Consider the following 61,680-nt stretch of genomic DNA (forward strand, 5'->3'; position numbering starts at 1 on the left):
GTTTCTCCACCTAAAATTTGGATGATTCTTCCAACCAGGATTATAGGTATTCGAGTATGGATCGTTATAAGGCTTTTGGTAGGAGTTTATAGCATTTGCTTATCGTGCAAGACTTCCTTGAATGCCGGTATGGTGGGGCAATCTGTAGTGGGTATGACCAGACATACAACACTCGTTTCTAAGCTCTATAGTCTTGAGAGGCTCAACCTTCCTAAGCTCAATTTCTTCTATCTTCCTAGTGAGGGCTGCCATTTTAGCATGAAAATCATCCTCAGTTCTGAGGTTGTAAAGGCCTCCCTGTACAGAGCTAGTAGGCTTAGGCAAAGACTTATTGTTTCTATCCCCGTTATCCCAAAGTTGGGCAGTCTCAGCAAGGGAATCCAAATACTCCCATGTCCTATTAGGTTGTTTTTCTAAAAATCTACCATTGCACATGATCTCTACAAACTGTTTCAACTGTGGAGATAAACCTTCATAAAAGAAGCTAATAGTTCTCCAAGTTTCAAACCCGTGATGAGGGCATGAGAGAAGAAGGTCTTTAAATCTTTTCCAACTTTCGAAAAAGGTTTCATTGTCTTTTTGTTGAAAATTGCTGATATGTCTTTTCAAAAAGTTGGTCCTTTGTGCGGGAAAAAACTTCTTCAAAAATTCTCTCTGCATATCTTGCCAAGTTCTTATTGATCTAGGTCGCAAGGAGTTTAGTCATATTTTGGCCTTATCCTTTAGAGAGAAAGAGAACAACGTCAGCTTGAGGACATCCTCGGTGACGTTCGGCACTCTAAATGTAATGCTCAATTCTTCAAAATCCTTTACATGAAGATACGGACTCTCGGACTCTAACCCGTGAAACTTGAGCAGCAATTGGATTACCTCCGGTTTGATGTCAAAATGTCCTACATTATCATGAATAATTATGCATGAAGGTTGACTAGTCCTAGTCGGTTGTAGGTATTGCCTCAGAGTCATAACATGGGATTCACGTTCTCAATCGTGGTGACTCCCCGCATCTTCATTTAAATCAGCCATCTCACAAGGTGTAAAATACTGCGAAGAAATTTTAGGGATGTGCCCTAAGGGATGATCTAAAGTTGTACAACTTAATTGACTGGTGTCGTCCCTATTCCACTTTAGCATGTAAAATATTTCCCTTCCCCTCTCTTTTTTTAATACAAGTACCACCTAAAGATATCTAAAACAACATCCTAATATAGTAAAACAAAAATCTATTCACAATCAAGCATGCATCAAAACATTACACCTCAATTTCTAATGTTTTTCTTAAATTTTTAGACAGGTCCTAACTGGTTTGAAGAGGACACCTAAGCCTCCAATCCGGTCTAGTAACCTAGTCGACCAGGTAAGCTTCCAGATAAGTGGAGGGGTCACGATGCGTTTAGCAAAGATCCTACTTAAAACTCACTTTTCTCGAACAGAGACTGTCTTTCTTAAAAGGACAAAGCTTGCCTAAACATCGACTGGGCCATAGAGCGAAATTGGTGCAACTTTCGGTGATCTTCGTCCTATTGAGCTCGAATGTCCTTAGGGGCCAACGTCTAGTTGATTTTAGTTAAGCTTAGGATATTTATGCACTGGGGTGATTTTTGGGCTAAGGATGAGTGATGAAATTCCGACCTTATCTTTTTTAATGGGTTCAACCCTTAGAATATTTTATGCTGATGCCTTATACTATATGCAACAATCAAAAGATTTTTTTTTAATATTTTATGACAGGATATTAAATTATATTGAATAGTTGATCAAGCAAATTATTTATTTTTTTTTAAATTTTGAATGATCACCCTTGATCTTTTCTTAAAGTTTTTTTTTATTATCAATTTTTAATTAGGAACAAGGGTTAATGAGATATGATAATAATAAAATTCTGATTCTAAAAAAAAATTTAAACACAGAAAATTCAAAACAGAAAGTAGCAAGGTTTCGTAGTAATCTAATGGTCAATCAGACCATTCAGATTATCGAGATCATCTTGTACCAGCCGACCAAATTTGAGTTCAATCAGACGGTGAATTTTCCTGATATCAGAGTTTGATGCAGACTGTGCAGGAAATAAAAATAGTAGTAAAGATTTAATTTTTTTTCGAAAGAAAAAGACTAACTACTAAGGTACTAATTAAATCTAAAATTATGCTAATAACTCAGCCGTTCACCGGCAACGGCACCAAAAACTTGATGCGCTCGCAAAATTGCTCTCCCAAGTGCAAGAGAATCGCACAAGCAGTAAAACTCGGAAGTCCGAGGTCGAATCCTCAGGGAACGGTATAGGTATTATTAGCGTAATTTCAGATGTAATTTTTAGTTGATTTTCATAAATCAAAAGCAGAGAATAATAGCTAATTAAATAAAGTTCAAGCATATAGAAAAGGCTAGGGACCTAGATTCTCCCTTGACAATGTTATTTTCAACAATTAAATTTTTGCGATTCTTGATTAAGGATTAATTAGATAGAATAGTTATAAACATGGAATATATAATTTGAAAACATGAATTCAACATTCAAGTATTTATCGTGCCGGTTACGTCTACGACAAATCAAAAATCGAAACAATCCATGCATCAATAAATATAAACCATACAAAATCTATCTAATAAAATAAGTATGCAAGAATCAAGAGCATATAATAGATGTAAATCAAAGAGAATAATCGTTCAGAATTTACTTGAAGAAAGCAAACTGTCAAGGATTCTTCCATCACTCTTGATCAAAGGAATTAGCCTCTCATTACAAGCATCACCTCTTCCTTTATATTTTTTTTTCTTTTCGGAAACAGGGCATCCCCTGTTTCTCTCTTCTCCTTTTTTTTTTCTTTCAACCGCAGCAGCCCGGCTCCTCTATTTCCTTTTCTTCCAGAATGAGAGCCCCCTTCCCTTCTCAGCCGACTCCTCTTATACTCAACTCTCCCCCTCTATGGATGTTGGGAATGCACTAGAGATCAATGCATTAGAGGCAAACGGCTGGATCTTGGGCGCATGAGGCTGGGAGGATGAGATCGCGAACGCTGTGGAGGAGGCGGATGGCTGGGCGGTGATGGCGGACGGCTGGACGAGGCTGAGGTGTGGAGGCTTGGCATGAATCCCGATCTTCTTCAGATGGATGCACAGAGACGCTCGGGAGCTGATCGCTAATGCTGGGAGATCATTGCGAGAGGATCGTGGATGCTGATCTCGGGTGAGGACAATGCGGATGGTGATCGGGATGCTGGGAAGGAATTGGTTGAGAGCTGCGGCAGCTGGGGCGCTAATCCACTCTGTGAACGCGGATGGAAGGCTGGGAAGGAGCTGATCGCGGATTCCAAGAGCTAGGAGGCTGATTGCTTGCTAATTCGGAAGCTGATTCGGAAGGGGTGGATGGAGTGGATGCATCGCGGGAGGAGCTGATCAGCTGGAATCGATTGAAGAAGAAGGTTGATGCGGAGATGGAATGGTTGTTGGGATGATCGCGAATCTAGAGTCTGCTGTTGTTCCATGACAGAAAGCTTAGACGCGGGATGCTGGGATCTGTGACACAAAGGGTGAGATGTGGACGCTTGAGACGCGGACGCGGAAGCTGGTTTGGAGGAATGGACGGACGCGTGGGATGCTGGGAGGCGCGGATGGATCGCGATCACGGATCTGCTGCTGTGAACCCCACGGGATATTGGATCCTCTCGAATAATGAAACTAGGCCCTTGGCGAATCCATTATGCGGTGCCTCTGGATGACTGCCAAGTGTTGCTCGAGTGCAAGTATACTTGATCAGATTAATTATGCTCCAGCATGATCAGGTTCGGGGTTATGCATCATTCCATTCTGTACCAAATACGCATCTTAACTCTGATTTAGATCAACTGCATCCAACAAAAATATAATATTAATGTAGCACTTTTATTATTATTTGTTAGCAATAATACCAATTTAAGTGATGTGTAGATCGCACTTTTGTGCTCTCATCAGCTTGTGTAGGGATTCTTTTGCCTTTTAGTGGTGTAGTAGTGTCTTGACCACTTTCATCTTGAGATCCTTTTGAAAGTGAATCCTAAGTTCTTCTTTGTTAAGCATGCTGATTTTTTTTTTTTTAAAACCATGGCTGAACCTGATCAGGTTGCCTACGTACCCCTTCATAAGGGGGATCAAGCCATACGTAGTTCTTTTTAAGTTTTAAAATGCAGCGGAAAAATCGAATCAAATAATTTAATTTATGCATGCTTACAAGATCAAATCTAGAAATCAGCACCTTAAGAACACATAGGATTATGCCGGAATTGTTTAAACAATTATGCTAAAACTTTCATGTATGATTAACTATCAGATCTGAAACTTAAAAACTCTATTTTGATTAATCTCCGAATATCCATCGAATGGATTATGGAGATAACTCCGTGAGGAGCCCCAAAACAGGGTAAAACCTCGGGAATTAGACCTAGACCCTGACTTCAAAATAAAATATTGATGTGGGATTAATCCTTTTATGATGGAAGAAACTTATAGATTTGATCCTTGACTTCGCAGCCACGTACACGAATGGCCTCTATGAGAAGTACACGCAAAGCCCTAGGTAGATCGTCTTCCGCGGGAGTGCTAGCTCGCGCAGGAATGCAGCAATGGCTAAAGCTTTCTCCTTCTAAACACTCAACCTTTGATTGTTCTTCAAGGAGATGGAGGATGGACGTGAGGAAGAGGAGAAGAAGGGATGGAGGCCCTCAGAGAATTTTTTCAGAATTTTTTGAAATCTCTAAATATGGTATATATTGAACCCAAGGCATGGGGGTCTTTTATAGCCAAAAGACCACCCCACGCCTCACACCTATTTTAGCCAACTAATTTGGCTGATAAAATTCCCAAAAAATTTTGGTGATTTGGAAGCTAAGAGGAGATAAACATATCCAAATTTCGTGCATTTTGAATCCCTAAAAGATAGGAATTCATGCGTCCAAAGTTCAGCCGCAGACCACCCTATTTTATGCACCATGCAATCCCTACAAATTAGGAAATTCATCTAAATCTTTCTAGAAAGATTTAAGGTGCCATTTTTACAGGAAATATAGCCCCACGCCTCCTCTCTTCTCATGCCAATTTTTGGCCAAAAATAAAGAAGATAGGCATAGAAAATATTGGGGATAAATTAAGGTGTCATTCTTCTCCAAGAAGATAAGGATAGGTTCCTAAAATTTAGGGATTCTTCTCCTTATCCAATTCTGATTATTTGGACTCATAATCCTCATCAAATAAGGTCTTCTAATTGATTTGGATCAAGCCCAATCCAATTGGGTCAAGTCCCATCAATTAGGTCAAGCTCAATCTACTTGGGTTGAACCCAATCCAATTAGGTCAAACCCTGATGCAGCCCAAATTGAATCCTATTCAATTTGGCTCAACCTAAGCCCAATTACCCAATCAAATTGAGTTCATTAGCAATCTAATTGCTAATTAATCCTTCAATAATTCAATAATTATTTTAATGCAACTTTTGCTTAGGATAATTTGTCAATCGAATTGACCAAATTACCCCTGAATGATTCTTAATCATCAATCAGCCATTTGATCAACCTAGAAACTTCTATGCGTGTGACCTCATAGGTTCGAACCTAAGCCGGTAGTATAGGAACGTCTTCCTATACTAATCGATGTGACCATCTAGCAATGGTACCTGACGTCCGGATAGGCCGAATATATGCGAAGCAAATATTCCGGAACCCTGGACTATGGTTACTGTATAATTCAATCCCTTTGACTCCTAATGCCAGGATGACTTAGAGTTCACTGTCAACCCTATAATTAGTACATCCATTATGTGATTAACTTTAGATATCCCGTGACTCCTCACTGGGATTACCCTGGCCAAGGTTTTGCTAAATTAATCACAAGACATTATCTTCTGTTTCCAGGAGGCGTCAATTCCATCTCGACTCACAACTGACTACGCAAGTACTTGACTGCACCCAGTGACCTTCCGTCACTGAATTAGAAATTCAGGTAGTCCGGTACCAAAGTGCAGTGAGTTACTTGCTAGTCATAGGTTGCGATCTCAGGTCAGAGGGCCAAACTTATACCCATATCCACTCGGAACATCTCTCGACAGTAGAGCATTCCGGAATTGGTCACGTTCAGTAAAATGTACTCCTACACTTCACCTGTATGGCATACTAGTGTCTCCACACTCCTTGGTTAAGAGGACAACCAACGTATATGTCACACAACGACCTAATCTCGATAATGTTGTCCTCCTAGTAACAACATATCATTTGGTCGCGAACAAGTTTAAAGACTCAAAGATAAATCCTCCTTTATCATAACATAAGTCCTAAGGACTTCATCATATAAGAGTTCATTTGAAGATGAAATGATGAATAATGCCAAATAATACTTTATTAATTTTGTCAATTTATTTAATCATCAACATGCTGACGATTGATATTTAGGATACAATTCCCAACAACTCCCACTTAGCCTAAAGCCAATCGGCACAGTATCTAATACCCATCTTCGACTTGTGTTCGTTGAACTCTTTAATACCGAGGACTTTGGTAAATAGGTCAGCCAGATTTTCTTTTGTGTCAATCTTCTGAAGATCAATATCACCTCGTTCTATAATCTCTCGAACCAGGTGATAGCGTCGCAGAATATGCTTGGTCCGCTGATGTGCTTTAGGTTCCTTTGCCTGAGCTATGGCTCCAGTGTTATCACAAAATATAGGAACTGGACCATCAATGGAAGGTGCCACTCCCAGCTCGGTGATGAACTTGCGCAACCATACGGCTTCCTTGGCTGCATCAGATGCTGCGATGTATTCTGCTTCACATGTAGAATCTGCCACTGTATGCTGCTTGGAACTCTTCCAGCATATGGCCCCACCCTTAAGAGTGAAGATATATCCCGACACGCTCTTGCTATCATCTTGATCTGACTGAAAACTTGAATCGGTATATCCCTCAAGTTTTAAGTCAGAATCACCATAGACAAGCCATTGATCTTTAGTATTTCTCAAATACTTAAGGATGGTTTTTACAACCTTCCAGTGGTTGCTACCTGGATCAGACTGGTATCTGCTCACTACTCCTAGTGAGTATGCCACGTCTGGTCTAGTACATGTCATGGCATACATTATAGATCCCACTGCCGAAGCATATGGAATTCTATCTATACTCTCTCTTTCTTGAGAGGTTGTCGGACAATCCCTTTTAGAGAGGTTAATTCCATGGCCCATTGGAAGATAGCCTTTCTTGGAACTAATCATACTGAACCTCTTCAGTATAGTATCAATGTATGTGGTTTGAGATAATCCAAGCAATCTTTTAGATCTATCTCTATAGATCTTCATCCCTAGGATGTAAGATGCTTCTCCCAAATCCTTCATGGCAAATTGAGATGATAGCCAAACCTTTATTCCTTGTAATGCAGGAATGTCATTTCCGATTAAAAGAATGTCATCCACATACAAAACAAGAAATATGATAACTGAACCATTTGTCCATTTATAAATGCAAGGTTCTCTTCATTCTTAATGAAGCCATATGATTTGATCACCTTATCAAATCGTATGTTCCAACTCCGTGAAGCTTGCTTTAATCCATAAATGGACCTTTGTAGCTTGCACACCTTAGACTCATCTGTAGATGTAAAACCTTCAGGTTGTATCATATATACCTCCTCTTCTAAATCTCCATTTAGAAATGCGGTCTTTACATCCATTTGCCAGATTTCATAGTCTAAATATGCTGCTATCGCAAGCACAATCCGAATGGACTTGAGCATTGCCACAGGAGAAAATGTCTCGTCATAGTCAATACCATAACGTTGACGATATCCCTTGGCAACCAGACGGGCTTTATAGGTCTCTACCTTTCCGTCTGCATCCCGTTTCCTTTTGAATATCCCCTTACATCCTATGGGTTTAATCCCTTCGGGTGGGTCAACTAATGTCCATACATCATTGACCTTCATGGATTCCATTTCGGATTGCATGGCTCCAAGTCATTTATCAGAGTCATACCTCTGCATTGCATCCATATATGTGATCGCATCCTCATCGTTTTCATCAAGTTCGATAGGATCCCTGTTCCGGACCAAGAAACCGTAGTATCTATCCGGCTGACATGGTACTCTACCCGATCGCCTTAATGGTGCATCTAATATGGATTCTGGATCTGATCTAATCAAATCCGACTCAACTAGTTCAGTAGATGGTGTCGAATCTTCTACATGTTGAACTTTCCTAAGCTCAACATTAAAGCTTTTAATTCCTTCACTAAGGAATTCTTTCTCTAAGAAAATAGCTCTATTGCTTACGAACAACTTTTGTTCTTTAGCAAAGTAGAAGTAATATCCTTTAGTTTCTTTAGGATAACCAACAAAGAAACATTTGTCAGACTTGGGTTCAAGTTTGTCTGTCTTCAAACGTTTGACGTATGCTGGACACCCCCAAACCCTAAGGTGAGAGAGCATCGGCTTACGTCCAGTCCACATCTCATGTGGTGTTTTATTTACAGACTTACTTGGAACCTTATTTAGAATGTAGCAGGCTGACTCAAGAGCATATCCCCAAAAGGATATGGGCAGATCAGCAAACCCCATCATGGATCGAATCATGTCTAACAGAGTTCGATTTCTTCTTTCTGATACACCGTTATACTGTGGTGTACCAGGAGGAGTCCATTGAGAGAGAATCCCATTTTCTCCTAGATATGTCAAAAACTCACTGGTGAGGTATTCACCTCCTCGATCTGATCAAAGAGTTTTAATACTCTTTCCAATTTGTTTTTCTACTTCATTACGATATAATTTGAACATTTCAAATGATTAAGATTTATGTCTCATTAAATAGACATAACCATACCTAGAAAGGTCGTCTGTAAACGTAATGAAATATGAATACCCACCTCTAGCATTTATGCTCATTGGCCCACATACATCAGAATGTACAAGGGTCAATAAGTCACTGGCTCGTTCACCTTTTTCGGTAAAAGGTGATTTGGTCATTTTACCAAGAAGGCATGATTCACAGGTTGTCAATGATTCATAATCATTAACATCAAGGATTCCCTCTTTACTTAACCTGTTCATCCTGTTCTTGTTAATATGTCCTAGCCTATGATGCCAAAGGTAGACATCCGTGACATTATCTATTCTAGAGCGCTTATTGGACTCGTACATTACATGAACAGGCTGTGACAAAATGTAAATGCCATTACTCAGAGTTCCATTCATTACAGCAGCACCATTCCAAATGATATTGCAATAATCCTGTTTTATTGATATTTCATAACCATTTTTGGCCAAAAGGCCTACAGAAATGACATTCAATAAAAAACTTGGACAATAGTGACAATCACTAAGGACATTTACATGAGAGCTAAATTCAAGTTTAAGAATTCCTAAAGCTAGAACTGGAACTGATCTTCCATCTCCAACATTCAGGAACCTTTCTCCTTCTTCAAACCTCTCACTGACTTGTAGCCCCTGCAACGAATTACAAATATTAAAAGGACTTCCGGTATCCAATACCCAGGTCGAATTATCACAAATAGAAAAATTGCAAGGTGTTATCATATAAGTACCTTGATTGGCAACTGATTGCCCACTTTTCTTAAGCCGGTTCGGATCGAGAGATGCAATGTAAAGAGGACAGTTCCTCTTCCAATGTCCTTGCTTCTTGCAGAAGAAGCACTCTGCCTTGCTCTGATCAGCCTTTTTATTCTTTTTCTGACTAGGCTGAGCATGGTGCACTTGTTTCTTTTGGATTTTATTTTTCTTTTTCTCTTTCTTAAAGGGGCGACCCTTGGATGAACCTCCCACAAAGTTCACCGTCTTCTTAAGAAGTTGGTGATCATTCTCAAACGTCTGTAGTAACCCCAACAATTGGTGATAATTCACTACAGGTATCGTCATACGAAAATGAGTGAGAAAAGGACGGTATGATTCAGGCAATGAGTTTAGTATGGCATCCTTCCCCAATTGATCATGAAGGAAAAAACCAAGAGAGCTTAGACGCTCGATCAACTCAATCATGTACAGTACATGATCAGTTACCGAGGTCCCATCTTTCATTCGGACGCTGAAGATGGCACAACTAGTTTTGTGCCTCTCAACGTCGTCAGGAACACCAAATGATTCATTCAACACTTGAATAATATCTTCCGGCTGCGTATTCTCAAAACGCCTACTAAACTCATCACTCATTACTGCGTATTCTCGAACAGTGATCCGGTCATTAAGCCACTTCTGATAAGTGTCTCTGGCCGATCTTGATGCATTAGCAGCGGGCTGCTCGGGTGCTGGATCCGTTATCACATAAAGGATCCTTTCATGCTCTAACACTATTTTCAGTTTCCTATGCCAATTATTAAAATTTGGACCAGTCAACTTGTCATTGTCCAACAATTAGCGAAGTGACAAATTAGTGGCCATTTCTGCATAAAAAGAAAATTTGGCTATTAGTATATGAATTGACTAAACTCAATAGACTTGGACTTTAGTCTAAAAGTACTCTCACTATTTTATACAAATTGGTAGCCTCTACCTTCAATTCGAAAAATTACTCTTAATTCTTTAGTGAGCACTAGAACCCAATAGATCGCATATAGGCCCGAGTGTGGCTTGGCTAACCCATATGCACCTATTGGTAGGTTCTTAACCAATTGCTTCACCAAGCAACTTCTAGTGATAATTTTGCCCTAGGTTCTTCGGCAGGCGTGTGGCGCCTCCACCGAATATCCTAGTCAGGTTCAACCATTAAATGATAGGGTTAAGTTTAATCAACTAATAGATGACCAAGCCCGAGTGTGGCTCGGCTCACCTGACCGCCTATTGAAGGTACACTTAACTCATCATATATTGAATGACAATTCCAATGCTTGATAAGTACCAGGCGTGTCGCGCCTCCAATAATTATCAAAACATTGGATCCATTATCACCCAACTTAATGGGAGGCTATGACCTAGTTATCCCCATAACCATTTCATTTTAAGGACCTAATAATTTTAGAGGATTTCTTAATTAGGATAGATAAGAAGATCCGGTTAGTCTAATTTCTCCCACTGACTTCACCAAATCAGATTAGACTCAAACCAGTTAAGGAGGTACCTAAATCAGTCAAACTGATTTTTCTTATAGGCATGGGCTAACTCGAATCATTAAGTGATCCAATCAAAATGTGATTGACCATGTCGGCCAGGTAAGTGAGATCGGTGGAAGGGATATGCCATTAACTCGACAAAGACGAATCAGTGCGAGTAGCCCCCAATTAAAAACCACCGGTCAAAACTGCCAAACTTACCTTAGACACCGACTGGTTAATCAATTTCGATTTGATTACTCAAATGACTCAGGCTTCACCTCTGAGCCTAAATCAAGTTTCATCTTGGTCTAATCAAAGACATGGACTTGATCCATCTACAACTATTGTAAATTGACCTAGAATTTTTTTGACCTAATCTAGTTACTACTTAATTAGATTTGATCAATTAATTCTATTTGTCCATGTATGATTCTAACCTTAGGTCTAACCCAATCCTAGGAACTTGATTCAAGCTAACCCATATGCCCAAATAATTATGCAATGTCAATTAATTGAGTTATAATTCTATTTCATAACACTTGATTCTCAATTAAGTTTAGACTTATGAAAGTTTTGATCATTGCATATTTCTTTTTAATTACATATTAATGACAACCTTTCAGTTCTTAAAACATATTTTCAGATCTGAGTTTTTGTAATTAATCACATGTAATCAGATTTAATTCATGTTTAAGTCATTATGTTTTATGTTCATGCATCACATATACACAACAACATGAATTAATTCAAACAACATACATCTTATGTATTTATTTTTTCACTTTTATTTTTAGATCTGATTTGTTCATTAAAATCAGAGATCATATAAATCATAAACTTTATTTAGATCTAATCTAAATAATATTATAATTTCAGATTTATTCATGTTACTAATCCTAACACAAACATGCATCATATGCATCCAAAATTTCAGATCTACTTAATCATGCATAATCAGTAATTAAATCAATCATAAAAAATACATTAGATCTAATCTAAATATGTTAATAATTTTAGATTTAATTACAAGAATTAAAACATAAAAGTTTAAACATGAACCTGGCTCTGATACCACTGAAAGTGAATCCTAGGTTCTTCGTTGTTAAGCATGCTGATTTTTTTTTTTTAAAACCATGGCTGAACCTGATCGGGTTGCCTACGTACCCCTTCATAAGGGGGATCAAGCCATACGTAGTTCTTTTTAAGTTTTAAAACGCAGCGGAAAAATTGAATCAAACAATTTAATTCATGCATGCTTACAAGATCAAATCTAGAAATCAGCACCTTAAGAACACATAGGATTATGCCGGAATCGTTTAAACAATTATGCTAAAACTTTCATGCATGATTAACTATCAGATCTGAAACTTAAAAACTATATTCCGATTAATCTCCGAATATCCATCGAATGGATTCTGGAGATAACTCCGTGAGGAGCCCTAAAGGAGGGTAAAACCTCGGGGAATCAGACCTAGACCCTGACTCCAAAATAAAATATTGATGTGGGATTAATACCTTTTATGATGGAAGAAACTTATGGATCTGATCCTTGACTTTGCAGCCACACACATGAATGGCCTCTATAAGAAGTACACGCAAAGCCCTAGGTAGATCGTCTTCCGCGGGAGTGCTAGCTCGCGCAGGAACGCAGCAATGGCTGAAGCTTTCTCCTTCTAAACACTCAACCTTTAATTGTTCTTCAAGGAGATGGAGGATGGATGTGAGGAAGAAGGAGAAGAAGGGATGGAGGCCTTCAGAAAATTTTTTTAGAATTTTTTGAAACCTCTAAATATGGTATATATTGAACCCAAGGCATGGGGGTCTTTTACAGCCAAAAGACCACCCCACGCCTCACACCTATTTTAGCCAACTAATTTGGCTGATAAAATTTCCAAAAAATTCTGGTGGTTTGGTAGCTAAGAGGAGATAAACATATCCAAATTTTGTGTATTTTGAATCCCTAAAAGATAGGAATTCATGCATCCAAAGTTCAGCTGCAGACCACCCTATTTCATGCACCATGCAATCCCTACAAATTAGGAAATTCATCTAAATCTTTCTAAAAAGATTTAAGGCGCCATTTTTATAGAAAATATAGCCCCACGCCTCCTCTCTTCTCACACTAATTTTTGGCCAAAAATAAAGAGGATAGGCATAGAAAATATTGGGGATAAATTAAGGTGTCATTCTTCTCCAAGAAGATAAGGATAGGTTCCTAAAATTTAGGGATTCTTCTCCTTATCCAATTCTGATTATTTGGACTCATAATCCTCATCAAATAAGGTCTTCTAATTGATTTGGATCAAGCCCAATCCAATTGGGTCAAGTTCCATCAATTAGGTCAAGCTCAATCTACTTGGGTTGAACCCAATCCAATTAGGTCAAACCCTGATGCAGCCCAAATTGAATCCTATTCAATTTGGCTCAACCTAAGCCCAATTACCCAATCAAATTGAGCTCATTAGCAATCTAATTGCTAATTAATCCTCCAATAATTCAATAATTATTTTAATGCAACTTTTGCTTAGGATAATTTGTCAATCGAATTGACCAAATTACTCCTGAATGATTCTTAATCATCAATCAGTCATTTGATCAACCTAGAAACTTCTATGCGTGTGACCTCATAGGTTCGAACCTAAGCCGGTAGTATAGGAACGTCTTCCTATACTAATCGATGTGACCATCTAGCAATGGTACCCGACGTCCGGATAGGCCGAATATATGCGAAGCAAATATTCTAGAACCCTGGACTATGGTTACTGTATAATTCAATCTCTTTGACTCCTAATGCCAGGATGACTTAGAGCTCACTGTCAACCCTATAATGAGTACATCCATTATGTGATTAACTTTAGATATCCCGTGACTCCTCACTGGGATTATCCTGGCCAAGGTTTTGCTAAATTAATCACAAGACATTATCTTCTGTTTTCAGGAGGCGTCAATTCCATCTTGACTCACAACTGACTACGCAAGTACTTGACTACACCCAGTGACCTTCCGTCACTGAATTAGAAATTCAGGTAGTCCAGTACCAAAGTACAGTGAGTTGCTTGCTAGTCACAAGTTGCGATCTCAGATCAGAGGGCCAAACTTATTCCCATATCCACTCAGAATATCTCTCGACAGTAGAGCATTCCGGAATTGGTCACGTTCAGTGAAATATACTCCTACACTTCACCTGTATGGCATACCAGTGTCTCCACACTCCTTGGTTAAGAGGACAACCAATGTATATGTCACACAACGATCTAATCTCGATAATGTTGTCGTCCTAGTAACAACATATCATTTGGTCGCGAACAAGTTTAAAGACTCAAAGATAAATCCTCCTTTATCATAACATAAGTCCTAAGGACTTCATCATATAAGAGTTCATTTGAAGATGAAATGATGAATAATGCCAAATAATACTTTATTAATTTTGTCAATTCATTTAATCATCAACATGCTGACGATTGATATTTAGGATACAATTCCCAACACCTTTCCCTTTATGAGTCCATTTTCCCTCAAATTTGACAAATCCCATCCTCTTCAGTGATTTTGTCATTGTAAACATCAGAAGATGATAATTTTTTCTTGGTTTCTCCTTCTAGATTTACATTGAAGTTACAAAGGACTTGAGTTAAGACCATACCATAAGGAAGTGAAGCTCCTTTTCTTTGACCTTGAGCTTCCATGTATCTAAGCATCAGGCAGGGTAGGTTCAGTGGGAGTCCTTGGATGGTATGGTGCATTACTAGTATATCCCTTTCTGAAACATGATCCAATTTTTCTGTCTTTGGAAAGAACATCTTGTTGATCATGTGATACAGCAGACGCATCTCTGCATTCAGTTGATTGGTACTGATCTCAGTCCAATCTCCTGTGACTTCTCTATTCAAAATGGTATTATTTCCTTCATTCCTATTTTCTAGATGATCTCTATTTTCTCCATCATTTGGAATCCGAAGGGTATCTCTAAGAATCTCTTCAGTAATTAAAATAGGTACATCTTTTACCTTGGACGAGATCTGTCCTTCTCCATATCTGGCATTGTTGTAGAATTCTCGTACCAGGTCTGGGTAGGTAGGCACATTCAGAGAGCATAGGTATTCCCAACCCATATCCTTAAGATTCTGCCCTAAGGAGAAATTTTCTTTCTCCAGAAATTCAAAATCTACTCTCCTTCCTGTCGATACATTTCTTATGGAGAGAGGTCCTTGTCTGGATACTGAGGACGGAGGTGACAGAGGAGTCGTAACGGGTTGAGGCGGTGGTGTTACTTCCTTCTGTGGATTCTTTGCCCTAGCCTTCATTCTTCTATCTGTGTGTGGAGTGGTATTCTTCCTCTTTGCTCCAGATGTTACTTGCTTGATTCTCATCATTAGAAGATCAATCAAAACCTTGGAAGGATTTTCTAGGGTTTTTGGGAGTTTCTGGTTTGAAGAAGAGTTTGAAGACAAAAAAGGCGCTCTAAGGGTTATAAAATATTTTAGGTTCAACGTTTCAGAGAGAGAGAGAGAAAAAGCCTTTTAGAATTCGTTTCGAATAGTTTTCTCTTTAGTTGACTCATCTAACTCATGAGTCATCTCCGATGAACTAAAAGTCGACTCTTTTAACTTAAGAGTCGTCTCTTGTGAGTTAGGGGTCGACTTTTTAAACTTAAGAGTCGTCCCTTACTTCATGAGTCGACTCCTTATTTACATGAGTCATCTCCTCAGACTGTTCAAGAGACAAAATCTTTTTGAATAACATTTAAACTTAATTGCAAACTACGGATCAAATCAACTAAAATTCAACCAATGATAGTCAATCAAAATACACAATTTATCAGTCATAATCAGTCATCAAAATGGATCATAAATGCATAATTCACCTCTAAATTTACAAAATACTTCTTCATTACGAGGTTTAGTGAAAATGTCTGCAATTTGTTCATCAGTATTTATAAATTCCATTTTTATATCTCCATTTTGAGCATAATCTCTTATGAAATGATGTCTGATTTCTATATGTTTATATCTTGAGTGTTGTATGGGATTTTTAGTCAAATTTATGGCACTAGCGTTGTTACACCTTATAGAAATTTTATTTTATTTTATGCCATAATCCTCAAGCTATTGCTTGATCCATAGGATTTGGGCACAGCAACTTTCTGCAGCAATATATTCAGCCTCAGCTGTAGATAGTGCTACGGAGTTTGTTTCTTGCTAAACCAAGAAATTAAGTTTGTTCCAATGAATTAACAAGTTTCACTTGTACTTTTTCTGTCTAATCTACAACCAGCAAAATCAGCATCTGAATATCCAATCAAGTCAATTTTAGATACCTTAGAATACCATAAACCTAGGTGTTGTGTTCCTTTTAAGTATCTTAATATTCTTTTAATAGCAATTAAGTGTGATTCTTTAGGATTTACTTGATATCTTGCACACATACAAACACTATGCATTATATCAGTCTACTTGTTGTAAGATAAAGTAAAGATCCAATCATTCCTCTATACAGCTTTGAATCAAAGAATTTACATTGCTCATCTTTTTCTAATTTACAAGAGAAGCTCATAGGAGTACCTATTGATTTTGAATCTTCCATACCAAACTTCTTTAATATTTTCTTTGTGTATTTGCTTTGGCAGATGAAAATTTCATCTCTTGTTTGCTTGATTTGGAGTCCAAGGAAGAAGTTGAGTTCACCCATCAAACTTATCTCGAACTCACCTTGCATGAGCTTAACAAATTCTTCACATAAACTTTCATTAGTAACTCCAAATATAATATCATCAACATATATTTGAACAATCAGTATATCAGAATTTTTCTTTTTAATAAAAAGAGTTTTATCAACATTTTCTGTTAAAAAATTGCTCTTTATTAAAAAGTTGCTTAGTCTATCATACCAAACTCTAGGAGCTTGCTTCAAGCCATAAAGTGTTTTGTTCAATTTAAAAACATGATCTAGAAGTTTATGATTTTCAAATTCAGGTGGTTGTTCTACATAAACTTTTTCAGTTATGAAACCATTTAGAAATACACTTTTGACATCCATTTGAAATAATTTAAAATCCATGAAGCATGCAAATACAAGTAATAATCTGATAGCTTCAAGTCTAGCTACAGGTGCAAAAGTTTCATCAAAATCAATTCCTTCTTCTTGATTATATCCTTTTTCAACTAATCTAGCCTTATTTCTAATTACAATTCCATCCTTATTTAATTTATTTCTGAAAACCCATTTTGTTCCAATTACAGAAGTATTTTCATATCTTCTAACTAAATTTCAAACGTTATTTCTTTCAAATTGATTCAGTTCTTCTTGCATGTCCATTAACCAATTGTTATCTTTTTCAGCTTCTTCAAAAGATTTTTGTTCTATTTGAGAAACAAATGCAAGATGATTACAAACATCTCTAATGGAGGATCTAGTCCTAATTCCTTGTGAAGGATCACTAATTATTAGTTCTCTAGGATGACTATGTGCATACCTCCATTCTTTTGGTAGACTAGTTTTATCATTAAGCATTTGATCTTCTTCTTTCTGATTTTGATTATGCTATGAATTTTTAGATTCAGACACATCCTTTAGGGTCAATTCTTTGGCTTGCTTATTGAGTTCCTCTGCATCATCATCGAGATCTAAATTCTTCCTTGATGAAGGGTCATTAGATTCATCAAAAATAACATGTATTGACTCTTCTACAACTAAAGTTCTCTTGTTAAATATTCTATATACTTTGCTTGATGAAGAATATCCAAGAAAAATAACTTCATCTGATTTTGAATCAAATTTTCTCAAGTTGTCCTTACCATTATTTAGAACAAAATAGATGCAACCAAAAACATGAAAGTATGAAAGATTTGGTTTCTTATTTTTCATAAGTTCATAAGAAGTTTTTTTTAAAATTGACCTAATAGTAAGTCTATCAAGAACATGACAAGCTGTATTTATGGCTTCAGCCCAAAAATACTTAGGTAAATCACACTCACATAACATTGTCCTAGCCATTTCAGTAAGTGTTCTATTCTTTCTCTCTACAACAACATTTTATTGCGGTATTCTTGGTGCAGAAAAATTTGATCAATACCATTTTCAGTGCAGAAATTTTCAAAATCATGATTTTCAAATTCAGTTCCATGATCACTTCTAATCTTAATAGTTTTCAGTCCATATTCATTTGAAATCTTTTTATACAGTTTAGTGAAAGCTGAAAATGCTTCACTTTTGTGTGCCAAGAATAAAACCCATGTATACCTAAAAAAATCATCCACAATAACAAAGCCATAAAGTTTTTCTCCTAGGCTTGCAGTTCTAGTTTGTCCAAATAAGTCCATATGCAAAAGCTCTAAAGGCCTATTAGTGGAAACAGCATTTTTAGACTTTCTAGAATTAAATTCAATTTCTCAGAGCTTAGGGTGTATTTATCAACTATAGGTTTCAGTTTTTCAACTTTATTAGCTAACTTCTGATTTTCTTCATGCAGTTTCTTCTTATTATCCAGAAGCAGTGTATTTTCTTTTTCTAAAGATTGGTTCTTAGTCTTCAGTTCCTTATTCTTTAAGCTAAGCTTTTTATATTCAATCATAAGCTCAGAAAAAGCATCTTGAAGCTCATCGAAAATGAAATCGTAATCAGTATTCAGATATACCTCATTTTCATGTCCCATTAGACACAGGTTTGCAGCTTCCTGTTGCTGTTCTTCTTCTCCAGAGCTGGATTTATCACTGTCACTCCAAGTAGACATCATAGCTTTCTTCCTTAACCTCTTCGGAGCCTTCTTTAATAGAGGACACTCTGTTCGGAAGGGTCCAGGCTTTTTGCATTCATAACAAATATATTGCTCCTTACTTTCTTTGCTTTGCTCCCCCTTGATCACATGCTTTTTCTTAAAGTTTTCTCTATTTCTTCTAAAGAATTTTCTGAACTTTCTTGTAATCAGGGCCATTTCCAAACTATCATCAGGTTCAGAATCCTCACTTTCATCCTCATGCAGAGTAGATTTAAGAGCGATGGTTCTGCGCTTCTTAGGTTCATCCTCCTCAAGATTCTGTTTCATTGAGAGCTCATGAGTCATTAAGGAACCCAGCAGTTCTTCCAGTGGGAGAGAATTGAGATCTTTGGCTTCTTGAATAGCAGTGACCTTTGCTTCCCATGCTTTAGGAAGAGACCTAAGAATTTTCCGAACAAGATCACTATTAGAGTAATATGTACCAAGGCTTTTCAGGCCGTTTATAATATCAGTGAGTCTAGTAAACATTTCAGTTATAGATTCACTGTTTTCCATTCTAAATAGTTCATACTTATGCACTAGCATACTGATTTTAGATTCTTTGACCTGGTTAGTGCCTTCATGTGTAACTTCCAGCCTATTCCAGATTTCTTTAGCAGTCATGCAAATAGATGTACGATTAAACTCATTTGCACCTAAAGAACAGTAAAGAACATTCATGGCTTTTGCATTCGCTGAGTCATTCTTTTATCATGGTCATCCCATTCAATCTCAGGTTTGAATAAGATAATGCCATCAACAATTTTAGTTGGTGTGTGAGGCTGATTAATAATAACAGTCCATAAGTCATAGTCAAGTGCTTAAATAAAAATTCTCATGCTAGCTTTCCAATAAGTAAAATTTGTGCCATTGAAAAGAGGTGGTCTATTGGTAGATTGCCCTTCAGCAACAGAGGATCCCATAGTGGCTGCCATGACCTTTAACTCTTGATTGTTAGATCAAAATGTTTCTGGAGTACCAGGCTCTGATACCACTTGTTGCCCAGAGGTGCAGCCCCAGAGGAGGGATGAATTGGGTCTCTTAAAAAAAATTATTAACGTTGAAACGTATGGAGAGTATGAGTTACTAATATCTTATAGATTCAGTAGCGGAAATGAGATTGCACAAATATGACAGTAAATAAAAGCTAGGAATGCATCAAGGAATATGCAAAGGAAAGAAAGAGAAGAACCGCAATCACAAACACCAAGGTTTATAGTGGTTCAGTGCACTCCCAGCACCTACGTCCACTCCTCAAGCCTAGCTTAAGATTCTTACTATAATCCGACAGATTACAGCCTGATTATTTTTCGGGCTCACAATCAAAAATCCAGTTGGTTTTCCCAGGCAACCAACCGAAAACCTTTTATTTTTTGGGATCACAAACAACCTAGTTAGTTTTCAGACAAACCAACCAAAAACTTTACACCTTTTGTTTTTTCGGGCTCACAAACAACCCAGTTAGTTTTCAAATGAACCAACCAAAACTTTACACCGTTTGTTTTTCCGGGCTTACAAACAACCTAGTAGGTTTTCAGATGAACCAACCAAAACTAGCACCCTTGCTGAATACACCTGATTTAGCAACTCTCAATCAAGGCTTAGAAGAGCCTTTACAAGTTTCAAATCAATGAAACTGTTACAGCAGCAATTAATCCAACTAAAAGAATGTTGTAACTTGAAAAAAAGCTTTAGAGCATATAAAAAATAAATCAATGAAAGCAAAAAGCTGAAACCGATGAAGTAGTTTGCTGTGGAAGGATGTTCCAATGTCTGAACAGCAACTCTTCACGATGCAGTGAGAAACTTCGACTGATCTCCCCACAAGAGAAAATTTCTGATTACAGTGCTGGTGAGGAAGATGAACTGTTAAGCTTTTCTTCTCTTTTTCTCAGTGAAAACTTTTTGTTTTCAATGGAGTCTTTTCCCTTTCCTTATTATTTCCATTCTGAGGTTCCCTCGTATTTATAGACAAATTCTTCGGCGGAATTTGAATTTCTTTCTTTCCGCTCTGATGAGAATCTTTTTCTGTTACAGAAGAAGACAAAAATCGTTCACAGCTTTCCATTGTGGTCCCAACAGTACAAAGGTCAACTCATGTATCTCAGGGGTCGACTCATGTTCTTTCTGGATCGGCACTTCAATTCGTGGAGAGAGCTTTTGCTGTGTCAACTTCAAACGGTCGACTCTTAATTCTTAAGGGTCGGCTCATCTTCATCAGGAGTCGCCTCTTTAAACACAAAGGTCGGCTCACACTTTAGTTTTTCGGCCGGTGCTGAGACTGAACAGGGGTCGACTCTTCAAACGCAAGGGTCAACTCTTCAATTTCGGGGGTCGACTCATTTTGAACAAGGATCGACTCTTCAAGCTTTTCTCAGGCGATAAAAAACTTTCTGTTTACTACACAAGGGTCGACTCATATTTTGCGGGGATCGACTCTTTGACTGTGTTCCTTGAATAAAACTTATCAGAATTAACTTAAACTTGTCCTTTTTGCTTAGAAGTTGACTCAAGTCTTTCAAACAAAAAACTTTAGACTTCTTCTCTGATCTCCATGGACTAGATTAAGATCAATTCCTTTTAGAACATGTCCAATGAGATATTTGCGAAGAACTTAAGATTTTGCAGTGCTTCAATTCTTCTGATTTTTCTTGACTTATAAAACTTCACAATTAAGCTAATGTCATTAGTACACAATATAATCTGAAGTATTTTGTAATCATCAAAATTCATCCTTTAGGGTTGACAGGTTCCATACTTAGCCAACAATAGGTATGGGTGCGAGTTGACCTAACTTGATTAGAACTCTTCTAATCGACTTAGGTCCAAACTGCATGAACCCAAACTTAACAATTAAAATTCTTTCTAACTGATGATCAAATCAAATTCTGTAATTCGATCAAATCTATAAGACAAGATTGACGTCTAGCAACTGAAAGTAAATTCTAAGTTCTTCGATATTAAGCATGTTGAATTTTTTTTTTTTTAAACCATGGCTGAACCTGATCGGGTTGCCTACGTACCCCTTCATAAGGGGGATCAAGCCATACATAGTTTTTTTTAAGTTTTAAAATGTAGCAGAAAAATCGAATCAAACAATTTAATTCATGCATGCTTACAAGATCAAATCTAGAAATCAGCACCTTAAGAACATATAGGATTATGCCGGAATCGTTTAAACAAATATGCTAAAATTTTTATGCATGATTAACTATCAGATCTGAAAGGTAAACACTCTATTTCGATTAATCTCCGAATATCCATCGAATGGATTCTGGAGATAACTCCATGAGGAGCCCCAAAGGAGGGTAAAATCTCGGAGAATCGGACCTAGACCCTGACTCCAAAATAAAAGATTAATATAGAATTAATACCTTTTATGATGGAAGAAACTTATGGATCTAAACTTTGACTTCGCAGCCACGCACACGAATGGCCTCTATGAGAAGTACACGCGAAGTCCTAGGTAAATCATTTTCCGCGGGAGTGCTAGCTCACGCAGGAACACTGCAGTGGCTGAAGCTTTCTCCTTCTAAACACTCAACTTTTAATTATTCTTCAAGAAGATGGAGGATGGATGTGAGGATGAAGGAGAAGAAGGGATGGAGGCCTCAGGGAATTTTTTCAGAATTTTTTGAAACCTCTAAATATTGTATATTTTGAACCCAAGGCATGGGGGTCTTTTATAGCCAAAAGACCCCCCCACGCCTCACACCTAATTTAGCTAATTAATTTGGCTGATAAAATCCCCAAAAAATTTTGGTGGGTTGGAAGCTAAGACAAGATAAATATATCCAAATTTAGTGCATTTTGGATCCCTAAAAGATAAGAATTCATGCGTCCAAAGTTCAGCCGCAGACCATCCTATTTCATGCGCCAATGCAATCCCTACAAATTAGGAAATTCATCTAAATCTTTTTAGGAAGATTTGAGGTGCCATTTTTATAGTAAATATAGCCCCATGCCTCCTCTCTTCTCACGCCAATTTTTGGCCAAAAATAAAGATGATAGGTGTGGAAAATATTGGGCATAAATCAAGGTGTCATTCTTCTCCAAGAAGATAAGGATAGGTTCCTAAAATTTAGGAATTCTTCTCCTTATCCAATTCTGATTATTTGGACTTATAATCCTCATCAAATAAGATCTTCTAATTGATTTGGATTAAGCCCAATCCAATTAGATCAAGTCCCATCAATTGGGTCAAGCTCAATCTACTTGGGTTGAACCCAATCCAATTAGGTCAAACCCTGATGCAGCCCAAATTGAATCCTATTCAATTTGGCTCAATCTAAGCCCAATTACTCAATCAAATTGAGTTCATTAGCAATCTAATTGCTAATTAATCCTTCAATAATTTAATAATTATTTTAATGCAACTTTTGCTTAGAATAATTTGTCAATCGAATTGACCAAATTATCCCTGAATGATTCTTAATCATCAATCAGCCATTTGATCAATCTAGAAACTTCTATGCGTGTGACCTCATAGGTTCGAACCTAAGCCGGTAGTATAGGAACGTCTTCCTATACTAATCGATGTGACCATCTAGCAATGGTACCCGACGTCCGGATAAGCCAAATATATGCGAAGCAAATATTCTGGAACCCTGGACTATGGTTACTGTATAATTCAATCCCTTTGACTCCTAATGCCAGGATGACTTGGAGCTCACTATCAATCCTATAATTAGTACATCTATTATGTGATTAACTTTAGATATCCCGTGATTCCTCACTGGAATTATCCTGGTCAAGGTTTTGCTAAATTAATCACAAGACATTATCTCCTGTTTCTAGGAGGGTCAATTCCATCTTGACTCACAACTAACTACGCAAGTACTTGACTGCACCCAGTGACCTTCCGTCACTAAATTAGAAATTTAGGTAGTCCGGTACCAAAGTACAGTGAGTTGCTTGCTAGTCACAGGTTGCGGTCTCAGGTCAGAGGGCCAAACTTATATCCATATCCACTCGGAACATCTCTCGATAGTAGAGCATTCCGAAATTGGTCACGTTCGGTGAAATGTACTCCTACACTTCACCTGTGTGGCATACCAGTGTCTCCACACTCCTTGGTTAAGAGGACAACCAACGTATATGTTACACAACGACCTAATCTCAATAATGTTGTCGTCCTAATAACTGCATATCATTTGGTCGCTAACAAATTTAAGGACTCAAAGATAAATCCTCCTTTATCATAACATAAGTCCTAAGGACTTCATCATATAAGAGTTCATTTGAAGATAAAATGATGAATAATGCCAAATAACACTTTATTAATTTGTCAATTTATTTACAAAATTCAATCATCAATATGCTGACAATTGACATTTAGGATACAATTCCCAATAGCAACGTGTCATGTCTATCCGGAAGATATAAAATTTGGTGGAAATACCAAAATTATCCTTCAGTGGCAAGTTACCGTACAATTCAATCCTTCAATCAAACTGCATCCCGAATATGTATATGAGTATAGATATATATCAAACTCAATTATATATTCATATTTCTCTCAATCTTTTAATGATAATTTGAATAATGAAACATTAGAAACTCTTTCTAATTTTCATTCTACTTTGATCAAAGATTTTCTGAATTATCATATGATTAGAATAAATAGGATGCGGTCTTCTCTTACTAGAAGTGATTGATTTCTTGTCGACCTACTCATAACCTTCATACACAATTCACCATATCTGAAAGACCCCGTGCACAACATATTGTCATGAATAAGAGTAAACTAAAACATGGATTCATGTGCACAAGATACTATGGTGATCTCAGGTCAAAGGATTAGTTGCACAACTCCCACTAAGAGAATCAATTTTAGACATATAAGTAAGACTCCATAAGATATTCTCTTGACAAATTATTTTAGTGAACTCATTCCTCTAATGAGCACCCATATTTATGTATTAGTGTCTCCACGCAAGTGATTGTGAGATCAATCACCCTCTGTATCGAGTATACATAAGATGTGCCAGTCTTGCCGGTAGCATTTATCCCCGACTCAATGTACCAATGACTGGGAATACTTAAGATTATGATTTTAGAATTTTAGGCCTCACTTGTATGATCTCATCATGGCCCTAAAACCATTGCCCTAATCTAAGGGGTTCAGCACAAATATAAGAAACAACGTATGATGAAACACAATGCCTTTAAATGTCACATACATGATTTGGAAATCAATGAAAAATCCTTCACAATAAAAATTGTGATTGGCTTTGTAGGCATTTATTCTTTCAGCAGATGGATGGAGGATATCAAAAAGAACAGAACTTGATGGTGCAGGAATCTTCCCCTTGATCCAAGTAATATCGGTGCTAGAGTCACCTTCGAGCAAACTATTTATAGTAAAAATTGTTGCTCTCAACCCTTTCTTTGAGGCACTTAAATCAGTCATAGAAATAGAAATAGCTAAAAATTGTCTAGTTCCACCAAAGATAAAGTGGCCATAATGATCTCGAATGATTTTTGAGGGAGCTATCAAAGTTGATCTTCAAAGTTCTAAGGGATAAGGGATCTAATGAACCTATAAAGGAAAGGAAGAGGAGCCAGCACAGATATCAACAAAACACAGATATCATCTCTTGTGAGGATTCATGCAGATGTATATTTAGTCCTACATCGATTATGCTGGAGAGATCTAGGGTAGTTATATAGGACTAAGAAATCCAAAAAATACCTCCTAGTTTGCCATTTTGGGTAAGGTCCTAGATTCTTATAAATGGTATCGAGCGGACCCAGCTTATAGCTCATGTGAACTAGAGGACACTGCAGTGCAGGCTCATTAAGGCTAACCACAGGCCGATCGTGGTGTTTGTAATTAGATTTGAATAGATTTGGACCTTAGCCTGACGAGAATGTCAGTGCTTAAACAGAAAGAGTATGTGAGGACCCATGCGGGTATATGTTTAGTCTCACATTGATTATTCATCGGAGAGATCTTGAATACTTATACAAGACTAAGAAATCAAAAAATATCTTCCGGTTAGCCATTTTGGGTGAGGTCCTGAGTTGTTGCATCTCTTGGACATATGGGTTTAGTTCAAGTGACAATATCCCTTATTTCAATCTTTGATTCGTAAACTCCTAGTTTCATGAGATCTAGCTCGCTCGAGAGTTAGATGAGATGGGTATAGGTAGCAGATGGATTCAAAGCTCATGAATTGGAAAAAACAAAAAATAATGATAACAACAATATCTTTGATAATAATCAACTTATATAATTAACTATAACAACAACCAAAAAAAGAGAGGCCCAAAAAGTAGTAAATTGAGAGCCTACTAGGTCTGAATATTATGATAAAGAAATTGTAACAACCCAAAATCTCATTCAAAAAAGCTAATCGGATGGTCTTATTTGGGTTTCTAGACCCAATATAACTATTCAAGATCTATCCAGTGCATAACCGATGTGGGACTAAATATATGTTCGCACGAGTCCTCACATATTCTCCCCATTTAAGTCCTAGCATCCTCGCCAAGCTAAGGGTTCAAATCTATTCAAATCTAATCATAGGCATCATAATCAACCTATGGTTAGCTTTAAGGATCTTGTGTCACAATGTCCCTTAATTCATATGGGCTATGGACCAGATCCGCTCTGATATCATTTGTAATAACACAAGATTATTTGGGTTATTTCGCCTTACATAAGATCTACCTACTGCATAGTTAATGTAAGACTAAATATACACCTACATGTATCCTCATGAAAATAGATTTGCGGTGACCAATGAATGGAAACATAAGAATTTGAGCTACTATCACTGGAAGTGTATGCAATCTAGAAGCAAAAATGAAAGGTTGCATTTAGAAAAATAATTGGACAAATGTACATGATCAAATTTGGCCTGTTTGTATTTGTTCTTGTTGCCGGCCACTGATTATTTTTTGCAGTCTTACCCGTTCCAACAGCACTAGTGTCAAGCATGCCAAGTAACAAGGAAAGAAAACCTATACCTTTCGTGCCACACAACACGGTTTGGTAATAACAAAACATTAATCCGATTACTGAGTTTCAGAAAGCAAGGAATCGATCTTTTCTTCCGTGGTAGCGTATCTTTTAGAAAAGCAAGCCTTGGCGGGTTGTTGTGTGCGGGCTCCGCACACAACCCAGTTGTATGCATGATTATTACTTGGTATAAGTCAGGTTTTTGTGTAAGTCAGTTGTTGCTTTAGTCAAGAGTCCCGGAATTGCTTGAATAAGTCGAAGAGTATTTGTTAGGTTAGGTAATAATGCATGAGTCAAAGGTTGTTTAGGAGTTGTTTGTTAGTTGTGATCATGGGTAAGTAGGCAATGATGAAACAATAATGCAAAATATGTTTCACATGAGAAGAGTTAGTCATCTATAGAAGCCGATGCAATCAGCCAGAAGAAGACCACCACAATTCCTTCGAGGTCAAGCATGTGGTAGGGGAAGAGGTCGTGCTAAGGGTCGAGCCCATTACATGATAGTTCCATTGTGCATCATTACCTCTATTAATCGTATGGATCTCTTGCTGGGGAATACCAAGGCCGAGGAAGATCTGGTAGGGTCAGGTAAGACGGGCCATGCATGAACCCTCTGTAATTGTAAGGGCCCACAGGCTCGATTCATATGAAATGGGAGGGAGACTCTCGAACAGAGTCTTCCCTCCCTTATTTCAACTCCTGCCCGAATCCATCAAAAAAAAAAAAAAGAGAGGAACAAGGGGGATTAAATTTTACCTAAATTGAACCAACCTCCATCTATAAAAGATCCCTTTCTCCTCTTCCTAGGGCATCAACCGAGTGCCGTTCAAAAGAAAAAGAAAAGAAAAAAAAAAAGGGATCCGTGAGAAACTTGGGTTGTTCGCAATCGGGCTTGCCGGAAAAGCTTGCCGGAGGCAAGATGAGCACGCTCTCCTCCTTCTCATTTGTCTTTGGGTCATTATTTCTTTGGGAATATGGCCGTAAGCCACCGAATTGAGGAGAACCGAACCTCCTCTTGGTGGCTTGGTTCCTTCTTCCGTTCGGCCGGCCGTCGCCGGCACCGCCACAAGGAGACGACCATGGGGCGTCGCCAGCCGTGGAACGCTTGCTGCCGATCACCCTCCCCCTTTCCGTCGAAAAGAAGGAAGAAGAGAAAAAGAGAAAGGGTGTTTTATTTGGATCTTCACTTTCCCTTTCTCCTATTATATTTTTCTTTTCTCTCTAGTTGGGGCTCTCTCTCTAAATTTGGATACAGGGAGATCATTGTTTTGAGGGTTCTGAATTGTCATATATTTTGGATAAGTTTTAATGATGATTTGATTCTGTAAGGAAACAACCTGTTGGATGAGAGGATGCTGGGCGGAGTCCTGCGCATTCCGGTTTATAGATCGTCGTGAGGGCGGGTGATTAGTCTGTCTGAGTTCTCAACAAAGGGTAAGGATCCTTGTACGCCAATCCTGCATGATATAAATATCTTGCACCTATTTATGTATGATATTCTATGATCCAGATAAGTAAGAAGCAAACTAGTTTTATATTAAATTATATTTTGATCATATACGCTTGTGGTTAGTATCATGATAGATGCATGCATGTGCATAATCTACACCTGCATGATTGGATTTATGGATGTGGTGTTATAGACTAACCTTGTTATTATTGGTTGCCCCGTCACGGATTGGAAACGTGACTGTGGTTAATCCAAAGCTAGAAATAAATAAAAAGAAATTGATGTATGGATGTAAACTAGATTGTATGAAAAGGGACTTTGGATTTATCTTGTTATTATGGCAGACCCCATCACAAGCTGGAAATGTGGTACTTTGGTAGGCTAGAAACGTGAAACTATAATGTGCAGGCCCCGCCACAGGCTGAAAATGTGATACTTTGGCAGGCTCCCTCACAGGCTAGAAATGTGAAGCTATCATGTGCAGGCCCCGCCATAGGCTGAAAATGTGATACTTTGGCAGGCTCCCTCACAGGCTAGAAATGTGGAGCTATCATGTACAGGCCCCGCCACAGGCTGAAAATGTGATACTTTGGCAGACCCCCTCACAGGCTAGAAATGTGGAACTATAATGTGCAGGCCCCGCCACAAGCTGAAAATGTGATACTTGGCAGCCCCACGACAGGCTGAGAAATGTGACCGAGATTTACCCAAAGTCGATAAGATAATTGATTTGGATCAAGTTGAAGAAAAGGCATTAAAATCATAATAAAGATTTATGAGTTATCATATACTATATCATTCTTGTGTAGCTGGACTTTTATTGATATTTGACGTAATACTTATATTGATTATTTAAGCCTTTTGATAGCTGGTTTATGATTTCATGAATTGTCCATCGATTTGTCGTGGTTTTCAAATTCATATTACTATTATGTTGGTATAAATATGTAGGGGTTCTTACTGGGCTGTAAAGCTCACCCCCCTTCTTCTTTCTCTTTTCAGAGTTGCAGGATGCATAGACATGGATGGGTTGGGCGCGGAGCGCGAGTATCAGAGTTATTAGTTAGTTTGTTTGTTTATCTTTCTTTGATGTCGACAAGTATTTGAAGATCTTGTAATTGAACTAATTTGATTATCTAGACATGTTGGATTTATTTATTCGAATTAAGTGATTAACTATAGAATTGTCGGATTTTTTGTTCGTCTTAGGCCTTGCATAACCTTTAGGGCATTATTCTAGGGCTCATACGGCCGGTCGCGTATCGGATCCGGGTACTAGGTACGGGGCGTGACAGTAATAGCCCATTGTAGCTTCCTCATTAGGCTAAAGGTCCAAATTCAATCAAATCCAACCATAAACACCAAAATCAACTTATGGTCTGCCCTAAAAGAGCTCCTGCTGTAGTGCCCCCTTATCTACATGGGCCATGGATCGCATCCATGCTGATACCATTTATACGATCCACAATCTCACTAAAAAGGAATAGCTAGAAGATGTTATTTGGATTCTTTGGTCCTATATAAGTATCTAAGATTTCACATAAACGATGTGAAACTAAATACATGCCAATACGAACTTTCACAATAATATTTTATGACAGTCAAATTCTAAATTACTTTCCAGCAAAATAGGGAGACAAGTAGATGAATTTTAAGTCTCCAAACTAAGGACGTATGAACAATAGATGGAATACAGTTATGAAATGCATGTAGAGATAACTAACTCTTCCATTAAATATATCCATTTTCTAGATTATATTTTATTTTAATATTATTAGTCTTCTAAATTCAGTTATTTTTATCAGTTAAATATTTATTCGAGTCTTGAACGGATATATAATTCAAGCTTGACACAAGATTGAACTTATCCATAGTTGATTAAACATGATCAAGCTAATCATTTAAGCTTGCCTGTGGCTCGATTCCAATTTAAGCTCAATATGAATAAATGAGTAGATAGATTGATCGATTTTAATTATTTATTATATATAAAAATGTAATTTTATATTTTATATTTGTTTAATGATTAATACAATGTATTAAATAGCTTGAGTTCCAGTTAAAAATAAATTACTGGTTCTGGTTTACAGCCTGAGACATGCTAGAGTTATTCCTGGCTCGCTGGAGCTCGGCCCACCTACACTTCCATTTCCTTATGCCGTTGCTTGATGGGCTGTGTGATTTACCTGCAGGCTGAAATTTTGAAATATAGACATAAAAGGTCCCTGATTTGAAGGATAATTAAGATGGAGTAATGGACTATGTATTCTTTCCTTTTGGTTCATTGCTTCTGGCTGTTACATATATTTCTATAGATGATGATGACCATGACTTTGTATTTATTAAATCATCTAGAAGACTTGTAGTTTGAAGGATGTGTCACATCCCTATATAGCTCATCTTTAGTCCTTTTTTTAAAGAAAGAACGGCATTTCTATAGTCAATAAACGAGAAACAAATACTGAAAAAGTAAACTGAACTTTAAATTGTAGTAGTTTTACTAATGGCGCTAACATTTAATATTTTACCTTCGTATCTTTAGTTTTAATCAACTGAAACATCACTCGTAGCAACAGGCCTTATCCTATCCACCGAGGTAGGCTCTAGGAATCCATTTCCCTTTTGTATGCTCCTGTTATAAGCAACATCCACTATTTGATGCAAGCAATTTTTCATCCATTCTCCCAACTTCCATCTACGTCTACAGGGAGGCCAAAAAAATAAAAGAAGTAGACTATTTGGTTAGAACGGAAATGGTGTGGATAATGGTATAATATGTGGCATCACCTCAGGACACTTCAAAATCTAGTTTTCATTTCTTGCAATTACCTAAAAATAGTTTTTTCTAAAATCTTGTGCCATAATAAAAATAAGCCACAGTTTGGGCTGGATCTTGGTTTCGCTGAATTACAAACTAAGAACTGAGATAGGTGACTCCTCAGCTGGCTGAGGATAGTATATATCCAGATCTTCTTGCATACTGGACTAGCTAGGATTGTGAGAACTTGCAATCAATTAACTTTTGCTTTTTCTCTCGAAATTTAACCATCGGCTTATGTTTTAGAATTTAACTTCTCAACTTCCTGGACTGGTTGTTCAAACCCTTCTTTTGGCCTATTATTTTGTTATGTTATGATTCTATCATGTACTTTTTTTTTTAATCTTGTACTTTGCGCTTTCTCATTTTCCTAATGAAATGATAATTAGGTTTCTCTCTGCAAATGAAAGGAGGCTAAAAAAACAACTTCTACACCCGCCAAGGGATGCCATTCGCACACTCTGAAAGCTACAGGCCTATGTCAACTCACAAGTGTGAGTAGACCTCCAGTTTTGTTTTTGGTTGACTCCAGTTGATAAGATCAACTTGGGTTGGATGTCAACTCTCCAACCTATGGAAACAATTTTGGAAGCCTTAATGATAACAATTAATGTTGAAGCAAAGTGCACTTCTATGACAAGCAACTTCTATTATTCAGTAAATTACAGACAAATTGTGAACCAGTTTGTGTCCCACCGGGTCGCAGAATAGTATCCTGCAATATAAAAAGATATCCAAGGTATATAATTTTGTATATGTACCCTTTGTCGTCCTGCCACATTGTCATCAGATCGGGGTGCCAAGGCCTAAATTTTGAAGTTCCTTCCATTCCTTCCTTTTAGGACTCGTCAGCGCCGTAAATGTCAAGGGACAAAAAAAAAAAGACTTCAAATCGGTTTGGGTCGTCATCAGCATGGTTCTTACGTAGGGCTTTTACCGGGCTTAAATAGGGTGAGTCTAATTAATATCTTGTTTTTCTTTTTATTTTTTTTATTGCAACATGCATTTGTGAGTACCGTGCGTATTTAGTTTCCATATTAATTATTCGTTGGATAAATTTTGAATTTACATAAAATCAAAAAATCTAAATAATATCTTTTGGTTAATTTTTTTAGGTGGGCACCTGTCTTGTTACAGTATTACTATAATAAATACCACGAGCCAATCACGATACTTGTGATTAAATTTTAATGGATTTGAACTCGACGAAAACGTCAGAGCTTAAACAAGAATAGTAAGTGAGGACCCATGCGAACGTGTGTTTAGTTTCCATATTGGTTATTCATTGGATAGATTTTAGATACTTATACAGGATTATAAAGCATAAATAATACTTTCAGCCTAGTCTTTTAATGTGAGGTCTTGGCTTGTTACAGTATTACCATGGCAAATAGAATTATTTGCTCGTAAGAAGATTTAGGTTGCCTGTTGCATTTAGCTAATAAAAAATAGGAGTTCTTATGATTGATCCCAAAATATATGAAGGCGGATCTCCTACCTTCTTCTGTAGAAAGGTATCTCCTACTTTTTCGAGAGATATGCCTAAGGGATTTTATAAGATGTTAAAGAAGAAAATAAGTTACTGGTCCACGAGAAAGAGGAGGAAAGTAGAGGTTGAAAGGAAACAGAACCATCCTAATGGCTCTCAAAACAGGGCAACGCCTCGTACACCAATCTTCTTGGGAAGCAGCTTCACTCCTCCCTTTTTCTTGAACTAGAGAAATCCAGCATTTTAGCATCTGCTTGACTTCGTGAATTGGATCCATCACACTGGTATTAGCACAAAAGGAATCTCCTACTATTTTTTTAGTTCTATTCTTTAGTTCATAAGGTGTTGGTGGTTAGGGGTGGGGATACTTGGATTAATTACCTCTATAGTTGTTTGGATTGCTTGAGATGTTTAAGTAGTTTTTAGTGTTACGTAGGATTTTTCTTTTTCATGGTCATTTTTCTGTAAAGAAGGGTGTAACTGAAGGTTTCTTTTGTTATACAATGTTTGTTGATTTCTCGAGTATGTTCAGCTTCGAGCTTTTCTTTTATGGTGGTCTTTGCTTACTGTTGTAGAATGGCCATTGGTGTCCCTTTGGGGTATATGTGAGATAAGTTTTTCTTATTTCTATGTTGTTTCTGCTGAAAGGTGACATTCCCCTAGAAGAGCACATCAGAAAGCAAAATGGAGCATTGTTTATCCAGTCGCTCATTGAAAATTTTAATCTCTCTGAAATTCGAACATAGGAGATGATGTCTGATCTGTGAAATGACCTCTAATGGTGTATAGCGAAAACTTGTCACGTAGGCATTCTTTGACTGTTTCATCTGCCTTGTATTGGGAAACTTTGCAGCCATGCAAAATAGGCAGTGAAATAAAAGAATGATAGCAAAATGATAAGTATGTATCTTTTTTTTATTTGAATTTTATTGGAGAAAGCTGCCAGCGACTTTTGAAGAGCCTCTTCTGATAGTGTGATGCAATGATCCAAAGTCATTGGCTTCGTTTATTTTGCAGACAATCACGATCAGAGAAGACTTCTCCTGCGACTCCCCTCCAATAATATCAGCGGAAGTCTCGTAACTTGATTAGGAAAATGAGGTGATAACGAATAATGACAGAGAGATGGACAGGTCATATCAGCTGAAATAATCTAAGAATCAAAGTCAACACCTCCCTTCATGTTTGTTTATTAAATTTTCAGAAGATCATTAGGAAACAAGCAAGAAATGTATCCTTTGTTGCATCAATCATTGCTATTTGTATAATATCACGCTTCTCAACTTGTCTGTGGTGCTTGGCATGATCACCATACGTGTCTTTATCTAAATTTGGCTTTGACTTGCTCAAAGGCAACAGAAAGTAAGGCTTATGAGGTCATTGCGTTACATCCTTGGATCCATATATAACATTTTCCAGCAGGAGTCTGGAAATTCAAAACATCATTTGATGATGATTTAATGGCCTTCTTTGTGACTGCAGTTGAAATGGGATTGTTGGAGTAGAACTGTGACATCTTATTGGAGATTAAATAAGACTTTATTTTGTTTTGTCTTCTTTGTGTGCATGCAGCTATAACACCGCTAAGGTCTCTGTCAATTTGCAGATCAAACTTTTATTCTCTTCAGCCTTGGACGTGCAACTGAATACCTAGAGGTGCAGCACTTCGATGGGTCATCTTATTTCTGATGAAGCTGAAAATAAGAAAATGGACATTACCAGCTTTCCTTCATTGCGCCGCCGGACTGAGAATGAGCCATATGTTTCCAGATGACCCTTTACGCCAATACAGGGACCAACCAAGATCGAGAAAGTTCATCCTAGGCCTAGCATACTTGTTTCTAATTTTAGACTGGGAAAGAGGCTACAACTTAGCCAAGTTCTGTTGAAATCTCCACTTGTCCCAAAAGCTTAAGCAAGACCTCTGCTCTGATATCATGTTGAAATCTCTATTTATCCCAAAAGCTTAAGCTAATAGGATGAGGTAGATATATATATATATATATATATATATATATATATATATATATATATATATATATATATATATTATATTTTCTTGTAAGTTCGAAGGAGACATGATTGCAGAAAATAAATAGTGTTATAATAAATAGATTTATTATACACCATATTATAAGATATAAACCTAAACTAAGTTTGAATCCTCACTGGTTACTAGTGTCCGGTTGAATCAATGACCACAAACTGACGCACCTAAGAACTTGGACTGTTGAATTGGGGCCTCCACTTCAAACCCAAGCTGGAGAGGATTCCGCCTCGACCAAACGCAACCAAAAAGATCCTCACGAGAATGTCCTGTAAAACGTTATGTCCGTCTCAACTACTGTCCACTGTCTCTCGATCTCCATTCCCCACTCCTCCATCGTATCTCTTATATTGTACTCATCGTTCCGGCTTCTGACCAGTTAGGATGGAAGCTGAGTTCACGTATATACCTTGGGAGATCGTCCTCACGGTTCGGATTGCATCTTTCGAAAAAACCAGGGACCTTCTTTTGCATCTGTTGGATTGTATTATGTATAAATTTTAAAGCACTACAAACTCTACATTTAATCGAAAGTTTAGTGCCATCAAATTTTTTTTAAAAAAATAAAAAATTATATTTTTCAAAATTAGTTTTTTAAAAAAATATTTTGATGATTTTCTTTTTCTGCGATCCAAACAAGTCTAAAATTTAGAGCCATCAAAAATGTTAGTCTTGAGATAAATTATTCAGAAAATTTCTCTTTTTAAAGTGGCTGGAAATAGAAAAGGCCATAACTTTATGATTTATTTTTTTTCTTGCGAAAGGTACCTTCGTGAAGTCTCCATTCATAAATGATTCTTCTCGACACTTTTATTAATTTCTTTTAAGAACGATACTAGGATTGACTTTTTTCTATCTCATTGATGTCAGACGAAAAAGTAATACAGAAAATCAGCTATTTCATTTAATTTATCCCGTTAATTGATCTGACATATGTTATCTATTTGAAAATTTTTATTGCTACAATCTAGCAATACATAAATGACAAGTGTAGTAACCGGTAACTATTGGGTCTACGAGATCATGGAATATATTAATCATATGGACAACGAGTTCAAACGATAATTAAAATACTCTTTTCTTCTCAAACTGTAATGCTTTTGTTCTGTTAGATTCTATGTTATTTTATCACGAGAAGTTAAATATTAAGTAATGTGGCTACCATCTTAATACTTAACTGTAAAATTATAGACTCATTGAAGCTTAGGATAGAGACTGGGGTGGAGCTGAAAACAATTTGGACTGATTTGAGTCATGCTCGGTGTATACTGCAAACCAATACCAACCTACTCAACACCACTCTCTGTTTTAGAACATATGGGGCATGGCCAATGACGACATTATTTTTAAGACAAATCGCGTCTATAGAAAATCCAATGAGCGGTGTTCTTTATGGCAAATTACTTCGAAAAGATTCTTTAGACGGATGAGGAAGAGCTGTTCAAGATGTTATGTGACTTGTTATGATGTATTTATATTAGATTTATATAAGTTGTCCATTATAGAAAAAAGAAATCTTAGGGTAGAGCCAAATGGCATCCAACATCTCTTGGAGAATATAAATTTGGGCATGCCCTAGGTGCAAAAAAATAGAATATTTAAATTAATAATTTTTTATTTGGAATATAATGGAGAGAATAATCTAAATTAATTATGGATCATATTATACTTTTTCTCCTTGCAAGGGGCAAAATTCCTTTGGATACAACTCTGAAAACAAAGAATGATTGTAAAATAATTCTTGAGCACAATTAGGATTTAAAAAACGTGTCTTAGAAAAAGTTTAAAAAAAAATTTAAAAAAAAGCTATGGCGGCGTCCGGTTGAAGCCGCTTAAAGCCCCCTCTCCCGTAAGAAAAGGGAGAAAACAGACCGTCTAATGGCCTCCGCTCTCTTGCTTCTACTCCCCAGACCACCGCTGTCGCCGCATCCTCTCCGGCGACTCTCCGTCCCCAATTCCCTCGCTTTACTCTCGATCCCCAAAACCTTAGTCCCCAAACCGAGATCTAGGGTTCCGAGAATGCTCTCTCCCCCCAGGGCCTTCGCGTTCCAAGAGCTAGCGGGGCTCCAGGACTCGCTCCTCGATCTCCTCCAGGCCTCGCCCCCAACGTGGAAATCAGCGATCGCCAGCAATCTCCTCATTTTTCTTGTTGGATCCCCGATTCTCGTCTCGGGGCTTTCCCCTTCAGGGATTGGAGCGGCGTTTCTCCTGGGAGTCTTAACGTGGAGGGCCTTCGGGTCGCCCGGATTCCTCCTTGTTGCCGCCTATTTCATTGTTGTAAGTGGGATTTCGCAATGTTTTGCCTTAAATGCTTGTCTCTGGATTCTTTCTTAACTATATTCTGGCATTGAAGGTTGAATTGAGATCTTTATTATTTTTCTCATAATCGAGATGGCAATTGAATTCTTGAATCTTGATCTTTCTTTAGTTAGCAGAATTTTGATATTATTTGGATAGATTGACTAATTGTGAGTCTTCAAGAAGTTCGAAGTATCAGGTATTTCAACTGAATTTCTTGAATCTTTGTCATAAAGAGTTGGAACCTTTAAATATCATCCCAGATTATCATCGCAAATTTCTCTTATCTCTCTTTGCATATGATCATGGTCAGATCACTGTTTTTTCTCACACCAAGAACATCGCCCGAGTCCACTTTTGAACTTTCCTTTCCCATTCAATTTGCATATTATTAAGTTCACTTTAAACCCATGCCGTTATTTATGATCAATTGTTTTTCATTCGTGACTTATCAGTTCATCTAACAGCATGCTGAACCTTTTCAGGAATTCTAGTGCATAAACATAGACATAAACAAGATGCCTTGTCCCATCAGTTTGGTATGTATTTTATGTACCCTAATGATGTGGTGCCACTCTGTCAAAAAGGGATATGATCATTTTGAGGGGACTGCACGTATAATCTAGAGAGAAAACTAAAGAAATTTCATCGATTGATTTAACCACAATTCACTTACAATTTATACATTTGTGGGATGACCTTGAGGCTGAATGCTTTTTTATGTAGACAGTCCAATTTGTTATGGCTTGAACTGTCTTTTCTTGAATGCATGCTTTGTAGATTACTATGTCAAGGCTTTGGAGCTCATAATGTTATTTAAATGTTAGTGCAAGAATTAAAATCCCATCGAATAGCAGTCTTGAGTTTGTCCTTTTGTCTTATATTAAATTTCATAATGATGAAGCTTGGCTCACACATGGGTGCTGCATCTGTTTATGCTGCACTTTAAATGTATTAGATGTAGTAGATAGAGATGTTAGAGGCTGACTATTCACGTGGTGATTAAGTGCCATCTAGCTGCAATAAATTGGTGTCAAAAACAATCACATTGAGGTGACACCGATTTCTATTTCTCACCTTAATTTGACAAGCCCTAGATCTAACTCTGGTCAAAATAATAATAATAATAAATTGACTCTAGTGAAGTATGGCAAACTTGCTTTGAGGGAAAAGAAGTCCGTAAAAATATAGAGGTTTATTTTAATTGAAGTTCATATTTTAGAGCTTTTTGTTAGATTGCCTATTTCCTTTCTTTTATGTAGATTTTTAATTTTGATGTTGCAGTTGCGAAACTTATTTACCATATGCTCACCCTTATATATTCTCTTCACCTAAGTCTCCTTAACTTTTTTTTGTGTACTATAGCATATTGACCATATAGAGACATTGTAATTCATAAACGATATCTCCTCATCATCTTTTATGCATTTTAATATGATTACTTTTCTACACTCTCAATGTCTACTAGATTTGCAGGGAACAGTGGCAACAAAGTTGAAGATAACACAGAAAGAAGCTTTAGGAGTGGCTGAGAAAAGGAGAGGAAGAAGAGGGCCGGGCAGCGTGATCGGTTCCAGTGCTGCCGGATGTGTTTGTGCTTTCCTATCAATATGTGGTATTGGTGGAGCTTCATTTGCAGGGCTCTGGAAACTTGGTTTTGTTGCTAGTTTCTGTACTAAGTTGAGTGACACAGTTTCCAGTGAGATAGGCAAGGCATACGGGGAGACTGCGTAAGTATCTTGGTCAAACATACTGTTATACTATTATATAGAATGTTTTCAGCCACTTGTGGTTGAATAAGATGGTAAATCTTGGCCGACTTTGCTAGCATGGGTACTATGGTGTGGCAGGCGGTGGCATGCAGCTGTGCCACATGCCAAATCAGCACTGGACAGTATGTGCTGAGCGGCATTGAATGACAGGACCAGCACTTAGGTCATGTTTTTAGTTTCTTATGCTTATTTTCTTGTTCTCACACATTTATTAACTAGCTCATGTACACCACAAATGTTCATGCTACTGTCCCATTAGTTTCTCTTGTGCAAAGATTATTTTCTACTCTTATTTAACATATTTTCTTCTAAAAGTTGATGATATATTGCTGTATACATATGTATGTATAGTTATGGTGTGATGGGGCTATCTATTGTTAGTGTATGTTTTGGCTTCTGAACCCTTTAGTGTATGTTTTTGCATTACCATATGATGAGGTCAAGGAAGGTTGGGCTCCGGCCCGCGTGTCCAGCGCTACGGAGGGATTTTCCGCCCTCCGACCTCACCATCGATGAGGTCAAGGGAGGTCGGGCTCCGGCCCGCGCATCCAGAGCTACGGGGGAATTTTCCGCCCTCTGACCTCACCATCGATGAGGTTAAGGGAGGTCAGGCTCCGACCCACGCATCCAGTGCTACGGGAAGATTTTCCGCCCTCTGATCTCGTCCCCACCGTGCTGAAACAGCGAAGGCGACTGCTTCTCCTCAGAGGTATTGTCCGCTTTGGAAGGGATTTCATAGTTTCTTCCCCCCTCACAGTTTTGCCCCACAAAATCCGCCTCTGAAGAGAAAGGGGTTTCCCCCCTCCACTTAAGGAACAGACCTCTCCGCTATTTATTCGATGTGGGACTAAGTCCATGCCGCTTTATTTCCAAGCACCATTGATGAGGTCAAGGAAGGTCGGGCTCCGGCCAGCGCGTCCAGCGTTATGTTGGGATTTTCCGCCCTCCGACCTCACCATTGATGAGGTCAAGGAAGGTTGGGCTCCAGCCCGTACGTCCAGCGCTACGGGAGGATTTTCCGCCCTCCGACCTCGTCCCCACCGGGCTGAAACAGCAGAGGCGACTGGTTCTCCTCAGAGGTATTGTCTGTTTTGGGAGGGATTTCATAGTCTCTTCCCTCCTCACGGTTTTGCCCCACAAAAGGCGTCTCTGAAGAGAAAGGGGTTGCCCCCCTCCACTTAAGGAACAAACTTCTTCGCTATTTATTCGATGTGGGACTAAGTCCAGACCCCTTTATTCCCACAACACCATACATCCTCTAATAGTTTCTCCTTAGTCCAGACTTCCAATAAAGATCTAACTCTAAAGACTCATGTTTAGAGGGTGATAATCCACTTATTATGAATAAAATTAACAAGTGCCATCAGATATATTATGATACAAGAAGTGTTATATATGTTTGGAGTCTTCAATACTTGGCTTACTGAATAATACACGGTCTGTTGTGCCGGCATCGGACACCGTACCGGTTGTCTAGCGGCACGAGTCGGTACGGGCTCGCGCCGTGTCGTGTTGGGCCTGTACCGACACAGGAGAGGGCGAATGCAAACTGTGGGAGAGAAGGAAAAGAGAGAGAGAGAGAGAGAGAGAAGAGGGAGGGAGGGAGGGAGAGAAAAGGAGGCCGACAGAGGGTGGCAAAGGCTGTTGGAGGCTGGTGTCACGACCCGGTTCCGGACATGATTTACCACGCCCCTGATACGGCCCGTGCCACGGCCGTGCTACCATAAGCTATTGCCCATAATAACACGAAGCCACATAACAAGTCATGATAAGTATAGAATTTATTCGTAAAATGTTTTCCAAAGACATCTGTACATAGCTTCTAAAATCATCCAAAATATCCAAAGCACATCACTCCTAAAAATCCTAGTCTTTGGGCTCCAGCCCCTATCATCCTTACTGATCTGTGAAAGAAATCATATGGGATTTATGAGTTTTATAACTCAGTAAGTAACCAAATACCATTTTATTGGATCAAGCATAATTTTTCTCATACCAATGCATCATTTGAAGAATATAATAGTTATAGCAAAATAAAGTATTTCATAGATGATATACTCAAAACCAGTCATAAAACAATGTATACTGCAGCCTTGCAAGTTCATAAACATGATAATGTAAGTCTTATAAAAAAAATGTTGCCATCCATGCTTTATAAATCATGCTCTCAGACGGATGTGCTGCTATGACTACTATAACTTCGTGACAGGGCCGTATTCGTAGTCGACGAGTTTTATAACTCATTCATATTCGTTACCAACTTTAACCCGTTGGCAGATGGCCGTATTCGTTGGATGCTAGCTCCAGAGTGTTGAGTGGCCTCTATTTCTAGAGGTGGGCATAGCTATCTGAGAGTTCATAAATCATTATTTTTTTTCATAAATCATACCTTCATAAATAGATTGAAAAATGATAAATTGCATCGTATAGTTTAAAAAAAATGCATAATCATGCCACAAATATCATTTCCATGCAATCTATCATAATCATAATTCATATCCAATCACATATTCATGAAGAAGTGCTATTTAATCAAATTCATTAATCATATGCAATCATATGCTTGGTGCTAATTTTGAGAAAATATATCATATCAAATACAATTTTGTAATTTCATACAATTAAATAGTGATTAGAAATCAATAAGATTTGTGCCCGAGTTACTTACCTTGATTCGCTTCGGTGACTCAACGGTGGTTCCGAAGAGCTCTGCCGCCACTGAAAGAAGGAAGAAGAGAGGCAGTGAGGAGGAAGAAGGTGTCTCTATGAAGGGACCCATCGAGCTTTTATAGCCCTCTCCGGGGGAAGGAGGGGAGGAAATGGCCACAACCGTGGCTGTTAGGCGGTTATAACCGCCTCAACAGCTGGCGATCGCAGGGCTCCTCCTTTCCGAAGGAGACCAAGGTGGCCTCCAGATGGGCTACCTTATGCCAGGGCACGGTGGCCCTTGGGCTGGCTACGTTGGGTTGGCCCACTGGCCCAATTGTGTGCGGTTCGGTCAATGGACCGAGCCCTCACAGTCGGCGCCCGGGCAGGAGGCGGATGCCACAGCCAGGTCCCCTGCCCAGGCGCCAGCCTTCGACGGCCTCCGCCACCCTCTGCCGGCCTCCCTCCCTCTTCCTCTTCCTCCCCCGCTCGCTCTCTCTTTTCTTCTTTTTCCTTCTCCTCCTCCGGTGACGGCATCTCAATTTCATTGCCAGAACTGTTCCGGTCCACCGCTGGTACGGCTAGAGACGCCCTGAATCGGGCGGTTCGGGATGGTTCTGCCGATCCTGAAATAATGGTTGTAAGATTGTTTTATTACATTATGTGCATATAATGAATCACATTACTCAGCTTACTAGATGATGGTTGTGAGATGATGTTATAATGTTGTGTACATCTTTTGTAAATTGTTAAACGTGGTATCCTCACTTGCCATTGATTAACTGCACCTTCAACAAACTTTTTTCTTTTTTCTGTTAATAACAGTTTATTACTATCAACAATGAGGTGGAAAAAATTGCTTCTGAACTTTCATTCGGTGCGTGTAGTTTAAGGTAATCAGCATGTTTGAGGAAATAAGAGCATGCATAGTGTTGATTCACAATAGGTATCCTTCTAGTAAAGCCACGATTGCCTGCTCCTAGGAATGGTTTCTGTGCTAGTGAGACTCCGCCACTTCTCAATCAATAATTTTTCCCTTATGGATATACACTTCATGACTGTTTCACTCTGATGCTTCTGGAACAGGTATCTTGTTACAACGTTCAAGGTAGTCCCAAGAGGTACCGAAGGGGCTGTAAGTGTGGAGGGGACCATTGCTGGACTTTTAGCTTCAATTCTTCTTGCTAGCATTGGTTATTTTCTGGGAGAGGTATTTTTCCTATTAATTAGATCATTTTATCTAAATTGTTATTCTTAATGTATAGTTTTCACATTTGAAACAGAAGATGTTAAAGCTGATATTTTATGGATATTCTTACTGAAAGTATCAGTTGGTGAATTCAGTTTTCTTTTTTATTGACTACAAATAAGTTATATAAACTCACAAGTCCTGTTTATGTCAAAATAGTGTATGGTGTGGCTATCATTCCATCTGCTACTAAATTCTTTGTGAGCTGGAATCAATGTAAAAGTTATCCTTGCCTTATTATGTATGAAGAGATAATACAGTAATGAATCATTGTAAGTAATATAAAAATATCTGTAGAATCAAAATGTGAGTGTTAGTTTTTGAATTTAGAAATTTAAAAGTTGATGAGGCACAATTGCATAAAGTTGGAAAAGCATTCATGAAAACAGAGCCAGGGCTGCACAGACGGAGTATTGATGCTCCAATATAGCTAAAAATATGCAACTGCATCAGTCACCAAAAACAAAGAGCTTTTAACTTGCACACGACATCCATCTGTTTAAAATAGGCTTATTTTGTAGGTTAGCGATGCTATCTGACCCTACTTATTATTTTGTAGGTAGCTTGGCTTGTTTTAAAAATATTTTTAATCTTTTGTTGGAATGATTTAATTTTATAAAAATTAATATGTTCGGTCCTATATTTGTTCGATTACCAATAATGTAACCAATGTACATGGTTGGCTAGATGTTGTTGTCAGAATTGTAACTTGGCATCTTTCATAACAGGAGCTTGTAAATGAATATGTTGGTTCATTGTCTTGCCAAAGACCTTTTTTATTCATATTTGTTTCCTCACTTTCCAAACCTTTCACTACCTTTTCCTACGAAGAATGCTTGTCCCTTTTTCCCAAACCTTGCAGCTGAGATGACTTATTAATCTTTCCCGTTTCAGGTGATTCTCAGCAGGCCAACAATTCCCCACCTATTCGGATTTTTATGTTGTCCCTGCTGTGCAAGTGCTGCTAATAACAGCGATCTGTATATGTTAGTTAAATTTTTATTCACATCATGACTTTGTGATGCAGATAGATGTACCACAAGCTGCTATATGTGTTCTAGCATCCCAGATTGCAAATTTTGGTGAGAGCCTAATTGGTGCTGCACTACAAGATAAAGAAGGTTTTAGATGGGTGAGTTGCCATTCCAATGACCAGCTCAATTCTTCTAAGTTATGAGTTATATGGTGAATGTGCTCCTTACCTATTGGTTCTTTCTTCATTGACAAGAAAAAAAAGGGAGTAAAATATTTGCACAACATGATGCTTGTTAGATGTGTCGTTTAAGTAGAACAAGTGCATCTATTAATATAATGGAGAGATTAAGATTGACAATTTCCAACAGAATTTCATCTGGGTGGAGACTTAGGGATGTGATTTAGGAGACTCATGTATAGGGCACATGCAGATGATTTATAGGAAGATATTTCACATAATGACAAAGAAGCTAGTGCTTTTGTATAATGCAAAAAAGTCAGGCAATAGTGGGAACCCCGGCATGACTTGTATGCTGCAAAAGTGAGACACCGAGGTGTCTATGGTTCTTTGCTAGGAAAAATGAAATTAAAAAATTGCATGTTAGAGAAAACAACCATCTGCATCAAGTGGAGGACCAACTGTGATGTCACTCTATAGGCAAGCAACAAAAGACCAATATCTTTCAAGAAAAAGAAAAGGGCTCAGATTGTGTGGAAGCCTGGAAAGTTAAAGTCTATAAAGTATGAAAGCCTTTTGAAGTGAAAAGAATTTAAAGTGAATTGCATCAAAAATGGCTGCAGCTGCACTTTAGTAGGAACTAGTATTGATATAAAAGATGGAAGAACCATCAGAATTTCGAACATGAAATCAGAAAAGAAGATCCTCTATGGTGTCATGGACAAATACTGAGAAGGTATGTCCAAATTCATAATAGGTCACATTGTTTAAAATTAAGGATGCAGTTCTATGTTCAACAATTATTTAACTAATTCAAAATGGAGTTATATTACTACTGATATACATAAGCAGATTTTTAACCATCTACTTGACTTTATCTATCCTTCATTCAAAAAGGAAATAAAAAGGTTTTCTCCCATATTTCTTTAGGTGGACTGCCTAGCATCCAGCAGGGACCTATACAAGATCATCGATATGATTACAATTTACAGGCACTATAGTGCACAAGTTCTAGCTTCTACTTGTACCGCGGAATTTCATATGGATTTTACTGTACTATATTTATTCACTGGTCATTGATTTTATTGTAGTTATGCTGTTTATTAGGATTTTTTTGGGTTTCTGATCTGCAAGGTTAACATTAGCTGCCACTTCTTTTGTTGTACAGTTGAACAATGATGCTGTCAATGTAATCAACATCTCCATCGGCAGCATTTTGGCCGTTCTGATGCAGCACCTCATGCTACAGAGCTACCTTCAGTAAATAATAGCCATAGCATCAATACCTGTTGCATGCATATCACATGGAACTAACAAATGAAATGATCGAGTTCATCAACACAAGAAGGTAACACTAAGATTACTGAAACAAATTATGGTTTTTTATAACCACAAAAGATACCGAAATTCTGAAAAGGATTGATTTCTCGTGCAGGTAAGGCCTGAAATTTTTCAGAGGATCACTTTGTGTTCTTGAAAACTGCATGGAATGAAAAGTTAAGAGGCATTTAATTAACAATTCAACCTTCCTTCACATGTTTGCCGTGTTCTTTGAACAGAAGATGATAGCCTGATCCATGTGACTCCAAATTAGCGCAACATATTGTGTAAATGTCAGTTATTACATGATGAAATTTTCAGAATTGTTCTTTTCAGTTGCTGGTTGCCTTATGTTATCATTTCCAATGAGTGGTGCAATTTGTTGCAAAATAAGTGACTTGATCATCAAATGTTTGTTGGTGTAATGATTCATTTTAGATAATTTACTCCATTAGTAGCAAGAAACTTGAAAAAGAAAATTATTTCCCATTATTCAAAAACTCTCCATGTCTGAACATATGATCTGGACATTTTTTCTTCTTCTTCAGTTTGTGTCAAATATCCTCAACTTATTTCTCCATGGCTTTGTATGTAATTTCTTCTGAAGAAGCTTTTGTCATTAGATTACCTATTGGAAAATTTTAATTGAGCAGCTTGCAGCTTGCTTTGTTCCAAGCCCAGAGTCAGCACTTGTCTGTATTAAGTTCAGGTTGTATCGGATGTCATTTCTGGGTTGAATTCATTTAAGTGTGCCATGCAACACCATTGGAAGGTCCCCACCTTTCCCATTTTGATATGGAACCTTGTTGATTGTTAGGTATGTACAAATGTGCTGATCCACTGTCTTTTTATGGGGAATCCATGGTCCAACATTGTTCTTCGGAAACAGGAGCCTCTTATTTCTCTTAGATTTTGGAAATTTAAGCTTTTGGAAATGATGTCTGCCCACTGTCAGGTTTTGTTTGGACTTTAAAAATTGGCACCAGGCGCGTTATTACTATATATTCTTGGATATAATCCTACTCCAGAACCACTTGGTGGGATAGAAGCCTGCCTACAGGTCCGCGTCTTGCCCTAAGATTTCTCTGGCGGAAGACCAAAAGAGTGGAGTTCGGCACGAGGGGCACGTATGCATTGAGATATCTGTATGTGCCGGTAAACGTGTATGCATGTAGTTAAATGAGATAGAGAAACTGCTCTTTTTAAAGGGGTATGGAATGCCCTTTTATATGTGAAACACCTCCCGTTAGCTCATGGCATGTCTTTGTTGTGCCCTGAAACGTTCTTGCAGCAAGTGCTTTCGGTGTGAGATTCTTCAGTCTCAGGCATACGCCGCTTTCCAACCTTTTGATGTGTGGCTTACGGGTTCGAATAAGCGAATATGTAAATGGATGTGTGGGGGACGCCGCCGGTATGGAAAATTTCCGTATCCGCTGCAATTGTGTGTCTGCTTGTTGAGTTCTTGGATGTGCTGCTGCTGTCGTTACGCCTTAAGTATGATCTCTCTCTCTCTCTCTCTCTCTCTCTCTCCCCTTTTCTTTTGAGAATATGTCTCTAAATTTTTGATGGTGGTGGCCCATATGTTCTAGTTAGCGACAGCTGCTGGTCTCTGTTGTTTGATATCATGCTATATATCGAGTATGTTTGTTTGATGCGGTGCTATTGTTGATGTCAATGGTCAAATATGATGTCATTATCCTATATTTGAATTATCTAGTAATTTTATAGCGTTATATTTATAAGCGACTTAAAACCTTTAGATTGTAGTTTCAAAATTAAAGTTATGGCTGTTTTAATAGTAAAATTCCAGGCTGTGATGCATGTAGTCCACGAATGATGCTTCGGACTGGCTTGAACAGAAATTTTAGTACGACTATTCGGTGCACCCTCAAGCTCATTTTATCAAATGAGTGCGAGGCTGCGGCCTTAGGCTTTGTACCGTGATCTGCTATGCAGAAATTTTCAAAAAGTAGAGGAGAAGAGTCTATGAGAGAGTCACCAAAATTAATGGTGGTTCGTACCCAAAAAAAAACAAAGTGGTACAAAAATATTAAATAAAGAAATAACTATTGTTTTTTTTTTTGGTACAAGAAATAACCATTGTTAGCCATCAAAACAATAAAAAAAGAGTGGACTTTATTTAAACTTTAAAAACCATTCCCGTCCCCCAACCCGGAAATCTCTCAGTTCAATATCTCCCGAGTCCTGAGGCTACATGGATTCTTTGCCCTTTCAAATAAAAACATCAGGACCCCACCAACCTATCATATCAATCACATCAGAGCCCATTCTATCTCCAAGGCAATTCCTCTTTCTCCGTCCGGCTCCCTATTCCGCAGCCAGCTTCATGAGAAGTGAGAACCCAACCCAGTACGGTAGGAGAGGAGGAGACCTCTCAAAACTCTTCTCCCTTTCCCTGCTTACTTTCGCTCGTTACCAAATCCCAGCATGACAATGTCTCCTGCCCTTCTCTCCCTCCCCCAGATCCTGGTCGCGCTTCCTGTTCTCCTTTCACTTGCTTGTTTTACTGTCTCCACCCAACAACCCCGGGGGACCAACAGTCATAGCCAAGCCGAAATGCTTCAATCCATGAGCATGGCCTCTCTTGAGAAGGAGACGCTCTTCCATGTGATGGAGACCATGTCCTCTGATAGGGACTGGAGGTCCTCCTACCCAGACCCATGCATTCCGGGCTCCTCATGGCCTGGTATTGAATGCAAACCAGGCAGTGACAACCACCTCCATGTCACAAGGCTGGACTTTGGAGTCGCACCCAACCCAACTTGCAAGAACACTGCCACCTTCCCATCCGAGGTCTTTGACCTCCCTCATCTCCAATCTCTTTTCTTCTTCAACTGCTTTAAGACCACCAAAACCAGCCTCTCCATGCCACCACCAGCCCGCAAGCCGGCAGCTTATGCTTCTCTCCAACAACTTAGCCTTAAATCAAATCCATCATTGATAGGTCCCGTACCACCCCATATCTCCTCCCTCTTCTCGCTCCAGGTCCTCACACTCTCTCAAAACCACCTCCATGGAAAGATCCCTGAGGGCATCTCTGGCCTGACCTCCCTCATCCACCTGGACCTCAGCTACAACTCCCTCGCAGGCAGCATACCAGCCCAGTTGGGTAGTCTAAGCAGCCTGACAGGCCTTGACCTCAGCTACAACTCCCTCACAGGATCCATCCCACCATCAATTGGGCAGCTAAGTCTTCTCCAGAAACTTGATTTGAGCTCTAATTCACTGTCTGGAAGCGTCCCGGAGAGCTTGGAGAATCTCAGCTTCCTGGCTTTCTTAGCCCTCAGCAACAACAAGCTAAGCGGGCAGCTACCAAAGGGCCTGCCAAAGCTCCAGAACCTCCAGTACTTCATAATGGATGACAACCCCATGTTCGTCCCACTGCCGTCCCAGCTTGGGAGGTTGTCGAAGCTGCAGGAGCTCCGGCTAGCCAATTCGGGCTACTCGGGTTCGATCCCCGGGAGCTTTGCCTGGTTGGCCAATCTCACCACTCTGTCTCTGGAGAACAACAGGCTCACCGGTGAGATTCCAGGAGTTTTAAGCGGCCTCAGCAGGATGTACCATCTGAATTTGAGCAGGAACATGCTAGCTGGTGTGGTTCCTTTCAGTGCTGGCTTCATTAAAAGGCTCGGGAGGAACCTGGACTTGAGTGGGAATCCAGGCTTGTGTCTCAATGGATCCGAGAGCTCTGTGAGCATCAGTGTTGGGGTTGAAGTTTGTGCAGGTAATAGAAGCGCCTCCTCCATGCAACAGCCATTGAGGAGCTCAGCTAGAGCTCCATCAACTCTGTTCTCTAACTTCCCTCTGTTACCGGGTTGTTTGGCTCTCTGGTCTGTTACTGGGTTTTAAATCTACACTTCTTGATCATCTAATCATCTATAACTTTCTAACTCCCCTCTTTCATCGACTCTTTTGTTCGAGTTGTACGCGATACCATCGCTAAAAGGAAAAGCTAATGTTTTTTGAAACCACTTTGGGACTTCATGGAAGTCTTGGGAGAAGTTCTCACTTACTAATCCAAGCCAAAGCTGGTCATCTGCAGCCATTAGCAAGTCCGGCCGTGTGTTTTCTAATATGGTTTCAGGTTGGAGGACTGCATGTGGCGTAGCGGTCTACAGATTTGGGCCGACTCTTCGGTAGGAACCACCATATATAGCTGGTGTTGGTTGCCTTCTGTATCTGGATTTGGCTTTTTTCCAAAGCTTGGTGCTAATGTTATGGGGAGAACACATGTACTGTGATGATTGGGAATGAGTTTTGGGTTATATTTAAGAAGTTAGTGTGGATATAGAGCTCGCATCTTTGTCTCTGTCTTACCTGTTTGAGGAGTCCTGGCGAACTTAGTATTAAAGTATTCTCAATCGGGGAAGGAGAGAAAAATCACCCCCACCTCCCCAAAACAGGGGAAACCGTGTGCGAAATAGAAGCAGAAATTCTTTATTTTATGAGATGGTACTCTAAGGCCATTTCGGGGCAGTATCACCTTGTAGACAAAGGACACCACAATAGTAGTTGGTAAATTGGAGAAAGCGGAAGATGTCGCTGAGGTAGGTATATAGATGTTTGCCTCTTTGTGTTGTTGGTGCCAAAAGTCCATCCTTGCATCACATCCTATGTCCTAGCATGCACTGTTAGAATGGAGACTTGGGGGGGGGGGGGGGGGGGGGGGGGGGTGGTTGGCAAACGTAACGTATTTTTAGTCTTATTTTAATTTAAATAATATCTTTTGACCAGTTTTTTTTAAAATTTTTTTGATTATTCTAAATAATATTAGAGCAAACTTGACCTATAGTCTATATGGATTAAAGAACACTACAACACTGGTCCAAATTGAATTTATGGTATTTATGATTGTATTTGAATAGATTTAGACCTTTAGCTTACTGAGGACGTATAGGACTTAAATGGAAGGAGTATGTGAGGACCGTACGAATGTGTATTTAGTCCTATATTTGGCCATGCAATGAGTAGATCCTGAGTACTTATATAGGACCAAGAAATCTAAATAATAACTTTCAGTTAGCTTTTTGGATAAGGCTCCGGATCTTTACACAAACTCGTTTAATGCCTATGTAAGAATATGGCAGGTGGATTGGGATTTGGAAGTTATAATATAGCATAGCTCTCATGGATGCTAGCATGCAATAAGCAAAAGTCACAATAGACCTTGTGCCCTCTTATACCAAATGCTGCTAATACCGAGAGTTCTAACTAGCTTACTTGGTAAAATCACTAGCGTTGGATATCAGTAACCTTGGTTCAAATATTATATAGATTTTAGCCGGAGTGCCTTCTTTCTTGTTTCTCAAAGGAGGGAGTAAATTTGAGAAAAAAGAGAGTTTCAAATGTTGGGATCCCGTCAAGTTGTGGCCTATATTGACAAATGGCGTCAATATGGTCCAAGTGGGAGAATGTTGGATCCCGTTTAATTAAACCCAGATTTAATTAAACGGGATCCAACATCAAACACTAGCCTTTTGTTTCTTAAAATGTCCAGAGCTTAGGGAGGTGCGTTTAATAATGTCAATGGAGCAGTCCAAGGCCTCAGGTCACAACGATGGAGCCCACTCACCACAACGTTCCAGTGGGGATTGGCCATAGCAATTTCAAGAGCAGAACTGCCCATGAGGATTAATAGGTATACCGTGTTAGCTTCATTAGTTCACTCGTTCAATCATGATGCAGTACTTATTGCTAATGACACAAAGCTGGAGAACTTATTTAGTCCGTAGAAAAAAAAAAAATTATTACAATATTTTTTGTAAAATGTTGATACTTGGATAGATAATGCTTGTAAAAGTGGATTTTACATTTTTAGTTGATTATAAAAGAGCAGCATTTTATCGAATGGTTTATATTTGGTTGAATATCTATTTTATAAAAAATTATATAAAATATTTATTATAAAAGAAAATTCCTAATTTTATTTAAAAATTTAAAAGGAAACTATTTTAAAAAAATAAGCCCAATTTTCAACAGGTACAAATTAGTCTTTTTCATGTTTTATATGATTTTTTTTAAATACAAGAATCTTATTTTTATAAAAAAAACTAATTTTTCATCTCTTTTTAAAAAATTTTAATCAAATATTTTTTTTCTGTTGTTTTTTTTTTTTTTCTTTGGACAGAGAGGCTGGAGTTGATCATAGAGCGGACCAGACACACGCTTGCATATGGTACGGAGGAAGGAACAGGGAACACGAGCGAAAGATAATTGAAGTCGACGTGTCTCTTGCGAGGTGATGGTTGGCTGGCTGAATGCTGTCAAGCTCTGTCAGTTCCAGGTGCAGGGCCGATAACACAGAACATGACTTTTCCCCAACCAGCTGATACCACCTAAGCCAGGTCAAATGAAGTCTTGTCCCTTTTCAAACTGATGGGAATAGTACCACTTGACTATCAATTTTATTTTTATCTTTCTCTAAATAAACTATCATTGTCAAAACTCAAATTATCTGCTGATTTTTATTTATAAATAAGTATATGATTTAAAATATAATTTTTTATTTGATGAAAAATGAATGAAAAAAATACCATTAATTCTTGTTGTAGCAATACTAATAACAATTTTATTTTAATACAAAAGATTTGAATATGAGATCATAATTTTTTAGATAAAATATAACAAATATAATAGTCAAGGATATGTTATAATAGCATAATTTATTTTCAAAATACTGCCATCATTCAAACTCAAAATTGAGACCTCTTCTAATGGTGCCAACCAATTGACCCAAATTTTGTTAACAACTAAGGTTTATATTGCATCAATTTTCTTTGTGGAATTGAATAAGGAGCAAAATACCCAACGTTCAATAAATAGGTTTTCAAATGTAACATCAGTAGGTTAGTTGCTTAATGAGGTTTCACACAAGCACTGGCTTCGGACATGGCTCATATCGAATCCTTCAGATGGAACAAATATGAAAGCAATCTGAAAAGAAGATTCCGATGCCTGACAAGTAGCCTTTTTTTTTTAGAAGCCATCCAATCCACTGGGTTGTGACATTATATCAGGCCTTGATGGAAAAAAATGCCCCATCTTTTACCATGAATGCGAAACTTTATTGAAAAATAATAAATACATTAACAGGAAAGAAAAAAGAAAAAGAATAATGAGTATTATATCCCACAAGGGTTGGAAGTGGGCCGATGGGATGAGTCGTACCGTCGCAAATACATATTTTCAACAAAGTCAAGTCAACATCCTACATCAATAGGGACACTTAAACATGAATTTGACAGGTCTTGCCAAAGCGGCACACACCTCGAGGCGATAGGTAGATTTTTTTCTCCATTTGTTAAGAGGTATAAATATATAAAAAAATAAAAAAATAATATATCTTAAAATTCCATCGTATATACGTGTGAGCTTGGCCTAAAGCATATAATTCCAATAATAAGTTACGGAAGAGGTGACCTAATTTACAGCCCATTTATCTCATAATAGATATATTTTACAGTAGAAGAAGTATCTTCTTTCATCTTGCTCCAAATATCCTGTAACAGAAGATGCATACCCACCTCCCTGGCCTGCTTCTAAATTCAAGTAATTATTATAGCTGTGTCGTCCTCAACGAGAATGAAGTCAGCTCTCAGACTACGTCGAGCATGGTTAATACCTGCCCATGCAGTCCTCAATTCTACTTATGGGATCGATGTGTCAAAAATTAAATTCCCACCAGCTACTATGAGTTTGGAGTCTGGTGCTCTAATCATAAATCCTGTTGTACCCCTGCTTCCACCATCCAGTATACAGCCATCAAAGTTAACTTAGAGAATACTTGAGGATGGAAGCTCTCGGAAAATGAATACCATTTGAAGCGTTGCAAGAGCTAAGAAAGTGTTTCACATGTCCCGAGCTATTAAAGTTCTCCTGGTAACAAATGTGTGGGTGATCTTAGCTGCCCGTGCTAAAGCCTCCTCCATTATAAATCTCGGCGATTGATCGATCTCCAATATAAATCTCACAGCTACGGATAGATGTTTCAGACACGTAGCTTAAACAACATCCAGCACAATCTATATACGATAGCGGAGAGAGGACATGTTTTGGTTTGGTTGGAGGATTAAGCAAATAAAAAAAAATATAATTTTATCCTGTCGACTTTATCCAAGTTGCAAAGCAGCCATTTGACTTTAAAAGTTTCTAAATAGATTTCTGAAATTACATTCTGAGTATGATGTAATTCTTTCATCCATCTTCCATATGATCGATAGATGACCATCAGCAAATGGTGAAAATGACCATCCACATCTCTCATCGTTGCCCTCGCAGCAGCCGCTGGTGCTACCACCAGTGATGCTATCCATGAAATGGTCGAGGAAGAGGCGCGAGGCTAGTCATAAGGTTGCAAGCATTAGCCAACCTCCTGTCGTGACAAAGTAAAACCTGCTGTTTGGATTCTCGGTCAATGCCATGCAGCACAAATCCTGTCTTTGGAACGTAACTAGCATCCTTCTTTTTAATGTCATACAGCATGAATAGATTGCTTCAAGAACACTACGTGCAGCAAAAATAGCAGCAAACTTGTGTCCATCAAGCCTCAGTCCCTCTCGCTTAAATTCGGCGAAAAGATCATTTGCATCCTTTGTAAGACAATCATTATTAATCAGCTGGTAAGCACCAGCCATCGAATTACACTTGGAATACATATCCAAGATTTTGTTATGAGCCCGAACTTCAACGTTAATCATTGTTCGTTCTTTATGATTATGGACAAATTTTGCTGCTTCTAAAGACCTTGCCTCCCCCCATGCTTGCATCAACAACAGATATCCATGCAGGCCGACAACCACACCATTTTTCTCCATAGCTTCTTCCACCTTCCCTTCTTGGAAGAATTCATCCAGCACCACTGGCTGGATGAGAATAATCAGTTATACCACCAAAAAAAGTAGAGTTCGCTGGGGATTTATAGGGCTCATTGCTTGATACTCTTTTGGGCTATGCTAAAAATATGTATCTTTTTGAATAACATCCATTTGTAACTATTGACAGTATTTTGGTTTTGCAGGAAAGCTTCTCAAGCACCTTCAATACACATTAGGGTTTTGATAATATTCTTCCCCCATAAAATCCACCAGGATTCGTCCCATTCACGCCTTCAAAAATCCCCTAATAATGCCCATCAAGTTTTGAGTAGCATTTACCAAGGACTACATGTACCCTTGTTCTCATTTGAATTCATACGGAAGACCTCTGCCCCCTGATTTCCCTATCAAACCCATTGGAATTCTCCCATATCCGTCACCAAGATTCCACCTTTGATACCCATCGGGGTTTGGGAATTAGGTTTCCTCCATGAACACTATCAACTCTTTGTTGATAAGAGAGGAGAAGGATGGGATTGGATTGGAGCCACCTTTAATCCTAACATACAAGAGTATTTTAGTCATACAACAGATTTAAGTTATCATATTATGCAATTTTCTAATACGTAGTTAAATAAAGATGGACCGAAGGATCGCATTGCATTCAAACAAATCAAGGGGGGCACTATGCCACTTGTTATTTTTCCTAAAATAAATCTAAACAAGATAAACGTATCATTTTCATTTTATACTCATTTATAATGCTAAACTCTTGGCGTTTTGATGCAGAATAGAGGAAATTGCCAGAGGGCTAATTTTATAATTATTATTTTTTTTTACTGATTCTATCAACATCCAACTATATATTATATATATTTTTTTTTAGTAATATATTTCCGAACCAAAGGCAGTCTTGGACATCACCTAAAATCACTTCAGAATCGCCACCACGCAACCAACCTAACCAAGCATTTTTCAAGGCAAATTGCTGACCTCGATGGACCACCAACTACCAACTACCGAAAATTTTTACATTTTTATTTAAACAAATCCATGGTTTGAGAGAGAGAGAATCCCATCTCCTTCCTCTTTCCAATAAACAACAACATAACCTTCCAACAACGAGCCAACAACAACAAAAAAATAGACCCTGTGATTCTCACCTGGGCAGAGCCCCCATTTCTTGCAACCCCTCGCGCAGCAAGATGCCCATCTACGAGCATTACGGCAACAAAACAGCAAAGAAAACCTTGCCCGCGTTGCAGCAGTCGGAACTCGGAAGCGTGCAAGGTGTGAGCGAGCAGCGGCAAAAAGGAGCGCTTCTGTCAGGCATTAATACAAACACGTAAAGGGCTAAAGAGAAAAGAGTGGTTGCACGGGTGACCGCGGTGCTGGCTCACGTGGGCGACGCAGCAGCAGTCACTTGCTCCTGACCTCCGGCCGGCAGAGAGAGGGGGGCCACCGGCCACCAGGGCTTGCGCCTTTTACTGCTCTCCGCTCTCTCTCTGACACCAGGGTGGAGGAGAGAACGTGCGCTCGTGCTTTCGAGAGAGGGCTGTGGAAAGAAAGCGACCGGTCTTGGCTCTGGATGCGACCGATGCCTGCTAAATTGATAGCAGTACTGTTAACCTTATGATTCTACAAGCGTCATCGTGGTCGTGGAAGCATCATTAGGTTTAACAAAGTTCATGGCCAAAAACTGATTCTTTGTTTCTAAATCGCAAGTATATAGTTTTGTCAAAAAACTTTTGTAAGATCTCCTTCCTCGCCAATGGAATTATTGTTTGTAAGGAGACTTTAGATTTGATAGGGGCAAGATATGGCTTTGTGGCTGTGTTTGTTAAAATGTTTGCCGTGGTAGCAATGTGGTTGTGACCAATTATTACCCTGGTCAAGAAACATTTGATTGCTGTATAGCCTATGTGGAGTTGTGATCTAGCTATTTTGCATAGCCTATGTGTGATCTCTTTGATGTGATGTTTCTTGGCATGTTAAGGTGAATTAGAGTGAGCATTTAGCTGAGAAGCATGATTAACTTCTACGAAACAGAGTTAATGCTTTAGTAATCACCAAAAAAAAAAAAAAAGACAAGAGACCCATCTATATACTTGAGAGGCAATGGGCAACATCTTTAGTAATCTCGACGCAAGTAAACATGAGAACATTGTTTGGCTTTGGTGGCATGAGTTATATTTTCGAATATTCAAACCAGCCGTACCAAGGGAAAATTGCATTCTTTTCTCTGAAATAAAATTGTCTGAGCAACTTTTTGAGTGGTATTTGGTCGAACAGTTCCTCTAATCCGCCACTTAACCAGCATCCAAACACAGCTTATGGCGCGAACAGAGGTTCATCATAAAACATGTTGGAGGACTGAGATCAATCCATCTAGTCGGGCGCTTCATCTTATACTCTAGAATGTGACTGGGTTATAGAAGGACCATCCGATGTAGGGGTGTAAATGGGTTGAGTCGGATCGAATTATGGGTGATCCCGATTCAATCCGATTTCTTATTCAGGTCATAATGTTGGATCCAGACTCAATCCAATAGAAGATTAGATCGGATCAGGTCAAATCCATTGCTAAAATTTCTGATCCAACGAGTTATTTGGATCGGATTGGGTCTATGTATAACATGATCCTAACTCAAAAAAATTAGGTCTGGGTCAGGTCCATGTATAACTCGGTCCTAACCCAAAAAAAAAAATAGGTCTGAGTTGAGTACGAGTTGGGTTCAAATGAATCTAAAAGAGTATAACTGTGTGTGTGAAGCAGAAAACAATCTCAATGACTTTTCTTTTGGATATTGAAGGACAAAAAACTACAAACCATGCTTAGCCTTTTTCGAGGCCCAGTTGTTATTTTGTTGCTATAAATGCTCATTATTCTTTAATAAGCTTTCAAAACCAAGCAATAAAATTGCATGAATTATTCTATATTTTGAATTGGCGTTATAAACTCAAGATGCAAAATACTGCTTGTATATAGAACATAAACATTAATCATAAGACATAACTTAGAGAACAACATGGGTTCGGAATTTTTTGAAACCCAATAGTTTGCCGGATTTAATTTGAGTCGAGTCGGATTGTAGGATTGGCAAAATTGCCCAAAATTCAAATATGTCTGGTCGGGTTTGAATTCAGTAAATCCGACCCGACCCAAAAAATGGAATGGATCCAATTTTAGAATTCGACCAGATCTCTAGGGTTTTCCAAAATAGGTTGTGATAGGGGGGAAAATGGATCGTCCAGCCCACAACTAAAAGGCCGCCCAGTTTCGGCCCAGTAAACATTGAAGACCATCAGTTGAATCTTCACTTCGGCCCAGAGTCAGCTCGACTTCAGGACTTCGCCAAAAGCTCCACCAATTTCAGATATTTGCTGACTCCTCCGACCAAGCTCGGGGTACCTCTAGACATTTGCCGACCCGCCCCAACCAAGCTCGAGGCGCCTACCCCAGCAGTATACCCCGACATTTGAGCTCAGGGTGCTCCACCGAGCACGTTTTGGAACTCAGGAAGCCAAGCTACTCCCAGCAACCGCCAAGTCGACCTTGTCAAATGCATGACGCAACTACTTAACGAGCTCGGCCTCACCAACGACCGCACCCATGTGCGAGCCTACGCCCACCAACGTGGTCATACTTTACAACACTACCGTGTCATGTCTCTATAACCGGACTACAGCAGTCAGACAACACCTTGACTACTCCGGCCATACCCTGCCGTGACTGTCAACGCCTTGCCATTCTCAAAAACAGGCAGTACTGCACGCCACCAGCAAGCCTAAATCCGACTCAGAGCCACGCCCCCTCATGATGAGGGCTGACAGTATCTCTGCCACTTTAGCCACTCCACCAAGATTATAAATAGCTCGGACAGATAACTTCTAAGGGACTTTTGGCTAGATCAAATTTACCCCTCTAACTTGATCGTCGGAGGGCCCTCACCGGAAACACCGGTGATGCTTTGTGCAGGTCCGCAGCCGTTGCGCAGGAGGTGGCTTTCGTCTTCTTCTTCCAACCACCGGCGGCTCCCTCGATTCCACCGGCGTGGTCACTCTCAGGCCAAATTTGAACCACAACAGGTTGGATCGTGTTTAAGTGGGTTGGGTTGGGTCATGAGTCTAACTCGACCTATTTGCAGCTTTAATTACTGAGGATGTAGGAACAAACACCAAACATAATATAGATTTGGGAGGAGAAATAATATGAAACAAAAATTTTGGAAAGGCAATAGAATAGATCTATATTGAAATTTACTAGGGACAAAATAAGGAAACTGCGACGCACGACTTCCAGTGTCTTCCCGCAAGACACGTCACGTCCACAATCTCACAAAAGACACCCCACCAAGCTTTTAATGCAGCGTAAAATACTCTGCCTTTGCAAGATTGCCGTCCATTCCCCAAGGATCATAAGAACAAACACCAAAGACAAAATAGATTTTTGAGGCGAATGAAATTGGAGAGAATAAAATTGGACTGGAAAAAGACAATGTGCACATGGACCCCAACAACGTACATAATTTGTGGTCAGCTACTTCACAGGTTGATTGATGATTAAAACTAAGCATTTGAATACCATGTAGATAGGAGACAGGGAGCTGCCTCGTATACTCCAAAGTATTCTGTTTTATAATTTTATTAGATATATTCATACTCGTCAGATATGAATCGCCCATCCTAGAATAAATTTAAAAAAACAAGCATTGGATCCTTATATGACATGAATTCCTTTTTTCTTTATTATTTTTTTTGCTGAAAGTGGAGGAATCATATATAACGTATACGGATACAATCCAGAAAATCAAAAAAAGTACATCATAGAGTGCACTGGGCAACTCCACCTCTCAAACCCAGAGATGGTCTTCCGAGTGGTTGGCAACAAAAGAGGTCACCCAATCTGCAGCACCATTAGTCTCTCTAAACACGTGTTTTGCCTGGAGCACTATCCCACCACAAACTATAGTGCGAATATCTCTCAACAGCGGGTGGTAATCACTGACCCCCCGGACCCCTGCAGGATCCATCCAATGACCATCGCAGAATCACCCTCCAGAAGGACTTCTCTCTCCTGCAGAGCATGCCAAACATAACATAATCCCGCTCAGGCTGCTCTCAGTTCCGCCCCTAGTACCGAAATATCAAATAAGTGGCAACCTCCAGCAACAATCATCCTGGAGTTTGGGCTCCTGACAATAAAGTTCGTCCCACTCCTCCTACCTCCCTCTAGGATATATTTATCGAAATTGATTCTGAGAAAACTCGGAGACGAGGACATTTAGATAAAAAATACTAAATGAGATGCCCGATGAATAGATGAAAAATCCTAGATATTTCGAGCCGTTAAGTGCCTATCCGACTGGATCGTTTTATAGGACACGAATTTCTGTTCAAAGTTAAAATGCAAAACATGATCTTAGAAAGGTCGAGAGAAGTTGCACTCTTTGATCAAGCAGCGCTAGCAAAAACCAAGCAATAATGGGACTGATTCATATCTGACATGCCATCTAATCGGTAGGCAGCAGCAAAGTTTACTTTGCCCGGCCCTCGGTTTGATTGCCATTCAATCATTGTGTTTCATTTGTCTTTTAGTATTATGCCATTATACGTATATGCCTATCATGTGCAAAAATATTTTCATATTATATATATATATATATATATATATATATATATATATATATATATATATATTATTTTATATACATTTACACCTTGTTTTGTATATATGCCAGCAACTAAGGGCTCATTTAGTTTGAGTATTCCAGATTATATAATTTACTGATTTTAAAAAATATTTATTTGAAAAAAATGATTGTGGAAAAAAATAAATTTTACCATATTTGGATGGTGAAAAATTACTTTAAAAAAAATACTATTTTCGGTTGAAGGTAATTTTACACAAAAATATTATCAAATTTAAAATAATTTTTTAAATAAATAATTTAAGTAATAATATTTTTTAGGCTATTTGTTAGGCATTTATGGACTACTTACAAAAATATTGTCAAAATTGGCTATTTCAAATATTGAAATATATTTACATGGGTTATACATATAATTACATAAATACTATTTAATTTAAATATTTTAAAATAATTAAATATTAGAAAATATATTTCTTCTTATAAATAAATTTTAGCATGTTTTTGGTATATAAATGAATATTTTAATTATTAATAAATCGAATATTAGATTTATTGACAATAAAAAATATTTGTTAGTTAATAATTAGTATTTATTAACAATATATTAAAATATTTATAACACATTAATATAATATTGATATAATTAATATTAATTATATCATATAGTTAATATAATATTAATATAATATAAATGTAGGTATTTTTGTTAAAAATAATATTTTCAGATAACCTCTATTTCGTAATCCATCAAGGAATTTTTTTTAGGAAAATAGATATGGATCCCATCATTCATTTTATTATCTCTTTTATTTATTTTTCATACTAAACATCCGAGTACACTTTATTTATAGTATTTTATTTTTTATAGAATAAATAAAAAATATATATGTATGAAATTTATTTTTTTATACCAAATTATCTCTAATCAAATAATATAAACGATAAAGATGGCCATCAAAACGAAGAACCGAGAAAAACAAGTGGAAGACTGTCAGACCAAGGGTCAAAAAGTGATTTTCTCGTAGCAGTTCTTGTGGGCCCAAATGGTGCCATCTGCATGAAAAGGTGTCAACACATCAGCTTTCCCATAATTTTGTCTCATTGAGCTCTCCTTAATCAAATTCTGGACTTAATGCTCTTTCACCGCAGCAAATGCCGGAGATAGATTAGACCCAAGCTCGTCAATGTAATCATCCATTTTCAACCTTAATATTCTTTATTGGCCATGGTAATTTGAAAGAAAACACTCTAAAAGCATGTGCATCTTGCACCATTCATTGTCCAAGTTGACCATTGGCTGGCCCAACAGTGTACTGTTGTAATGCCCATGCAAGTAAGCCAGGCCACAGTAGCAATACGGCTTTAAAGAATCTGTGATGAGGCTGAGAAACAGTAGTGGGGCCTTACCAGATACTGAAACCAGCATTTGTTCACTGTTTCATCTCACCTTCTCTCCTTTGTGACAGCTTTGTTGTCTCTTTTCCTTACGGTCTGTTCACAACTCATTTAATGGCAGTGCAAGAAGGTCAAAACAGGAGGATGTCGTCAAATGGACCGGGGGTGGGCTCTACTTGCGCCAAAACCCTGTGACAGCACGGAAGAACCTTTCAGCTTTTCTTGGTCGACAGGATGGGAATGCAAGGATGATGTCTAGGGTCCGCTGTACGAGTCCAAGTAACAACTCTGTATAGACTCAAAATATAAAGCCTGATGTGCTATGACTGTATTTTGATCATCATGTGTACAATGAAAGCCTATAAAGATCCCTATGATTGGATGAAAGTAGTTGCATGGAGGCAACCTGGATCAGGTCAGGAATATGTTGTAGTGGTGTAGAAGAATTTGATGAGGCTTGATTTAATTCTAAGAGTTCGAGTGTTGTAGGAGGGGTTTCATTACATGATAGGATAAGATCTAGTGGTGGTTGTTATTTTATAATCTATGCATGTGAAGTGGGATTTAGTTTTGTTAGCAAACAAAGCGACTCTAATTCAGATTGATGCGATTCACGAAATATTTTGAAATCAGCAGTTTTGTCTGGTCTTGAGTTTCGAAGATTGTCTCTCCATTTTCTTAAAAGAAACATATAAATTGAATTATACGAAACATATTTTAACTGAAAGAAAGTTTGTGCTATAGAAGTGGTGGACGGAGTCTAAACGTGTATGTTAATGTCCTCA

At 38.3% G+C, this 61,680-nt stretch overlaps 2 protein-coding genes and 1 non-coding gene across 7 annotated transcripts; all 3 read left to right on the forward strand.

Annotated features, from left to right (window-relative positions):
• Window positions 1–505: 505 nt before the first annotated feature.
• On the forward strand, window positions 506–614 carry LOC149768790 (small nucleolar RNA R71). The gene has a single exon (XR_016398559.1). It is a non-coding gene; the product is annotated as a small nucleolar RNA R71 (small nucleolar RNA).
• Window positions 615–36,419: 35,805 nt separating this feature from the next.
• LOC103723412 (integral membrane protein (Protein of unknown function DUF92, transmembrane)) lies at window positions 36,420–45,512 on the forward strand. Of its 4 annotated transcripts, none has more exons than XM_088707989.2 (6): window positions 36,420–36,851; window positions 38,349–38,602; window positions 42,377–42,500; window positions 43,434–43,497; window positions 43,567–43,671; window positions 44,861–45,035. In XM_088707989.2, the coding sequence occupies exons 1-5, from the start codon at window positions 36,453–36,455 to the stop codon at window positions 43,623–43,625; spliced, it is 900 nt and encodes a 299-aa protein (XP_088564115.1). In that variant the 5' UTR covers window positions 36,420–36,452; the 3' UTR covers window positions 43,626–43,671; window positions 44,861–45,035. The 4 variants fall into 4 exon arrangements, with proteins under 4 accessions (XP_088564115.1, XP_026655878.1, XP_008812539.1 ...); XM_026800077.3 differs by having other exon boundaries at window positions 43,434–43,479; XM_008814317.6 differs by lacking the exon at window positions 43,434–43,497 and adding an exon at window positions 45,128–45,512 and having other exon boundaries at window positions 36,421–36,851; window positions 44,861–45,040.
• A 143-nt stretch (window positions 45,513–45,655) lies between these two features.
• Window positions 45,656–49,617, forward strand: RLP29 (receptor like protein 29). Of its 2 annotated transcripts, none has more exons than XM_089926077.1 (2): window positions 45,656–46,157; window positions 46,304–49,617. In XM_089926077.1, the coding sequence occupies exon 2, from the start codon at window positions 47,461–47,463 to the stop codon at window positions 48,880–48,882; it is 1,422 nt and encodes a 473-aa protein (XP_089782203.1). In that variant the 5' UTR covers window positions 45,656–46,157; window positions 46,304–47,460; the 3' UTR covers window positions 48,883–49,617. The 2 variants fall into 2 exon arrangements, with proteins under 2 accessions (XP_089782203.1, XP_008812547.4); XM_008814325.5 differs by having other exon boundaries at window positions 45,656–45,829; window positions 45,968–49,617.
• Window positions 49,618–61,680: the final 12,063 nt, after the last annotated feature.

Source organism: Phoenix dactylifera, chromosome 1, assembly GCF_051530095.1.
Source record: "Phoenix dactylifera cultivar Ajwa chromosome 1, Ajwa_hap1_PhDact_Kaust_v1.1, whole genome shotgun sequence".
Taxonomy (NCBI): domain Eukaryota; kingdom Viridiplantae; phylum Streptophyta; class Magnoliopsida; order Arecales; family Arecaceae; genus Phoenix; species Phoenix dactylifera.

Coding starts and splice junctions, on each gene's coding strand:
- LOC103723412 (XM_008814317.6), top strand. CDS start 36,453: ATGGCCTCCGCTCTCTTGCTTCTACTCCCCAGACCACCGCTGTCGCCG. Junction 36,852..38,348: donor TTGCCGCCTATTTCATTGTT/GTAAGTGGGATT, acceptor CTAGATTTGCAG/GGAACAGTGGCAACAAAGTT. Junction 38,603..42,376: donor AAGGCATACGGGGAGACTGC/GTAAGTATCTTG, acceptor CTTCTGGAACAG/GTATCTTGTTACAACGTTCA.
- RLP29 (XM_089926077.1), top strand. CDS start 47,461: ATGACAATGTCTCCTGCCCTTCTCTCCCTCCCCCAGATCCTGGTCGCG.